The sequence below is a fragment of the Polyodon spathula genome, chromosome 3 (assembly GCF_017654505.1).
Source record: "Polyodon spathula isolate WHYD16114869_AA chromosome 3, ASM1765450v1, whole genome shotgun sequence".
Taxonomy (NCBI): Eukaryota; Metazoa; Chordata; class Actinopteri; order Acipenseriformes; family Polyodontidae; genus Polyodon; species Polyodon spathula.
Genome location: NC_054536.1, coordinates 74,374,248 through 74,440,270, shown reverse-complemented (window position 1 = coordinate 74,440,270; position 66,023 = coordinate 74,374,248). Strand labels below are relative to the sequence as shown.

The window sequence follows — 66,023 nt, the reverse complement described above, 5'->3', positions numbered from 1 at the left end:
CTGATATAAACACTCCCCACTTCCCAATGAGTATTCAAAGAGTGTGCAGTACTCTCTATGCAGCGTGAAGACATCTGGAGAAAATATCAAGTAAAGGTAGGTGGCATTTACTTTTTAATATAGATTTTTTTTTTTTTTAGTATTATTTGTAAATTTATATCATGTATACTTATTAGAACTGGTCTGTGAACAATAGTTTACATGATATTTATCAGATGCATGACTTAAATATGTTTTATTCCTTGTTGGGTAGAAATGTATTAATCGATCTACAGTAACTGTATGGCAAATAAGCAATATATTGTTAAAACTGTAAATAATAAGTTACAGTATATGTAAATTTATGTTATTTAGATTTTTTGAAAATGTACTTTCACATTCAAGCTATCTAATGTGAAGCAGGTTAAATGTGTTATTATGGATATGTACAGTACTGTATATATGAAGTAAGCTCACATAAATAAATATTTAAAAGAATATTGAAAACAGAAGAAAAAAAATCTAGGTGAAATAGTGAATTGCATACATACCTTCACTCGCAGACCTATTGTCTTTTAAACTTGTTTTATAACTGCCTGGCTTGTTAAATTATGAACAGGTATACTAATTTAACTAATTGCCAGTCAATTAGTGTTTTTGGGTAGCTATTCTGGTAGATACAGTTTCCATTCTTCATTTAAACAGCAAGAACTACTTTTTTTCAGGAACAAAAGCAGTTTCATCATCACTTTGTAAACCTCCATCAATTACACGGACATTACATTTAAACAAGCTTACAGCCCACTTACGTAACACTCGAAAACCGGTCGCTTGCAATGATATTTAGGTTTGCATCTGTTTTAGATTTGCAAAACTATCAATACCTTTACTCTCCATTCCCGGTTCACAATCGACTGTTTTTTTTGCTTTTTCTAATGCTACTTTCATGTTCTACATCTAAAACATATCTTTACTTACAACAGACACTTTTATCTGTGTAAGTGGGATTTCAAACAAAATTTGAGGGACTCATAACAACATTCCCGCAATGTAAGAGACAAACAATTTAACTGTTTGAACTAAGCGTAACAAAGGAACGAAAACTAAACCCAATTACCAAATTAACAATCAATTGACTCTCATTATCAAACAAGTATAAGATAGGAAGAAATGTTTTAAGTGTAAACAACTTAAAATGTTGAAATCAGTACGAAAATAATCGACACTTGAAACAGTGAATTATGTTTACCGAATCAACACTTATTGTTGTTTATCCTGTACAGATATTCTAGAATTTCGATCTAATAAGTAAACAAATATGTATTGTCATTGCTTGATTGACAAACCTTTAAATAAATCATAGTCTTCATTATCCAATTATAATTTTTTGAGTCCATTAAAAAAAAAAAAACTAAATGACAAATTAATATTTGTGAAAATAGTGAGTGTGTGTGTATGTGTGTTAGTAGTATAGGATCTGCATCCATGCTGTTAAAAATCATTCTAAATATGATTTCCATTACATGAAGACACTTAATAATAATAATCTTTATTTTATATAGTGCCTTTCATAGTGGACCACCATCACAAAGCGCTTTACAACATACAAGACTAGGGTGTGTGAACTATGCATCAGCTACAGAGTCACAACAATGTCTCACCCAAAACACAGAGCACAAGAAGGTTAAGTGACTTGCTCAGGGTTACACAGCGAGTCAATGGCTGAGCTGGGATTAGAAACAGATACCTCCTGTTTATAAGCCAGTTTTTTTCAACCACTGGACCACACAGCCTCCTCCTTAAGATTATTTGTAAACTAAAAGGACATATTTTAAAACTACAGTTTTGTTTTTTGTTTTTTTTTTTAAGTTGGCAGCCTGTGAAATACTGTAATAAAATATTATTAAAATCAAAACACTTTGTAATAACACTGCAGTTACATATGCCAAAAATATGTAATCAATGAAGATATTGCGAAATACTGTAATATACTATACTAAGAAATGGTACCATGACTAGTGAGTACCTCCCACTTTGTATTGCTCTAACCAATTTACGCAGAGGAGCCCATATTATATTTTAAGATGAAAACATCTTATGCATCACAGTATCTAAAACTGTTTAATGATTAACTTTTGCATTTCCATAGATTGTCATGTTTGTTTAGTTTTTGCTGCATTTTCGTCATGTGAAATTGGAGGAAGTGCTGTATAACTGCACAATGAAGACAGACTGATTTGGCATGCAAGAAAAACCAACCAAACAAAAAAAAATAACATGGGCTGTGATGGATAAACAAGTACATTGTAACATTGAAGAAATGAGCTTTGATTTGTTACAAATAATGGGGATTGATTTTATTCTTTATACAAGGGCGGTAAAACTCGACTGACATGTATCTGGGTAACGGATATCTGAGGGCTGACTGTAGTAGCACAGTTGTCCCACGTTAAACCGCTCCCTTTTATAACGCCACCCTTGCATACTGCCAGCTATTCTCTCTTAACAAATATCACCAATATAAAAACAGTGCTTTCTGTACCCGTTATATCACCACCCCGCTCCCGCCACCTGCTAACTTCCCAAGCCAAGCAAACGTAAATATAAGCATTGTAGTTTCCCTCATTGTAGCACCAGCTAAATAATCATGGCCAATTAAAACAACACAGTTATGCAGTTAACTTTTGACTCGCTTTCCTAATTCATTGTTAACTGAATGTTCATACCAATGTTATCAACACTCCCACTCCCAAAGCAAAACAGAACGTACATAAGGCGAGTCGACCCTACATTTAATACCAGAGCAAAAGAAAAATAATCTGCATGTATGGATCTGAAAATAAGAAAGCAAGTCAGCAAGACATCACAAATGATTTCTCACCTAAGTGAGGCATATACTGTTAATAGAAGGACAATTGGAGACATTCTAATGGATAAAAACAAATGGCTTACTTTGATGGAAGAGGTTGATTTGTTTAATCTGAAAAAGGCTTGACACAGTCTGAAATAAGTGACTTTTATAAACCACAGTAAATGTTAAAAAAAAAGAGTACAGTAAGAGGTTTGTTTGCTAACGTGCAAGTTTTGCACAAATTAAGCATCAGTTTTGTAAACAGCAGAATATATTTTTTTTATTTAATTTTTGTTTTAAAAAAGTGTTTGTCTGTACATATTCAAGGTTGTTTTTTTTAACTGCTTAAAAAAGTACTGTTTATTGAGCTTAAATTGCTTTGTGAAATAGATTGCATCGTTCAATGGGGGGCGATTTGAAATAAATAATAAATAAATTCAAAAGTATAAACTGTTCTTCAAAAGTAACGATGTATATTTCGTACAGATGGAAAAAATGATAAAACGTCACTAGTATACCTACTGTTGCGTTAAGAACTAATACTGTAGTTTTTTAAAAAAAAATTAACATTTTATTAAAATGGCGTGGAGATACTGTAATTGTATAACTAAAAAATTCAAATGTTGGAATTTATTGCAAACATAGTTTTTTTTTTGACCCTCACTATAATGCCACACAGACTTATTTCCTGTTTTTGCCCATGGCCCTTACCTGGCGGTATAAAGAGGGTTGACTGTGGTACACAAAGAGATGATTGATGTTCTTTTCACATAGATTTACATTGATTATTTCTCCTGTATTAGACGAGTTACGAAAAACAAGTGAGATCCTGCCCAATGTCTTTGCTTAATGAAAAGAAGAAACAGAGCGGTTTCTACGAATATGTTGTCAATGAAGATGATTCAGCAGATATATTCCAAGTAAGTGTGCTATCTTTGTATCCCTCCTCTATATATATATATATATATATATATATAGATATTATATAATATATATATATATTATAGATATATCTATATATATAATATATATATATATATATATATACATGTGTGGGACCTCTTATATATATATAATATATATTATATATATATATATATATATATATATATATATATATAATATATATATATATCCCCTCTTTAAAAAAAAGGCAAAACATTAAGTAAGCAAGACTTTCAACAAGTTCAGGGGTGGTATAATGAAGAACAAATATCCCACTCACTAGTATTGCAATGGAAATAAACGATTAACAATGGATACCTCAGCAATTGTGGGAAGACATGTTCATTAATTTGCAAATTTTTCCTGTCATTCTGAGTTACACTTTCTCCCAAAATCTATCTGAGAACTGAAGTGTTGACACAGAACAGCCTCCTACAGTCTAGTCAAATCAAGCAACAATGTGAACTCTGCCAGTCCCACTACTTTCGGACTATTTAAATTGTTAAATTTTATTTATTTATAACACTTTATTTATTTATAACACTTTATTTTAAGCACTACATAGTAGGCATTTATTATATATTTATTTGTGACTAATTAGCACATAATAAATCAGGAATAGACTCCTAATAAAGATTTGTTAGGTACTTATTATGCTTATGATTAATACCTTGTTAATAAAGTAGAAAAACAAAGTGGGTCATGCATGGATAACACTTTATCCCTTTATTGGACATTGTTTCCAATAAAGGGCTTATTAGGAGGATGCTGGTCACTAGTAAAGACTTGTGCAGCCCCTATTCCGAAGTAAATGCTTCTTTTACATTACTTAAGAGCTTATTAGCAGCATATGTCATTAATAAACTTTTGATCTAACAAATAATGCACTAAGAAGCAATTATCACAAGGGCATCTTTAATCAGTTGTGCAACCTGTATAGTGAAGTGAAGACTACAGGCACCCCATGAAACTCTTATTCACATTAATGAACCTAACAAAATAATAATAATAATAATAATAATAATAATAATAATAATAATAATAATAATAATAATAATAATAATAAAAGTGTTACCAAACTTTTTTATATAAAATTAAGAAATTAGGATTGTCGAGATAAACTCAAAGCACCTCAATGACAGGCCAGGCATAATCACTCAAAATAGCTGCAAGCACCATAAAATCAAAAGAGAATGTAAATAAGAGGAAAAAAATAATAATTTGAGGCTAATTAATGTTTAAAGTTGTCACCTAAAGCAAGCTTCTTTATAAGTTGCCAGAAAATGTGTGACAGTTGTCAGGTGTTAAATGGGTTTAATGGTTTGATGGTAGTCTGTTTCGATGAGAGACATTTTGTATGTTACAAAACCAATCATTTATTTTGTCATTGAATATAATGAAAAATAATGTTATGTAGATCCCAGAAGCTTATTTTATTATATACTGTGTGCTTTTGTTAAACTCAAATATCTCTTTGGTATACCAGGTGATGTATGATGGTCATATAGCTGAGCTAGATGCCTTGATAAAGATGAAGCCTGATTGCCTGAGGAGTGCAGATTCATCCAATTCAAGCCCTTTGCACTATGCTGCTGGGGGTGGACGTATTCAGTTGATACAAGCAATCATAAACACAACTGGCTCTGAAGGTGAGATACTAGCTGAATCTCTTTTAGCTTGCATCCTTTTAAAGACACTGGGGCAATTTCCAAGGAAAAAGAAAAATAAGTCTCACTCTAATTTTGGTGGTACTTTGGGGTGTGTGTTTCCATGTAGTTTTCTTTTAGTCTGAGAAATTCTCATTCCAAATGCAAATAACCTAATTAATAATAAAATACAGGAGGGTATATTTAAATGTTTGTGTCTGAGTTCCAAATTGGCCCTGTGCGACTTACTGATATTGTACATCTTTTTTAAATCAGTGTAATGTTATTTTCAGGTACACAGTAACAAGTGGTACATAGCACATTGCGTTTCCTCGCAAATGCCTAAACAAAGCTTATAAAACGGATTGTTAGAATGCTGCATGCTGATTGGTCAATCAGGGTTCCAAGCCATGACAATATCCACTGTATAGTAACAGTTGCAGACTACTTAGGTAAAAAGGCAAATATCAAGACCTGAGCTAAACTTTGTATCACGAGCCTCATCTGAAATCAAAGAAAACCCTAACCAAAACAGACCACTACGAACAGATACATTTTTTATGAAAACAGATGAAAACAAAGCTAAGTATGCCACTATGACAAGCAAAATGCAAAAATCTCAATGAACAAAACAACAACAAAAGTGTCACGGCACTTTGAAGAGTCAGCTTTGTGCACAGTTGCTTCACAGTAAATAAAAAAGCCTACATATTACATCTGAAAAATAAAATAAATAAATAAATTCTGCTTGCCTTTTAGTTTTATTTTCATTGCAACAAAACAAAAGAGAGCACCTTCAATTCTTTCAATGTATGGTAGCTGTACTGGATTGAAAACAATCACAGATCTGAGACCTATCTGCATCGTTAGCTACTGGGAATTTCTCGCTAGCTAGCTGCAGCAACACTCTTGGGAAATCTCTGCGACATCGCCAAGTAAACAAATATGATTATACTTCTTAAATGCCTATTTACTTTAATGACTGTAAAGCAATATTCAAAATAATGTCTACAAATTAACAGAAATGCACGTGCAAGCAAGTAAATGATAAAAAATAAGTTTTTTAAAGTAAAAAAAATGAAAAGTTTTTTTTTTTTTAGTTATTTAAAAGTCCTTATTTAAAAAGTTGAAACTCAAACAACAAAAGAGAACATATTGTGAGTATTAAAAGTTCATAGGAACTATTTTCTGCTGTGGAAGGTTATATTTAAAATGTGTTAATAAATATTCAGAAACTGTATCGATTTCTCTTTTCTAAAAAGTAATAAAAAGTTGGTAAATCCATTTTATAGAAGCAATAAGGCACTTTAGGGTGTGGATTATCTTGGATATTGTCACTGCTTGGTTGGTTGCAGGTACGAGGTGCAGCCAAGTACCTAATAACGTACCAAGCACCTACAATATCAACGATAACCCATGCCCTCTTGTGCCTTATTGCTTTACTAAAACACTTCAGCTAAGAAAGCAAGGACATGCCCAATCAACTCTGGTACGTTATGCTGTTTTCTGTGTTTTACATCTTTTTAAATTTAATTTATCACATTTTCCAGTATTTTACATCATTGTTAATGTAATTTATCATATTTTTACACCATTTAGAAAATAGTATGGAAGTATTTATTACATTGCATATTGTGGTGGTGTCAGAAGAATGCAAGACAAGGTTTTGAGGCTAAACTTTTTATTTGTTTTAGCCTTAATCATCTTAACAAAGCTGCTGTCAGCCACAGCTTACACTTCTACAAGCCGGCTTTCTCTTCTCTTTAGCTCTTTCTCTCTCTAGCTTTTTCTCGCTTTAGTTCTTTCTCTCTTCACTTTGTTCTCAGTCCTACCCCGGGATCCAGCACTCAGCTCCTTTTATAGGAGAATTGGAGGGATGCGGTGCCCGTTCCAACCAATCCAGAACGGACACCTAACCCTGCTGGAAGGTTCCAGAATGACAGCTGTATGGAAATCCCCCAGCCCAGGTGCCTCAGTCTGGGGATCTGAACACTCCAAATGAAAGGGTGCGGGGCCTCGGCCTGACTGCGGGTAACCTCGCTGGATGGAAAAGAATAGGCTGAGTTCTCCTGTTCACTCAGAGTGTGCTGACCACACCCTGAACCGCAGGGTGCGCTCTTCGGGTTGTTAACAAGCAGTCAGTGTGCCGGCCCCGTCCAGCTCACCAGCCTGCCTCGGGACCCATCATTACAATATGTTAGCCTCAGAGGGATATTTGGGGGGCAGCAGCTGGGCTGCTTTATTAAATAACGCCTATCATCATTACCCACGTATTTAAACCCCAATTTCACACTCCTTCTCTGTCTAGTGTTTTACTTTCTTGCTTACACTGCGACCCGTTCTCTGCGCAAAATTTAAAACTCTTAATTTTCAGCATGAACCAACTCCAATTCAGATCAGGAAACCTTCCTGCCGTATTCTTCTCAACAATATCTCAATCATTTCTCCGATGGAAACTCATTACCGTCTACTTCTGATGCAGACTTCTACCCAGCAACCAGACCCACTGCCCCGGCACTACAGAGATCAAAACATCACCGAAGAGACATTTGTCTATGCAGTATGAAAATGCTCAATGGGGCAAGAGGCTCTTTATTGATAAAACAGCCTTAATTGAAAATTGTATATTGCCTAGAGAGAAACATAGATTATTGATCAATCCTGTTTAAAGCATTCTTACTCCAAACTTTAGCTGCTTTTTCAAACAGATATGTTGCTATAACATATGTGGGAAACTGAATTTATAGTAGAAAAGCCTGTTTTTAGACCATTAAAACCCAATGGAAGTTAATTTGAGGCTTTAGGCAGCAATGCTGTCAGCAAGCGTTCCAAGTTCTGCCTCCTCCGGCTTTTCCCCAGACCCAGTTAGTAAGTAGAAGGTGAAATTTCTAAGATTTTAAAGGTGAAATTTCAAGTTTGTATTTGTTTCTAGGGCACTTCCTTGGCTATCCGATGACCAATCACATATTATTGCAAAGGGTTTTTATTTTTAGTCGTTTCAGTATTTTTTACAACCTTGCTATATAAAACAACGTAACTATAAAATATGTTAATGAGTCAAATGGCAATAATCTAAAACGTTAAATAAAAGCTGTCATGTCAAAAAACAAAACAAAACACTAAGCCCCTCTGTATGCTTTTTTTTTTTTTTTCCTATTTGGTCAAAGAAGCTATGATTGCTTGGTACTGCCTTCAGTTATAGTAGAAAGTTGTGTTACGTGTAGAATGTGTGTGGTGCGTGCTACATCACATAAATAATGACTGTGGAGGAGAGGGACGACCTTCTAAGCTTTGTGGAAACACAGCCATTGAGGGCAAAAGTTTAAAAAATCAAATATATACATTTTTTTTTTTTAAATCAGTTTTACCTGTTTTTATTACTAATTAGATATTCACAATTTGCAACACAAGTAAGAATAAACAAATTGTTATGCATTAACATCTGCTCACATTTAGTTCTTAATTTACATTTATTTTTTCAATGTTTGTAATTTAAATTTTCAATTATTCTTGATTCAGGTTTAAACGTAACAGATAACAAAGGGAATACACCCCTGCATTTGGCTGTCAAAAACAAACAGTTAGAAAGCTGTAGAACACTGCTGGAATTAGGAGCGGACCCAAACATCCTGAACACCAACCTAATGTCTCCTTTACACATGGCTATAAACTTAAGACACAATGAGATTGTTGAGGTAAGTCAACGGACCCCCAAAAAAACAGTAACACATGTCTATAGATGCAGAATCTTTGGTACAAACAGCATTTGATGTGATTAGATACCAGGAATATGCAGGTTCAACTTACTGGTAATACAGTGGCTTGCGAAAGTATTGACGCCCCTTGGCATTTTTCCTATTTTGTTGCCTTACAACCTGGAATTAAAATTGATTTTTTGGGGGTTTGTATCATTTGATTTATACCACATGCCTACAAGATGCAAAATATTTTTTATTGTGAAACAATAGAGCCACCTTTTGCAGCAATTACAGCTGCAAGTCTCTTGGGGTACGTATCTATTAGCTTGACACATTAGCCACTGGGATTTTTGCCCAGGCAAAACTGCTCCAGCTCCTTCAAGTTGGATGGGTTCCGCTGGTGTACAGCAATCTTTAAGTCATACCACAGATTCTCAATTGGATTGAGGTCTGGGCTTTGACTAGGCCATTCCAAGACATTTAAATGTTTCACCTTAAACCACTCGAGTGTTGCTTTAGCAGTATGCTTAGGGTCATTGTCCTGCTGGAAGGTGAACCTCCATCCCAGTCTCAAATCTCTGGAAGACTGAAACAGGTTTCCCTCAAGAATTTCCCTGTATTTAGCACCATCCATCATTCCTTCAATTCTGACCAGTTTCCCAGTCCCTGCCGATGAAAAACATCCCCACAGCATGATGCTGCCACCACCATGCTTCACTGTGGATGGTGTTCTCAGGGTGATGAGAGGTGTTGGGTTTGCGCCAGACATAGCTTTTCCTTGATGGCCAAAAAGCTCAATTTTAGTCTCATCTGACCAGAGTACCTTCTTCCATATGTTTGGGGAGTCTCCCACATGCCTTTTGGCGAACACCAAACATGTTTGCTCATTTTTTTCTTTAAGCAATGGCTTTTTTCTGGCCACTCTTCCGTAAAGCCCAGCTCTGTGGAGTGTACGGCTTAAAGTGGTCCTATGGACAGATACTCCAATCTCCGCTGTGGAGCTTTGCAGCTCCTTCAGGGTTATCTTTGGTCTCTTTGTTGCCTCTCTGATTAATGCCCTCCTTGCCTGGTCCATGAGTTTTGGTGGGCGGCCCTCTCTTGCCAGGTTTGTTGTGGTGCCATATTCTTTCCATTTTTTAATAATGGCTTTAACGGTGCTCCGTGGGATGTTCAAAGTTTCTGATATTTTTTTATAACCCAACCCTGATCTGTACTTCTCCACAACTTTGTCCCTGACCTGTTTGGAGAGCTCCTTGGTCTTCATGGTGCCACTTGCTTGGTGGTGCCCCTTGCTTAGTGGTGTTGCAGACTCTGGGGCCTTTCAGAACAGGTGTATATATACTGAGATCATGTGACACTTAGATTGCACACAGGTGGACTTTATTTAACTAATTATGTGACTTCTGAAGGTAATTGGTTGCACCAGATCTTATTTAGAGGCTTAATAGCAAAGGGGGTGAATACATATGCATGTACCACTTTTCCGTTATTAATTTTTTAGAATCCAAATAAAAATAAAATTTAATTCCAGGTTATAAGGCAACAAAATAGGAAAAATGCCAAGGGGGGTCAATACTTTCGCAAGCCACTGTAAAACCATTATAATATTTTTTTAGTTTTTGCTATTGTGGAACATTTTTATTATAAATTGATAATGTATTTTCAAATATAAACCCTTGTGTTAATATGGTATTAATATGAAAGTAACACATTGGCGTGGTTATTTCTGTTCATATGGTTCTAGGTGTTACTGTCTCACAGCAGTGTAGACATGAACCTGGAAGGAGATCTTGGAAACACCCCAGTGATGTTGGCTTGTTCTATCGACAATCATGAAGCATTAAATCTCCTGGCAAGTAAATTCTCGAGCCAATGTCCTTACATTGTGTTATTTAAAAGTTATATACCCATTGGCCTGTACAGATGCAGATTAATGTGTGTGTTTGGCTAAATGGGGAAACTTAAGTTAAATTTCCAGTGAGCAATGAGCTCAGTTTGATTTGCAGGTACAGGAAACTCATTGTTGTTGTTTTTTTTTGTTTTGTTTTGGGTTTTTTTTACACAATTGAATTGATTGTAATTAAGTTTTATTCTTTTAACTTTTTAGCTCACACGTGGCGCACGACTGTGCGAACAAAACAAGCTGGGACATTTTGCCATTCATTCAGCTGCTTTTTCAGGTTCAAAAAAATCTATGGAAATAATTTTAAAAAAAGGTTGGTTTATGATGTTTAAATTCAGATTTGGGATTGGATTAAATTAAGAGTGAGTCTACACTCATAGCTTCTAGAAAATAATAATTCAGTATTGCAGATGATCGTCAATCAAAACACTTTAATTCTGGAATAGAGAAAAATCCAGATACAGTCCAAATCATAAGCAAGCATAAAACAAGCAAAAGCTTTAAGTCAGCAACCTGCAGGACCCCTGTAGGTGAAAAAAGAAACATTCAGTGCCCTTCAGTGAGGATTCGATAAGAGTCCGTAGCAAACTATTAGTTATTTTTAATGAAGAGCAGCACGGTTGAGAATGAGCCCTACATTCCGGCATAAATATACAGGATAAAGCAGTCCCCAGCTGTGAGAACCGGTTTGGGTTTTATGGTGTTTATCACCTATCCTCAGATTCGTTCGTACAGTGGAAATAGCACGGTGTAAACAAGGGTCATCCTGCCTGAGACCAAAAGCCACTTTGAACCACGAAAGGTTCCGATCTTATGCTGATGCCAAATAAACAGGCTGGGTGTAAACTTACAGTGAGAGAGAGATTTAATGATCTCCCTTTTCAAAACATCTAAAGAGAATTGCAAAACAGTTACAAGTATAATTAATCTTACACTTCTGTTTTTTTGCGTTTGTAGTGCCCATACCAGAGGTTTTGTCTTAAATATTTTGTTAAAAATAAAGGCTGCAACAGTGTACACCACAACAAAATAAGCCTGCTGTCTTTGAGCAATATCAAGTGGGGCTCAGTTAGATCTTGTTGTTACTTTAAGTTGTATTCTTGTGAGATTGCAGCCTATTTGCATTGGGTAAAAATGTTGTGCTTCAGTTAATCTGTTATGCTATAGTTGTTAAAAGTATATGCTTTAGAATATGCACATAAAGAGCTGGTTCAAGTTTGCTGGGGAAAATAGAACAAAACCAACCTTAATTTATCAGTGACGCATTTTGAATTTATTAGAATATCATTCAATATGAAATACTTATTGTATTTTGTTTCCCATTATGTCTTTGTTGACTTTTCTGTTTCTTCTGGGTGGGGTTATATGGTGCCTATTGTAGAATATCCTTTAAAACTTAACATACGTTTTATTCTGTATCTGTAAAGGAGAAGAGTTGGGCCATCAAACTGAGCGTCATATTAACTATGTGGACAAATCCGGTAGTAGCCCCCTTCACTTGGCTGTCCATGGTGGGAACATTGAAGTAATTCAACTATGCATAGCAAGTGGGGCAAAAATTGATTTGCAACAGGTAAAACATTTGAATTATCTAATGCAGGGGTGGCCAACCTTTTACAGACTAAGAGCCAAGGAAATAAACTGTATAGTGACAAAGAGCCACAAACTTTAAAAAGTGGTTAATTTAGAATTTCACTGATATTGTTTACTGCAATTACTATCACACACTATTAAATGCAGCTGACCTTTATTTTTTCCAGTACATATGTAATATTGATATCCAAACAAATACATTTTCACTATATATAAAAGCATAATTTCGTTTTTGTTTCTTATTTGGGTGAGTAGCTAACTATGGTTTATTTTCTTATACCACATACAGGCAGGATCTGTACTTTACTACGCACATTGTTCTGAATGCAGCTGTAGTTCAATGTCACTATTTAGAGCTGAGATGTATGCATTCTACCACGTGATGTCAGAGCTGCAGGTCTAAATTTGCTTTTGCAGTTGATTGTTGTTTGGACATAGGATAGCAATACCATCCTTAAGGCAAGTTTAACACAAACTCATCTTCGGAGCAGGGTTTTTCTTTTTTTTTTTTTCACTGACAATGTTCCAGGCCACTTGTTAGGAGTATGCTAGAGTCGCAGTCTCAGATTGTCTGCCAAATTTGGTCAACATTTGCGTCTGTTTATCCATTTGCTTTTTACCATTTTACCATTTGCTTTTTACGACAGTCATTTTAATGGGTACATTTTAATCAGTTCCGATAAGAAAATGAAATACAGATTTCAGATACAACTGAAAAGATGTATTCATGAACATAATATCTAACATTTGCAAAGCAGAAACACCATATTTCAATAGAAATTAGCACATATAACGCATGACTGTTGTGGCAGTTCTAGCGTTAACATTTCAGGACAGAAGTTCAGAATGTTTTGGAAATTCTTTGTCAATGCGGGCAAGGTTTGCAGTGAAATAACGCTACAGATTTGAAGATTTGAAGTGCGACATAAAGGCAAGCTGCATAACACCTTAACTAAGGGAAAATACCTAAATGTCCTATTGAGACCACTTAAAAAAAACAAAAAAACGGGTATGGCAGCGTTTTTGGAAATTGAAGAGGACAGAGCCACACTTAGCAGAAGGATTTGCAGAGAGAAAAATCATTTAGATATAATGGATGACAAGCAATTAATAACAAACTATACTGTCTTTTAAATGTCTGTATAATGCTGGAAGCAGATTAACAACCCCAAACAAGAAGAAATCACGCATTCATTCTGTTCTTCAAATACAGCGGCACACTTCATTTTTTTCGCAACTGGCTTTGTATTACTATAAAAATTTATACTTAAAAAAAAAAAAAAAAATTGTCCGGTTGCATAACATTTTAAGTGAGATTATGGTTAATTCTGCTAAATAAAAGATACTGCTCTCACTTTTGTTGCGAACACAGCCATACAAATTGTTTAAACAAATGTTTAGTGTACATTCTTTGTAGATTTACCTGTTATTTGTGATGCTCTTCTGAAATCGGAATATATATCTATTTTTTTTTTTAATCTCGTGAATGCTGCTTAAATTTATTGCATTCACACATTCAGTTACTTCTGCCAATTTCTTCTGCTTCATGGAAGTTGTCAAATTCGGACATAGTTTTCCTGTTATTATTTGCTTTCTTTTTTTATATTCCTCCATAAGTATTATTTTTCCTCCTCTGTCCAGTTTTTTTTTTTTTTTTTTTAAATCGAGTATACTGTAGTTTTCCTTTACTGCCCAAATGTTGCCATGGAAACAGGATTTACAGCGTACTGTAAACTACTCGCCTATTGGTTGAAATCTTAAATAGACCATGCATACATGTTTTTGGCTAAGGAGAGCGGTTAAAATGTTTTGTGCAACACCCTTAAGTTTTTTCCTTAGCTAAGTGAAAAATACACTTAAGTGAAATACTTAATAATAAGATGTTTTATGTAACCGGGCACTGGCAAATAAGGCACATGAGTTTTCCATTGCGTTCAACAAAAAAATACATTACTCTCCCACTCCGGTAAGAAGGTTCGATATTCATCTTCAGATTTTCTTTTTCGATATTTTTTTTTTTTTTTTTTTTTTTTTTTTTTTTTTCTGCCATTATGAACAAAACAGAAGCCGGTCTTTTTCAAAGTAAAGTTAACGGTTTCCAGGCTATTGTAACTCGTTGCACAGTAAAGTATGGGTGGATATGATTTGCTAGTTAGTTTATATGTGACAAAAAAAAAAAAAAAAAAAATGTTGCTGCCATGCTGCTGATTGGCTAAGGTCAGAAATGGGTCGGCTTGTGATGAAGAAAAAAAAAACAAAACTAAAAAAAACTCAGACTTATTGTAAAAATAATATATATATATAATAATAAAAATATATATATAGAATAAAAATAAATGAATAAATAACTTACTCGTTGTGTAATGAAATATATGGGAAGTTCAAAGAGCCGCAGTTTGACCCCAAAAGAGCCGCATGCCCGGTTGGCCACCCCGGATTTGTATTTGTAAATATATGTATTGAATATGATATTGAGAGTCTGTAGTCACACCAGCCAAGTTTGAATAAAGGTTGGTGGAAAACTATTGTAACTACCCGTACAGGCCTGAACTTTATGAAATAAAGGACTAAACACTATATAACCCACATAGCCACTGGCAGTCCTGTAACTATTATATACTGTTGTATATATTTGTATTTTGTTAAAGTTGAATCACATTGGAGGTCCTCGAAAATGATTTTTTTTACAGATATTGAGATTATAGCAGTGTAAAAACTTACTATTGTACAGTTGATGTCATGAATTGGGTTTCTCTATGCTGGAATTTGTGGAATATAGCAGACGAACCATGAGCACTGACTGGCTGAAAGATCCTCAGCCGTCTATTATACATGCTGTCTGTTACAGTTTTCTCTAACTGTAAAAAAAGAGTTTAACATTCACTTTCCCTTTCCTTCAAATGTTATTATATAGAGTGATAAATCCACTGCACTTCATTTCGCTTGTACGCAAGGAGCCATTGAAGCTGTCAAACTAATGCTGTCAACATACAACGGAGGACTGGATGTGGTCAATCTTATCGACGGAGCTCATCAGACACTTTTGCATAAGTTAGACTTTATTACATTTCACCTGCTATTTTATATATGTGTTTTCATAATTTTTTGTTACATTTTTAATTAATCATAAAAAATTCTAATAACACAAAAATACTAATTGTATTCATGAAGCACATTTTAATCAATATAATCTATTTTATTGGGGGTTTAATCAATTATAATCGATTAATCACACCTGTGGGATATGGTTGATTAATCTTGTCTACCCGAGTGTGGAATCTTGAAAAATGGCAGAGGGTACTTCTAAAGACCCAATATTTCACAATGTCTCAGAAGGAAGAAAAAAGAAAGCAACTTGCAACATTTGCTCATCAGTGCTTTCCTTTCACTGTAGTACTACACGTTTATGGTACAATCTTAGGCACAAGTAAGTTGATTTTTCTTTTTATTCAACTTACTTCTTTTAAACTGTGCCCAAAAGAAATCAACAGCTTATTCTTCAGCTAACTAAAATAAAACAGCTCTCAATAAAGTACATTTCTGGTCAGTTAACCTAAAAAATAGCACTCAGTAAGTTATCTTTGTTAGTCTGAAACTTGAAAGCTTATGGTATACCAAGAACAGCAATTAAAAACTAAATTAATATTGTAAATGCCTCACTTTGGCTAACATTAGGTTACTTACCTTAACCCTGGTTCCCTGAAAGAGAAGATGACCACCAACCAATACTTTTGGGATATGTCTGCCTTAGGTAGGTATTTGTTAAGCATTTAATGTAAGATCTGCCGATAGGCCCCACCATGAAATGACGTTCTCAGTCCCGCCTGTCGCGGAAATAAGTAGTCGCTCCTCGGAGCTCACTTCCTCGTTTGCATCGAACCCACGAATGTAAGTGATGCGACCTTGCAAGATTTGGTGGTCGTCTTCTCCTTCAGGGAACCAGGGTTACGGTAAGTGACCTAACATTCCCTTTCAATTTGAAGACGACCACCAACCAATACTTTTGGGAAAGTATAGCGGAGCCGTCACGAGAGAGTGTGAGCGGATAGTATATAAGGGACTCCTCGCTACCAACAACTAGTATTGGTGGTGTGCGCATACAACCTCAAGGACCCTTGTGACTTAATAACAGATGGTCCCGTTCAGAGGCCAGACCCACAGCTGGAGTCTGCTAGGTTCTGGATGCCAGAGGGTGTCTTGCGCCTTACTGAAGAGGTCCATGTGCAGCGGGACCTCCCTGGGCTGGCTAGCAAAGGTTCAAAAAACAGATTCTCCTGGGCTATCTGTGGCCACAACGAGAACTGTCGCTTTTTCTCTCCTGACCTTTTCGAGAGCCCACTGATTCTTTTACCTGCCCAGACCGCACCCCAACCCAGGTTGGATGCGTCTTTCGTCACCATTTGACGGTTGTATATCTCTCCATCCTTACGCTTTCGCTCAGGTGAGAGGCTTGCCTCCACAGCAAGACACGGCCAACCAACAGTGTCTGTCGTGCTTGGGGTGTAGCCGAATGTGGAATAACCCCAGTTGGGTGGCTGTAGCCTAAAGACAGAGCCTTGGGTCACCTGGTCAGCGTGCAGCATGCACTAGGGGAGACACACAGGCAAGAAGCTGCGGCAGGCAAGAGCTCAGTTAGTTGAAAAAGAACAGCAAAATGGAGAACACACTTTTTCTTTTTTTGAAGAAGAATAGATGGTCTGCGACACAAGTGAAGCAGACCATAAGAAGAAGGAAATAGACACTCAAAATGGAGTCGCTGATTCCACGACAGCGGCAAGATGGCCCTCATGCAAAATTTCGAAAAATACACACTGGCTAGTGACACAGAAGCGTATCTTACCGTAGGTGAGAGGCAAAAGAGGAAGTGAGCACTGCGGCGGGACTACTTATTTCGTCAGCAGGCGGGACCGAGGATGTCTTTCCATGAAGAGGCTTATTGGCAGCCCTGATGTAAAATGCTCAACGAATACATACCTAAGGCAGGCATATCCCAAAAGTATTGGTTGGTGGTCGTTTTCGAACTGAATTCCAATTACTTTTTACTATTTATATTAAACATTAACTTACATTATGAAAAGTCTGCAGTAAATAGCATTAATGTATCACTTGTAATTGTCTTCCAATACAATTTCATATCACTAGCAAAGAGGTGTGATTCGAACAATTAATAGATCAGATGTTTGTTTAATAAATCAATAGAAAATATCAAGGTTTAAACCCCTAATAAAGATACTTAAGTGATTCATTTAACATGCATCACATGTTTCAGTTTATTTTCCCAAAAATGATACATTGACCTGAACATTAATTACATTAAACCAAATAGTAATATTGATCTGAAAATGCATATTAATTTTAAACATGTTGCATTATGCAATGTGACTTATTATAAGGAAATTAATATATGGAAATTAACTGGAAAAATGAGTTGTTGAACAGGGAAACATGTGGCAATAGTAACATATCTAAAATTAATATAATCACATTGAAACTCACTTTAGAATGTTTGTGCTAATTCCAGATTGATACATTTCTATTCTCCTAAAACGCACTTCAAAAACTTACACAATCACACAGTCCAAAAAAACAAAAAAATAGTATCAACTGCCAATATTTTCAGTTTTGTAATTAAACATAATTGTAACCACCCTAACTATAGTGTAGCTAGACATTTAATATAAAGTCTTTCCAGAAATGTTATACAGTATATTATGAATAATGATGGCTTGTTTTGTCCGTAAAAGCTTGTTTTTTTAAAGTCTTCAAACTATGCAACCTTTGGTTTTCTGTTTTATGGCACCCTGATATTTTATTAAACTCGGTCAAACTGGTTTATGTACATACACTTTAGTACATATAATAGCCTGCTGTATATGTCATTTTGTTCATTATTGGACATATATATTTTTAACAGTTCTGTGTCTGAGCAACACAGCTGTTTCAGTTATACCTCTTTCAGTGAGTAAACCTGTTAATACCTGACCATATGGTATGAAAAATCTGAATTCTTATTTCTTTTAATAGGGCCACAATGTTTGATCACGTTGAACTGGTGGAATACCTTTTGATGAAGGTAAATATTGACCTATTTTATTTACCTTAAATAAAATTGAAAACATTATTATTATTATTATTATTATTATTATTATTATTATTATTATTAGTCGTAGTAGTAGTATTATGTTATGCAGTAATCATAATGGTTTAAATTATTTTCATATATAAGTTAGCTTTTGTTTCACCAATCCCTTATGTCTGTCATTTCACAACCTGGCTGTCGGAATGAGGCAGGAGACCCCCAGAAGTTCCAAGCAGGTCCCAATGCCAATATATACAGTCTATAAGCTTTGAGTTTAGAAACTGCATTTCTTGTCTGTCATAGACATATGTAAAATGTAGCATAAGTTTGATCAGCTTATATTAGCACTAGCACCGTGCACTTGGTGCTAGTATTAATATAAAGACAATTTGACTGATATATACTGTAGCCTAGGCAACAAGGACATCTCCCTTTTCTGAGGCTGCAAATGTTAGTAAATCCAGTATGGAAGCATATGATATATATATATATATATATATATATATATATATATATATATACAGACAAAGCACATACAAACTGAGGTTTTATATTACTCTTCTTCCAGGTGAACTAATATTGACTCAGTATTGCTTACATTTTGTTGCTATGCCCTAGCAATCAATATCCTCTATCATCTGAACGAAAGTACACATGGATATTATTTACAGTACGCCTAGCATATCTGAAGAGTGGTTGTGTGTAATTAAGCTCAGAAATTAATATTTCAATAAATTATCCCCTTCACAATGTTGTATTGCTTTTTTAAAAACATTTTATGTGAACTCTATTTGGTTCAAGAACTTGCTCTACTAAAACCTTGAAAAAAAGCATTTATGCATTATAAAATAAATACATAGATAGGAAACAAAACATGGTACCATTATGCGTGCAGTGATTGAGGGGGTTGTGGAATATAAATAAGGAAATAAATGTTGTGGTCTGTTTAGTTGGTATAAACATGTGGGGAAATAAAACTGATAAACAATATTATTGATGTCTAATATGTTTATTGATATAGCTCAGAAAATAATGATTTTAATGCAGTTTTGTAACTTATTATGAATGGCCTTTTAGTGACATCATTTATGATCCCTCCTTCCTCTACTTTCTGTGTACCCGTGGCCCTCTTCCTTTTGAATCTCTTATCTTTGAGATTCATCCTCCTCCATGCAAACATAGGTCATTTTCACATTCCTGAGCTAAAACACCATACCCAACTCAGTTTGTTTACTGTATAAAATCACATTAGAAATGAATAATTTGTTCTAATATAAAAACTCAAAATTCCTTATAAACAGGAACACATCTTAATACTGCATTTGGTAAAGATGTGTCAAATTCCAGAGACACATGGAAGAAGCAACACTGAATCATCACAAATCACGTGGCAATCTGAATACAGATGAATGGATATTTCATAACTGCGTAATTTAGCATTGTTTTGAACTGTATCCATTATTTTATTCTGTGTTAAACAAACATATTGTTAACTAAAGATCTGTGCAATGTGCTTAGTAAAATAGGATGCGTTTCAAAAGTGTAATACATGTCTTGTAAAAAAACATTTGCGTTAAGCCTATACATTTTTTTAAATTTAGTGGTCACCAATTATTTTTATTGTTTTCTCTCCAATTTAGTAATGTGCAGTTATTTTTAGGCTCAGCCCACCACTACCACCCCTGCGCTGACTCGGGAGGGGCAAAGACGAACAAATGTTGTCCTCCAAAACGTGTGCCGTCAGCCGCCCGCTTCTTTACACACTGCACACTCACCATGCAGCCACCCATAACTATAGTGTCGGAGGACAACACAGGCAAGCCCACAGGCACCCAGCCACACCACAGGGGTCACTGGTGCGTGGTGAGCTGAGGACACCCTGGCCGACCTAGTCCTTCCTCCTCCTGGGTGCTCCCGTCCTCGGTCGGCAAATGAATAGCCTGGACTTGAACCGGCGATGTCCAGACTATAGGGCACATCCTGCACTCCACACTGAGCCCTTTACTGGATGTGCCATTTGGGAGCCCTAGCCTATAATTTTTTGATTATGATGAAAATAGATTACAACAGTAATGTGCTCTGGAAAAGGAAGGGCATGTGAGGGATTGCCAGGAATTTTACAGAGAAATGAATGCAGTATTATGCATTATAAATAAATACATGTTTTGTTAAGGGCACATCAGTTATACTTTTTTGTTTGTTTGCGTTTTGAGACCATAGGCGTCCACTGAAATAATTTTGTCTATGGACCCAGGGTAGCTTTAATTCAGCTCTGGGTGTGCTAACTCTGCATCTCTACTGTATTTCTTTCTGCAAAAATAACAAAGGAGTATTAAAATCTGCAACTCAAGATACATTTAACAAGAAATTTACAACTTTGGGCTAGATTAAATCCAAAATAAGGAGGATGGATGTTCTGAGAAGCTACAGAAACTGTGCGGCTTTCCAGTTTGCAGTCTCTCTTATGCAGCATCAAATCAAACAAGTCCTAAAATTTAAGGTGGCAGCAAATAGGAGGAGAAATATAATTTGTAATGTTTAATCTTTTGGGAGGGAATTGAAGTTACCATTTACATCAGGACTTCTCAACCCTGGTCCTTGGGACCCCCTGTGTCTGTTGATTTTCATTCCAACTGAGCTCTCAATCACTTAACTATACCCTTAATCGAACATATCATGTGCTTAATTAAACCTTTTTATTTGTTTTCAGCTCTTAAACAGTTGCAGATTTCAAGTTAGCTATAACATTTTATAAATAACTTGAACACTGCAACTGTTTAAGAGCTGAAAACAATTAAAAAGGCCTAATTAAGCAAATTAGTTAAATTAAGGGACATAGAAACAACAGAAGGGAACAAAACATGTATTTTCTAATTTATTCATTCAAGCGTTTTGCACAGATATTTACGTAAGTAGAAGGATATAGAAATATGCAGCTCCCCTTTGTTGTTGTGGGTAGGGTAAAGGCTAGATTGGTGTTACATTTTAGAATAATAATAGGCAGTCTCAAGAATATAAAGATAAATAATACATACTTATTTAATTTTTTGTAAGGTGGTTGGGGGAAGGGGGGTTGCAAAATGTGATATGTGATTTAAAGAATATAAATCTATGTTTGAAAAAAAATGACCTATGTGGGTTGTAATGCTTTTTTTTTTTTCTTAATTCATTCGATTATATGATAGGTTAAATTTATGCTTGTGTTGCTGACCCAAGTATTAATGCATTTAGGAGCAACGGGATAAAGTAAAAAAGCACAGTTATTGTTGATTGTTTTTATTCCTATATTATGTTAGGTTTTGCACAAAAAAAATGAATTACCTTTTTTTTTTTGCTGTACTTCACACAAACAATGGCTGAAGTATAGCCTACAATTGGAATGTTCCAATATTAAAATAAGATATCTATACACACTAACAATTAATATTTCAGCTAAATATGTTTGTATGACATATTTTTCATTCAAAGTTTACAATCTGTTAAAATATATTACTCGCATCAGTCAAAAAAGGAGAATTTCTAAAACTTATGAGGGAATTTGTACAATCCAAGTCAGTATTGAATAAGTGCATAGTAAAACCTGTCTAACACAGCATCGCATTGGACAAGGACTGTTACTCTCTATTATGTAAACAGGCATTTTCCTACAGATATCCACAGGATGTTTACTGGAGGCTATCACACCATTAATTAATAATGGGTGTTTTCAGCATGCTTGCAGTTCTGAAAACACTGATAATGACCCGGGATCGTGGGTCATAGGGTTCTCAACGTCGACGTGACGGAAACTGTGACTATTACTGGGCCCTAGCACCAGGTATCCAAGAGTTGCAGCTGCACTGCCTTTGAAGCGTTTCAGACTTTTGTCAGAAATTACACATTTTTAAGAAAACACTGCATCTGAATCTAGCCGAGATAGCCTTGTCAAAATTCAACTGACAATTGTTTTTTATTTTTTTTTTTTTTGTGCACAGAAGTTGGTTGCCGATAGGTTTTTTTTCTCAGTGTCTTACAGAAATTTTTCAGCTAAATATGCTGTGCTTCTAAAAAAAGTTTCTTAAAAAAAAAAAAAAAAAATATTAGATTTCTTATTTACAGATCAGTTTTTTTCAGAAATGTTACATGTGCATAATTCGGAAATGGAACACGTTTTAGGGCAATGTGCACTGGAGGATACAACTAAAAACTTGCAACAATTAATGTGTGGTAAAAAAAAAAGCTGAAGTACATTAATTTCTGATCTAGACGTACAATAAATACAATTAAATGTGATTTCCTTATGCATAATAGCTATGTGATCTTTTAAGGGTTAATACCAACATTCATCCTGCCTTAGCTAAGGCGGTGCAGAATTTCAATTGAATCTACCCCCTTGTATTTACTGTGCTTGTAGGGTGCCAACATTGACAGCCTTGACTGCGAGTCCCACTCCCCTCTTCTACAGGCTACAACTTGTGGAGCCTGGAAGACAGTTGAGCTTTTAGTACGGAAAGGTAGGATTTTAAGAAATTTTATTTTGCTTAAACAAACAAAGTGAAGTGTTGTCCCTCCTTATTCCTCAGTCCATATTATGATAATAGATGCTGTAAATGTAAAATTTACTCTCACCATTGGCCAAACTATGAGTTGTCGAACTGTGAAATAACACTGTATTTGCGAAATCTAAGCTAAGTTCATCAATTCTACATGTAAAACAAACTAACATAAATAAATACCACCTGCTTTCTTAGACATTATTTTCTAGTAGCAAAATAATAACTGATTAAATACATTGTCTTTAAGAATTCTCCAATTATTTATTAAAATACATGTAATGTGTTGATATGCGAATACGATAAAAAGTATTTAAATATATATATCTATATATAATTTTATATAGTATATATATATCTATATATATATATATATATAATATATTATATATTATTTTTTATTTCAGGAGCAAATGTGAAGTTAAAAGACTCTTGTGGCTGCAACTTCCTACACTTGGCTGTGCAGCAGCCCAAAGGACTGAAGAATATATCTGAGGAAATTCTACAAGTAAAGTTTGCCATTTTCTTCTGGTTACTATGCTATTGTTTTTTAAGGGTTGTGATAGAGACCAAGGGTTCTGTTCACAGAACTATAAGCGTCCAATTTTGATGAAATGCGGTAAAAAGCAAACGTAAAGACAAAGTACTTTTTTTGCTCCCTCCCCTTCATGTTTGAAGAGAGGTTGAGTTGAGCCCTGGCCAAATCCCATTAGCACTAACCAATGAAGTGAAAGTGTAAGCCAAAAGCAGTTAGAAAATCACGAGCAACTGACATTCCCTTTAAGAAAACGAAAGTGTGACGGAGCGGATTACCTGTCACTAAGTTATCCATATTGTTTGTAATATGAACTGCCTGTAAACCTATTATAACACATGTACTAACCTGTATTCCAATGGAAATGTTGGTATCTTCTGGTAGGGAAATGGGAAAGCCTGCACTTTTATCACTGAATCTAAGACTCTGGTTTTCTTCCGGCACTACCACAATCCCTCGGTAACAATACCTTTACAGATAGCCTAAGTGATGGACTTTGCTGTAATCTTGATGAAGAAAAAGTTTAGTACGATGACCCTGGAGTGCAAAACACAAGCAAATAAAATGCTAGCACTGTGTTTTAAACTTCAGGGCTACCTTTCTGTTTGTAAGCAGCTAACATTTGATTTGCTTGTGTTTTGCATTGTTTGCTAGTGCAGTATTTAGAAATATTTACATTCATTGAGCAATTTTGGCACATGTGATTGCAGTTATATTTATAGTTTGTTATAGTTATAAACATTCATTAATTGTTTTTCAAATACATACTTTCAGCCTTTGCAATACAGAGCGTATTTACCTTTCCAAACCACAGTTCACATCATTTACATTATATCTGGAAACTGTGATTTGGAGCGTTTCTTTGTTACCTTTAATGCTGCTGTGAAAAATAAAGATTTGTATGAAATATTTGTTCTAATTCCTAGGCCTGCACTTCATGTGTTTTCTGTTTGTCTCCAGAATATCCGTGTATATGTTTCAAACCCAACACATAAAGAAAAGGCACAGTTAATTTAGTTACTTGAATAATAATAATAATAATAATAATAATAATAATAATACATTTACCGTAGTTTTGCACTTAACTTTTTCCTCATAAGAAATCAAAAAGTTTTATGTATAGGCCTGTTAAATAAAGTGCATTATGTACATTTGTGTTTGTGAAAGTCTGTGTTAACAGTAGCAGCAGACAATACATTATGGGTTGCAAACCCATCAGCTGTGATACAATATAAATAAGAGGGTGAAAACTGAAAGGTTAAAGAGTTCTTCATGTCGTTGGCATTTCGATGTAAGGTAATAAAAAAATGAACTAACTTAAAGTACCTTGCCCTGTAGCCTGTGACCGAGGCGTATGCACTGTGAGCTGCCTGACAGTTAGTGACAGTAGTTAATATTAAGCTATACACCGTTGATGTGATTTGCAGCCGGGATTCATGAAAAGTGTTTGCAAATATATATGTTACGGTAAAAGTCAGAATCGGGTATATCTTACATTTTACCGGTAACTGTCAACATTTATCAAGTAACGTGATAAACGTCCGGAATTATGAAGAAATATATTGCTTTTCGGACATTTACTGAAGCTTACAGGTATTGGTGAAGGCACTTGGTTGTTCTTGAGATTTACCAATATTCGAACTTTTACCAAAATAAAATGTTGACTTCAGCTAATAAAGATTCGCTGGAGAACAACCACAAAAAAAAACAAAAAAAAAAAACAGATTGACACCCCCACGACCCTCGTAGCAGCCTATGTACTGCAGAGATGTGTCTAAATTAGCCTGTACAGAATGAGTATTTTTTTCATCATTAGGCTAACATCAGGCCACACATCGAATGTCACAAAAATCTCATTATAGGGCAAAGGCAGTTTGCTCCAATTTGTTCATCAAAAATCAGGGGCAAACACATTTTGTCTTAGCGTTAAAGATTTACCCTGTCATCAAAACTGGGCCTTAAGTGTTGTCTTAGGTAAAACGCACATGAAAACAGTTTCAAGCAGCAAAGTTGATTTATTAATCAACATGAGCTTTTAAAAAAATCATTAACAAAACAATCTTTACAATTTTGAGAATTGTAAGCAGTTACTTTGTTACTACATTATATATCAAAGGCGAAGAGACTAGGAATAAAATGGGGAAAAGCCCATATGTGCAGCAGTTTAGCTTAACTAAAAGGTTTCTTTTCAAGTTTCACTAAAGAATTTGTATCTTCATCCTGTTTGTATTGGCTTTGCTTCAGCTCAAGGATGTGAAGGAGCTTCTAAATGATGAAGACAACGAGGGGTGTGTTCCACTTCATTATGCATGCAGACTAGGAATCCAAGAATCAGTAACTAACATGCTGGGGTTGAAGGTATCCCTCCATTTAAAATCAAAGGATAAGAAATCTCCACTGCATTTCGCAGCTGGGCAAGTATTCTTCTTTTCTGTCTGTGTTATTATTATTATTATTATTATTATTATTATTATTATTATTATTATTATAATTATTATTAATATTGTTACATAATAATAATGATGTGCTTCATTGTTTGTTATCTGTTTGTAGAACCACTCATTATTTTTAAGTGAACACAGCTTACTGTACATGAATCCAGTACTGGAAGAGAGAAGCATGTTTTTTTTTTTAATTTTTTATCCCTTCCAACACTGTAAACGACATATAATACTTGTCCCACACAACTTACTCGCACACAGCACAACACACTCAACAATGGGTCTGTGAATTTCAAAAGTATGCAGGTGAAGTACGATGATTAGAGGGAGGCTAGTTCACTGTATGGTTCATTAATAGATTTGGAGGCCCCTTATACCAGAAAATAGGTTTGATGTCTGTGCTTCGGCTTCTAGGACACCTAAAATATGTGTGATATCAAAATGTGTAACTTAAGTGTTGTAGTCCTAACCTCTGAGGTACCTAAGGGTATCTAGAAACTTCTGTGATGGACCTTAAAATGAAGTATATTTTCCATGTGTCTGACTTTGTCAAGTTCAGATGCTATTCATTTTGACAGCTTTGCATACAATAAAGGCAGTCACAGCTGTTCTAAAATGAATGTTTTTAAAAATTGACTAATCCAAAATACCAAATTGATACCTAATTGAGGTTTTTCTTTGTCTGATAAAGGTTTGGGCGTTTCAACACTTGCCACCAGTTGCTGGAGACCATGAGAGACAGCAGACTACTTAATGAAGGAGATGAGAAAGGAATGACCCCACTCCATCTAGCATCTCAGAATGGACACATTAAGGTTGTTGAATTGCTGCTAAGGAAGGGTGCTTTATTCCTTTGGTAAGATTATTATTATTATTATTATTATTATTATTATTATTATTATTATATGTACAGTAATGTATATAAATACATTGACAATTAAAAATATTACATTAAAAATAAAATATTTCCCTTTATGCTGGTGTAGTAATGGCAGATATCGATTATATTCAGTATACAGTAGACGAAAAGTAGCTCTCTTAGAACCAGAATAACACCATCTCTGATAAGATTGTACATATATGGTTTTACGTCCAAAATATATCAGTAAATAATCACAGATCTCTTAAGAAAGTTGTGTTTTTTTTTTTTTTAGTGATTATAAAGGCCGGACATGTTTACATTATGCTGCAGTGGAGGGCTATACTCAAACAATGAAGATACTTTTGGAAAAAAACATAAATCTTATAGATAAGGCTGATGAAGAAGGGGTATGTGTGCATTCCTACCTGTTAAATTGAAATAATCAATCCATGAAATTAAAAATAAAATATTTCCCTTTATGCTGGTGTAGTAATGGCAGATATCGATTATATTCAGTATACAGTAGACGAAAAGTAGCTCTCTTAGAACCAGAATAACACCATCTCTGATAAGATTGTACATATATGGTTTTACGTCCAAAATATATCAGTAAATAATCACAGATCTCTTAAGAAAGTTGTGTTTTTTTTTTTTTTAGTGATTATAAAGGCCGGACATGTTTACATTATGCTGCAGTGGAGGGCTATACTCAAACAATGAAGATACTTTTGGAAAAAAACATAAATCTTATAGATAAGGCTGATGAAGAAGGGGTATGTGTGCATTCCTACCTGTTAAATTGAAATAATCAATCCATGAACAGTGTGTTTTCATCTTCTCAGCATATACAATCTGTTGGATAGAAATCATGAGATCTAAGCCAATTAAATGTACATTTTGAGAGTCAAAACAATTTCCTTATTTCAGGTAAACATGCAACAGTCCAAGTTTTTTTTTTTTTTTTTTTTGCCTACTACTGTATCAACAAGACATAGCTTCTCGCAGTGCTGCATGTCACAGAAAGGTTTTTTCTCCCATTTGTACCCACTATCAATTACCCTGAATGAAATGTAGTTGTACTGACTTCTGGAAATTGATAATTTTGTTTTCTTGATAAAGAACACAGCCCTTCACCTAGCTGCAAGGGAAGGGCATGTCAGTTCTGTAAGCCTTCTGTTGAGTAAAGGAGCGGAGATTTCACTCAACAAAAGTGAGGCCACTTTCTTTCATGAAGCTATACACCAAGGGAGAAATGAAGTTGCCTCTGTTGTCATTGAGAGTGAAAGGTAACTTAAAAAACTAAAAACATCAAGCATATCTGAAGAAATACTGTAATAGATGTTAGAAATGTAGGTTGGACTAAATTGCAGATTTAGTATTTAAAATAATAATAATAAGATGTACAGAAAATACATTGAACAATAATCACTTTAAGCTATCCTTCCAAATCTGAAATGGGACATAATATTTTCTATTGTAATCATTATGTACTTTTTACTGTAACAAAACAAGTGTACGGTTATGTCACGTTTTTCGGTTCTAGAGAGTACTGTTGTCACCACCTTTCATGAACCAGGTAGGACTGGACAGCTCTTTGTGTTAGGATACCATATAGCAGTTTAGACTCTGGCCTAGATAAGTGTTTATGCAAGTGTTTGTACTTTAGGTGCCATGAAGCTATTACAACATATAAATTGGGATCTACGAAAACAGTCCCTGTATTGGAGATGATTGAATTCCTTCCAGAAAGCTTCAAGGTAAGCCTAATTATAATTGCATTGGAGTACAGTTGAAACTATAAAAACAAAACTGATAATGGTCAAGATTATTAGTATTTCAAGGTGATTTACAGCTTTTCTGCTTAAATGTTGCTGTGTTCCCCAAAGCAAGATTATTTTGAAATAGTGTTTCAAATGAATTCATATGTCATTTTAGTTTTCATGGATAAGATTATTCTGTGTTATTACAGTGGCAATAAAATGTGGCCTAATAAAATACCAATGTACAAGCAGCAGTAAAAAACACATTTTAGTTATTGCTTTTAATATCATTAACTTTATGTCCATCTAGTGACTTGAGAGTATAGTTTAACAAAGTACACTGTTTAAACTGTTTACATTCAAAACTGAAAACAGTTAACGCTCTGTATGCAGTCTTCCATTTCATTGACAAGAAGAACATTGCAATATGTGCTGATGAGCTCTGTGTCGCTGTGCACCAGGGGTCACTGTATCAAAACTTGTACTGTTAAGAAAACAACAGTGGCTCACCATACAAATTGATGAATCGACACGCTCTTATTTTTAGACAAATTTAGATCATTTCATTTTTGTTGCATTATTCTAACACACAACCGATAAAAATATATAAGCTACAGTAACATACTGTATCATAAATTATCCCAACACTTTAAAAAGTGTTTAAAGGATTTTTTTTTAAAGAGTATTTAAAAACAGTATATTAGATAATGCAGTGCTTTGATATATGAGAAAAGTTCCAAACTTCTAATGATCTGAAAACGTAATTTAATTACCAGTAATCAAAATGGGCTGTAAAAAAGGTTTATGAGGTTGTGCTTTAGGATGGTTTGCCAGTATGTGATCAAATTGGGGTCTCGCTTGTACTGATACAGTATACTTGTATATATCTTACAGTTGCTTTTGGACAGATGTTTGAAAGAATCAGAAGATGATGTCAATAGTCAAGACTACTGTGTGAGTGTGAAAAATGTATTTCTAAGCAATATTCAATCCTGACTTTTGTCTTTCTTTATTTTTTATATTTCTCTTTTGATTTCCAATTACAAATATTTGATTTTATTTCTGCAGATTGAGTACAATTTCCAATATTTTCAGTGCCCACTGACGTATTCAAAGCTGTCAAAAGAAGATAAGGTGTTTAACTATCAGCCTCTTGCTTCACTGAATGTAAGTAGTAGCAGTAATATGGCACATAGAGTGTTTTGAAAAATAGTCCTAACCTTAAAACAGTGGAAAAAAGTTGTCATAAAATGGAAGTTTGAAAAAACATTCCTTCAGGCAGTCCTTACAATTTTGTGAACAGAGCCTGTCCTGTGTTATGATATTGTAGCAATCCTGGGGTGAGGGGGATAGTGGATAGTGTGTGTGTGTGTGTGTGTGTGTGTGCACGCAGGGATTGAATATGTGTGTGTGTGTGTGTGTGTGTGTGTGCACGCAGGGATTGAATGGTGTGTGCAGGGGTTGCATGGTGGGTGTATGCGTGCAGGGGTTGCCTGTTGTGTGTGTGTGTGTGTGTGTGTGTGTGTGCAGGAGGTTGGATTGTGTGTATATGCATGCAGGGGTTGCCTGTTGTGTGTGGATGTGTGTGTAGGGGATTTGGGGTGCTGTTTTGGCACGAAAGACGTGGGGATGGGGGTCTATGTAAGAGGTGGGGGAAGCCAGGGCATATAAGGGGAATGACCAGGATGATCAGGGGAGACAAGCGTGTGAGAGAAGGTTGTGTTTAGCAGAGGCAGAAGGAAAGAGAGAGGGAAAGATTAAGGTCACCGAAAAACAAACAACATGTAAATCCTTTTATTTACATTTTCAACTCCCAGTTCCCTTCCCCTACTATATGATTTTATTTCACTGATTACTGTACAAAAATAAATGGCTTGAGCCTCCATCTACTCATGGTTTCAGTCTCATTTCTATCTCAGAAAAACACGAAAACACTACAGTATTATGAAGTTATGATTATGTATACCTTTTTTTAAGGTATCTGTGACCAACAGATGCATATCTGTAAAGCTTATTTCTCTCAAATTTTGTGCACAACTGTGTTTACATCTCTGTTAGTGAGCATTTCTCCTTTGCCAAGATAATCCATCCACCTGACAAGTGTGGCATATCAAGAAGCTGATTAAACAGCGTGATCATTACACAAGTGCACCTTGTGCTGGGGACAATAAAAGGCCACTCTAAAATGTGCAGTTTTGTCACACAACACCATGCCACAGATGTGTCAAGTTTTGAGGGAGCATGCAAGTGGCATGCTGACTGCAAGAATGTCCACCAGAGCTGTTGCCAAAGAATTGAATCCAACTTCATTTTAGAGAATTTGGCAGTACGTCCAACCGGCCTCACAACAGCAGACCACGTGTAACCACACCAGCCCAGGACCTCCACATCTGGCTTCTTCACTTGTAGGATCATCTGAGACCAGCCACTCAGACAGCTGATGAAACTGTGGGTTTGCACAACCAAAGAATTTCTGCACAAACTGTCAGAAACAGTCTCAGGGAAGCTCATCTGCGTGCTCGTTGTCCTTACCAGGGTTTTGACCTGATTGCAGTTCGGTGTTGTAACCAACTTCAGTGGGCAAATGCTCACCTTCAGTGGCCACTGCCACGTTGGAGAAGTGTGCTCTTCACAGATGAATCCCGGTTTCAACTGTACCGGGCAGATGGAAGACAGCATGTATAGCTTCGTGTGGGCGAGCGGTTTGCTGATGTCAACGTTGTGAACAGAGTGCCCCATGGTGGTGGTGAGGTTATGGTATGGGCAGGCATAAGCTACGGACAACAAACACAATTTAATTTTATCGATGGCAATTTGAATGCACAGAGATACCGTGACGAGATCCTGAGGCCCATTGTCGTGCCATTCATCCGCCACCATCACCCCATGTTTCAACATGATAATGCACGGCCCCATGTCGCAAGGATCTGTACACAATTCCTGGAAGCTGAAAATGTCCCAGTTCTTCCATGGCCTACATACTCATCAGACATGTCACCCATTGAGCATGTTTGGGATGCTCTGGATCGATGTGTACAACAGCGTGTTCCAGTTCTTTTCCTAAGTGTTTCCTGTTCCTACCTTTTTTTAAGGTATCTGTGACCAACAGATGCATATCTGTATTCCTAGTCATGTAAAATCCACAGATTAGGGCCTAATGAATTTATTTCAATTGACTGATTTCCTTGCAACTGCAACTCCGTAAAATCTTTGAAATTGTTGCATGTTGCATTTATATTTTTGTTCAATATATATATATTTGTAAGATAGCAGGGAGGGGGTTAAAATTCCTCCCTGCTAAACATGTGAAAATGCACTTGTGGGTGAATGGGCTAATGGGTTTTAATTGTGTTAATTGTTTTATTGTTTAGATAATCACCTGCACCTGGTGCTAATTGTAAATTGGAGCCAGGTGCAGGGTATTTAAGAGAGGCAGCCAGTCTGTTCGAGGCTGCTGAGTGTGTTTATTTTAAAGGGGCAACGAACAGAGTGAGTGCGGAGGATCTTTTGCATATGGATTTAGCAGTGTGTGTGGGCGCCCCTACGACCCAATAAGAAATGGAGAGTTTATGTAAAAGATCCTCCGCCCTCACTCTGTTCGTTGCCCCTTTAAAATAGACCCAGGACACAGAAAATGGAGTTGTTACAGCGCTATTGCGCACTTTTTAATAAACACCAAATCAAAAACAAAATCAAACAAGCAGAAATAAACACCTAACTCCTTTTTGGAGAGCTAATTAAACACAGACTGGTCCCTTACTGACCACATGACGGATAAGCCGTTTACCTGTCAAACACCAACACACAATTCCTTTTCCTGGAATACGACTGCACACACACGCAGTCGGGCTCTTCACTCAGTAACCTGAGACAGGCTGGCTGCCTCTCTTAAATACCCTGCACCTGGCTCCAATTTACAATTAGCACCAGGTGCAGGGGATTATCTAAACAATAAAACAATTAACACAATTAAAACCCATTAGCCCATTCACCCACAAGTGCATTTTCACATGTTTAGCAGGGAGGAATTTTAACCCCCTCCCTGCTATCTTACAATATATATATAACTTGAAAATGCAATATTATAAAAACCTATAGTATATCAACAACCTACTATAAATATGTATAAATGATAATCTGTGTTCTTTCAGGCCATGGTACAGTTTAACCGTGTTGAGCTTTTGACCCACCCTGTCAGCAAGAAATATTTAGAAATGAAATGGTAAGTCATAAAGATATTGTATACCAGGAATATAGAATACACTGCATATGTTTGCATATACAAAAATACAAAGTGCTGGTTCTCTACATCATTTATAGTGCAATCTTTGAAATGTTATTTCTCCACTGGCCATACATTTGCAAACCAGCCCTAAACTGCTTCTGCCCTTTTGTTCAGATGCATTAATTGATCAGTTAATTTAAATGTGTAAAGATTGCTTCCTTAAAATACTCCAATTGGATTCTTGCTGTAATTGTGTTATGGAAAAAGTCAAGTTCAAGTGTCTCCTGCTGCAGTACTACTGCACAGATACTGCACAGCTGCTGCACACAGTATACTGCAGTCTTAATACTACAGAACTTTTTTTTTTTTTTTTTTTTTAAACAGACAACCTATGCCTTTTTTGGACAAACAAGACTTATTTGTATTATAAATTGAAAAGCATTATTTGTATTGTGTAGGCTTGCCTATGGACTAAAAGCCCATGCTCTCAACCTGGCTATCTACAGTCTTGGTTTGGTGCCTCTAACAATCCTCATTGTGAATCTGAGACCAGAAATATCTGTGAATGGAACAGCAGAGAATGGAACAGAAGTTAGAGAGGTGACCATGAGTTCTCAGTCCCTGAATAAGGTATGCATGCGATTAACTATACATCTCCTGAGAACGGTTTCATGTTTTTAGGAATGCAAATATGTCCAGATCATTCAGATCCACCACAAATACATTTTTTATTTGTACCTCATTAGGTTCACAACGGCACTGCAAGTCAAGTATAATGCCAAATGATAACTAAAGACCTGGCTGAAGTTAATAGCAAGTTATTTGTATTTCATAGAGTACTGGTAGGACAATCTATTATATGCTGCCCAATCTGCTCACAATTCCTGCAATGCAATGTTCTTAGGCTGATCTTTGGTTTATATTAGGCCCTATGTTTGTTTCTATGAAGAAATTCATGGAAGCAACATTTGTTTGTTTTTTAATATGTATTACTTGTTTTGAGAAACCAATCAGGCCCAAATAAATAAGGTTTAAGAGATTTCACATCAACTATAAAATACATATAATGTGTTGTGTGTAGGGTGTCTCGAATTGTTATAAGAGATGTCATCTCATGCAGTTTGGACAAGTGTGCAGGAAGGATAAGATGTACTAGAATTTTCACAAATTCTGAACAGTGATTGGTTGATTTCTCATACGTGGAAAAAAAAGGATCAAAGAAAAGTCTCAACAGTATATTCTTTTTATCATATAGTTTTATTGCTGTGAATTCCTTTAAATCTGCAGCCTCTTTATTTTTAAGATTAACAGAAAATGAAACAGCATACATTTTAGTAATGAAGGACAAACAGTACAACCATTGTATTGTATGGTATACAGTATATTGTGCAATAAACAGCCATTTAAAGTAGCAATAAAATGGATATAGAAAAAGAAAAGGGGTTTACAGTATATTAAGACAAAACACATGTCTGATTATCCTAACTGAAATGTTCTATTTTACAGTACAACTATTTTTACACAATCTGCACGATTCTGGTTCTTGTCATGAATCTATGTGCAGTTGGTAAAGAGATGGTCCAGGTATACCAGCAGGTAATGTACAATAAAACTATAAAACTGACTTTTTACTGGAAAAATCAGTCTGCATGGCTGCGTATTAGGGGTGCACATGATTCACATTCAGAATTGGTGGGCCTAAAACAAGACATGAATTTGGTCACACTGAATAGTTTGTTGTTTGTGAGAAATGTGTTTTTACACCACTCTGTTCACTTTTGACATTACCACACTTGACCTGCTTCACTCACTTCTAAGTTCCACATAAATGGATTACATAATTGTGTCCACATTCCATCACTTTTGTCCCTAGGGTACACATATCACTCCTAAGGAAGCAGGCACCTGCCTTGAGCAGCCACATCCTATGGCTTAGTTTACATGTAACAATAAAAATACGTGTCACCTTTCTGCCATGCTATTTTGGCAGTACCTTTACAGCAACTTGGGTTTACGTATAGTTTTTCTTTAGGAAGAAAAGGTATCCTTTGTATTTTTTAGGCTGCTACTGTGGGTAGCTTCAGCAATTCTGATCCTTATGGTAGTCTAAGAAGAGAGCTAAAAAAATTCAAGTACATTTTGGTTCATTATATATTTAATAAGCAGTGAAAATGTTTAATAGAGAACATTTTTGAAATAGTGTGTGTTATTTAAAAAAAATATTCATCTTGCCCATTTGAATTAGGTTTAAAAGATTGCTCATCAACTTTACATGTTCACTTGGTGCTGAAAAATGGTAACCTCCAGTAATTGACCACTGGTACCAATTTTTCAGAAAGAACTATAGTGGTAACATTAATAAAAACGTAGGGGGTCAAGTTTTCCTCAATTGTGTCGTGTTTAACTACCATGACTCCTTAAGAGGTAACCTGCCAATACACTACCAGTTTCAAGTTTCACTGCCTTTAAAAGTCCTCAGCACCATCTAGTGGATGGATAAGGAAAGTGCTGTAAGGAGCTAAGAAACACAAACACAAAAGATGCATACACAGATGCAAGAAGCATGACAGACAGTTCAACTTTAAACAAGTGTTACTGTGTACGCACAAGAATGTTTGTTTTTTGCTGACATTTTTACTGTTTTTCTTCACAGCGCTGGAGGTACTTACTTGACTACTCAAATTATGTAGACTGGTGTGTAGCAGTCGAGTCTCTTCTGTTTGTTATCCCCCTTTTGTATAACTCTCAGGAACACTGGCCCTGGCAATGTGGGGCCATCGCTGTGTTTCATTCCTGGATCAACTTTCTCTTTTATATGCAAAGGTATATTTTATTTCTAAAGTCCTTTAACTATATAACTGGATTAGTATGTTTTTTCTATTTTTTTAGATCCTATGTAATATTAATTTGCATACAAGGGTGTGTATGTTAATGTGTGTGCCATTATGTCCAGTTTTACGTGATACATAAATTGATAAATGTTGTCAGTATATATATATTTTTAATATTACATTTCTTAATGGAGATGTCAGAATGCAACTAGCTAGATGATCCATTGCATTTTTGAATGATCAATTATAGCATACATAGTTAGAATACCTGAAGATTTACAATTTACTTGGGGATTTAAAAAAGTCTACATGCAACAATAGGAAATAAATAAATAAATAAATAAATAAATGAAAATGTGCTAGCCTGGGCTGTACTCTCTTGCTGCATGTACACTATGACAAATTAAGGGACAGGAGGCTACTTCATTCCCGGTCCCTCAAATATGGTACTTTAACTATTACTGATCTGAAAAAGACACACTGTTACACAGTAGTAGTTAAGATCTCTAAACTGCAAGGAGGGTCACCCTGGTGAGTGAAATATCAGTACATGAATTATCCTATAGTCTCATGACCATTTTTCTATCCCTGTCCACAGGTTTGAACGTTTTGGGATTTACGTTGTGATGTTTGGTGAGATCCTCCAAACTCTTTTATGTATTAGCCTGTTGTTCTTTTTCTTGAATTTGGCCTTCGCCCTGGTGTTTTATGCTCTAATGCTTGAACAGGTTAGACAAACTATGAACTATGTCTTTATGTATACTGAGTATCAAAAGAAACATATCACTTATATTTGAGCATCAAAAGAAACATATCACTTATATTTGAGCATCAAAAAAATGTATCACTTATATTTGGATAAAATTGACTAGATGTGATCGAAAAATGGCAAACTCTGTTTTAGAGCAGGTGCAGTGACTTTTTATTGTGCTGAATAACAACTGACATCACGAAGATCTGTTGATCTTGGGCAGGTGTTGTGACTTTTGGTCTCCCAGTTCGTGGCCTGTTATTGACAGTGTGTCTGATTATACTGTCTTGCCAGGTTTGAAATTGCTGGCTGTGAGCGCCCAAGATGGCGAGCCACAGTACACTGCACTAGTCCAGCCTCCAACACGCCGATTACACGAAGGCGCAGCTCTTTTGACAGCAGTTGCATATTTGTTTTTTTCTGTGATTTTGTTTATTGCTTTTATTCAAACTCACAATTCAACAGCTGAAATCACTCCATATCCAGGTTCCAATCAACTGTCTCACTAATTAGATGATTAAATGCATATGCCCAAGTCATGGTCACTCAAGGATGTCATGGTCAAGGATGAAGGATCGAGTGATTATGTCCATCATTTATATACCTTGTTAAAATAAATGTGTTATAATGGTGATAACTTTCTTTTGATGCTAAATGTATCATTTATTAAAAAGCATTAGTGTATGTTTGTAACAGGAAATGTGTTATGATGCATGCATTAATTTGTGCTGAAACATTAAACAAAGGCACCATTTTGTTTTGCAGGAAACATTTGCAACTCCTGCACGTTCCATAATGCAGACTTTTGCTATGATGCTGGGAGATATTGGTTACCAGGACAATTTTCTTACCCCACTCATAGAGAATAGATTACCTTTTCCTTTTCTCACCTTTTCAATTCTCTGCTGGTTTTTACTACTGATGCCAATCCTCCTCATTAACTTGCTGGTAGGTTTTTTTTTTTTTTTACTTCAGACATTTCTCAGTTTAAAGTACTGTATCAAGCATGCTGACCAATGTACATACATTTACAACTAAAATGTTGATATTTCAATATTTAGATTGGTTTAGCTGTTGGAGATATTGCTGAGGTCCAGAGAAATGCTTGCTTGAAAAGGATTGCTATGCAGGTAAGTCATTCATCTGGAAGAGACAGAAATCTAACTTCAGTGCAGGATTCATTTTGGTTTTGGTTTTCACAGAGAATAAATAATGTTCAATCGATACACATGGCATATATCCAGAAAACTGCTTCTCCAGTTATGATGAAACTTGGTATTAACATTATTTAGTAACATTAGAATTTCTGATTCCGATGATATATGGGGGTGTCTGTCCATTTGTATGTCTAGCCACACTTACATTTTTTCATATACTGTAGGCCCCCATCTGGAGAACCACTTATCCAGTTGTCATGAAACTTGACAGTAAAATTATTAGCTAAAGTTACTGAGAATATTGGGTTTTGGATATACATGTCCATCTGTCTATGTGTAACATTAAATTCAATAATCAAGATAATTGCTTATCAGATTGTGATTAAACATTGCATTGGTAATTCTTATTCTATAATATGTAATACTGTATATGTCATAAACTTTTTCATCATCTTACAGTTCATTTTGAATGTATGTTACAGACATACTTGTTTAGGCACTGTAAATCAGTGGCGGCTGGTGGCCAAAAAAAAAAAAAAAGGGGAGACAAAAAAAGGCAGAGGTCTTGGGGTCCCCTTAGTATAATCTTCTTCTTTTTCTTCTTCTTCTTCTTCTTCTTCTTGTTTATTTATTTGGCAGGCGCCTTTATCCAAGGTGACTTACAGGTGTTACAGGGCAGTACTCTACAGGGTTAAAATATATATATATATTTATAGATTAATATTTAAATACAATACAGGTTTACAATGTGCAAATAATACTACTAAAATACAATATGAACTAGAATGCCATAAGTTAGGATTACAACAAGTTATATCTACTAAGTTATATTAGTAGTGCAAGGATAGTGCATCAGCTGAGGATGCAGTAACGTGGTGCGTAGGCCCGGTAAGTCCAGTCTAAACAGGTTTTATCCAAATTCAGCAGATAGGAATTATACGTTTTGTATAGGTATAAGATAATAGGCTATGTAAAGCTTCCAGGCAATAGAAATCACAGCATTTTCTTTCTTCATTATCATTACAAACCCAAATGGCAGCATATGGTCAAATTTAAAAGGACTAGTATAAGAAACAGTTCTTAACCTTATAATAGATTTGTTCATTCAGTTTATCCAGTTTGTTTTTTTTTAGTTTTAGTATATATTAGGGTTTTTTTAAAAGTCCCTGTTCATTGGTATGGCTCTTTTGGTCAAAAAGGTTGTATCTCTAGTTGTGTGATTAAGTGGAACAAGGTCATGGATTGGAATAAACTAAAAGTACCACTGATTAGAGATTTTGTTTCTAGTATTATCTTTATCATATACAGGACATTCTCCTTGTACTTACACGGTCATATATATAGGTTGAATGAAGACAACACTATGTAACACAATTTTTGTTCCTGGATAGTAAGTGTTATTTTCTAATTGCTTAGTGAGTAGTTTTTCGAGATTTAAGATTATACTGTAAATTTACAGTATAATCTTAAATCTCGAAAAACTACTCACTTCTAAATCTTTTGTAGTCATTGTTGTATTACTTTAGTATAAATACATGTTAATTTGGATTCATATGTTGTTTTTTTCTGACTTTATGTGAATGAAAAGACACAAAAGCTCCCGTTTTCTCATTGGAAATAGTGATATTTTGAAATTTACCTGTAGTTCCGGACAAACGCCACAACACAGAAATCTAAGTTTAAGGAAATATGTTATTGATGATTATGCAATGTATGTAAAAAACAATTTGGCATCAAACCTGCTTGGTTTGAGGGTCCACCACCTGGCCGTCTGGACGAGGCAGGAGACCCCAGTGATAGACTGTACCCTAGAGAAGCTGCTGGGGTGGAGGTGGGGGAGGTGGAGGGATGAAGAGAGGTGTTACATGGGTATGTGTATGTTTTTCATATGTTACACTGAGATGACGAAATGTGTAGGAGCCGCCCCTCCTCCCAAACTTTAGTTTATAAACGTCATTAAATAAAATAATTCTAAAAGTTTCCGTCTACAGATTGATCTCCACACTAACTTGGAGGAAAAGCTGCCATACTGGTTTATGAAACGAGTGGATCAGGTCAAAGTTACAGTATATCCTAACAGAGTCTGTGGGTCAAAGGTATGTACAATATAGTACTACAGTCCGCAAGGGAAACAATACTGGGCTGATAATTCCTTTTAGAGCACATTTAAAGGAATTGTAGCTAACGAAATAATTCCCAAATCTTACCCATTTTACACTTCTATTAACTACATACAGTCGCAGACAAAAGTATTGGAACTATGTGCTTACTATACCATAATTCATAAACAAACTTACTTCATTTAAATAATTAGTTCATGACAAAAATATTGGAACCCCTGCTTTAGTATTTTGTGTGTCCTCCTTTCGCTTTTATTACAGCTTTCAGACGTTAATGATCATTCTTAACCAATATGTTACATCTTGTTGGTGAAATCTGGGTCCATTCTGACTTGCATATTTCCTTCAGCTCAAACAGATTGGATACACAATGCTTTGCTACAATCCAAAGCATTTATATTGGATTGAGATCTTTTAATTGTAAAGGCCATTCCAGAACTTTTGTCTTCGTTTTCTTCAAGAATTCCATAGTTGACTTAGCTGTATTCCTTGGGTTGTGTTGGAAGATAAATTGTCTGCAAATCAGCCTACGAGCAGATGGTATCATTGTAATTTGTAGAATGTTTTGATACATGGCTGCATTCACTTGATCTTCAATCACATGAGTCTCCAGTCTCTAGCCCCCATATCATGATAGAACCACCTCCATGTTTAACTGTAGGTACAAGGTTTTGAAGGCTTTCCCTTGTTTTTCTCCAAACATACTGTGGAAAAAAAAATCTATTTTAGTCTCACTGGACCAGAGAATTTTGTTCCTGTTTATATTTCCTGGCAAATTGTAGACAGTTTGTATATTAATTTTCTTTAAAAGGGGTTTGCAGCGAGATCTACGTGCATACAACTCTTTTGTGTTCAGGAGCTTTGTACAGTTCTTTCATGCACTATTATGCTTGATGCATCTAAATCTTTTATTAATTATTTTCATTGGCTGTTCATCGTGGATAGCTGCTCAGACGATTCTCCTACCTGTGTATCCGTAATTTTCTTCGGACGTCCACTTCTTTCAAGCTTTTCAGTTGAATTTGTTCTGTGGTGGTACTTGACTATTGCTCTGGTATTCCATATTTCTTTGATATTTTGAAGCCAATTCCTTTGTTGTAATTTGCTACAAGTGCTTTTTTCCAAATGTGAATCCAACTTTTTTGTCTTGACCGTCATCTGCTGTGTTGCCAAAATGCTGCTTCTTCAACAGATATTGGAAATAATTACCTTTTTTTCCGACCATTGGCTTTATAATGCAGCATAGTTACTGTGTAATGGTTTACAATCAGGTCATATCTTTAATTAATAAATCAAACATGTTTAGACTTAATGTAAAGGTGCCAATACTTTTGTCATGAATAAATATTTGAAATTGTTCTAGTAGTTTTGTTTTTTATAAATATTGTTTGTTACACCATAAGAAATTATGTATTTTGGTTCTTGCCATATCGATTAGTCCATAATGTTTGCTAAATTTAACATTTCCTTGAATTACCTTATATTAAGTGTAGGGTGTTAATACTTTTGTCTGCGACTATAAGTCTCAATTGGGCAGATTTTAAAGAAACATGTTACAGCACACATGTATTTAAAATGTAAAACAGACATCTAGTACTACACTATCTAGTACTACACTCTAGCCTTGCCTTAAAAAAAAAAATTGCCTTAATGCAAAACTAGGCAAAAGTAAGGCGGGGCAAGAGCTTGATTAAAGGGGAGGTTCACTGCATGATTTTTAATTTTTATCTGACCATTTTATTTGCAAGACTATGCTGGTGTGTGTTCGTGCCACTGCGTTTTCATATGAACTTTAAAATGTGTGAGCGATGACTCTTTATATGGTAAATTGTTTTAAACCCTTGTGTTTTTATGTTTCTATAACATCATTGTCAATCAGATGTAGTTTATGTGTGATTGTGGAGATTTATTTATATGTAACAATTATTTTTCACGTCAAATGTTGTCAACCTTTAATAAAAATTTGAATATTTCAGTAATATAATGTAGTGACATGCCGCATCCATAACATTAGTATGACACGGTTGAAATTTTTATAATTTAATATTAGTATAGTTGTAACTTTACTACAGTTTAGATGGGGTAAAACGTAGGCCTACCACTGCCAGTTAAAAAAATAAAAATAAAATAGCATATACAGTACACTGTTTCTTTTGTCTGCATGTCTTAAGCATTAACATTTATTGTTACAAATACAATTAGGTTTATTTAAAAAAGGTTCTAAGTTTAGGGCTGTGGTTTTTAAATTGGGATAGGGTGAAGAAAATGATCCACAAATAGCCACCCGAAAGTTTTTTTTTATTTCGAAAGGAACTGTGTCATGCACTCAGGTTGGGGATTTAAAAAAAACAACTCTCATGTTTGCACACAATACATTAACATAAATGCCACATTCTTCTTAAATGTGACAGCTGGCTCTTTTGGACAGCGGTATCGGTGCTATGCTTTAGTGCGAGAGGTCCTGGGTTTATACCCGCCCTCCGTCTCTATGTGGATTGTCTTGTCCTGTGTGATGCGCCTGCTTGCGGGAACCGGGATCGTTACAATATAGACATTACTGAGGGATTAGATTTGTGAGGAAGAGAGATGATACAGTGTGTGTGTGTGTGTGTGTGTGTGTGTGTGTGTGTGTGTATATATATATATATATATATATATATATATATATATATATATATATGTGTGTGTATCTACATTATTTTTAATCGCGATAAATCACTTTAGTTCAATATACTGTATCTCTTTCTCATTATGTGTCTTACATGGTTGTGCACTACAGGAATTTACCATTTTTAAAATCAAGCTGATATACAGTAGCCTTTACGATATGATCACTTTTACAAAAGCATACATGCACACACATTAGATGATATTTGTGACATTTCTCAACAGTTTCATGCCTTCTGGAACTGGAATGGCAAGCCTGAATCAAGAACCCGGCTGAACACAGGCCATTCTCGCACAACGCCTCTGGAATTTGAAGTTCAGACACAGAAGTACAGGTAACAATGATCAGGTTGACACTGGTGTTGTGCCACGGTAATGCTCTACAAATAAAATTTGGAATGAAAGAGCACTCTAGCCCCAGAACTGCACAGCCTGGTATAGTCAGGTTTTTCAGGTAATGCACTGGCCCTTTGCAGATCGTTGCTTAGATAAATACACAGTCTACAGGACTCACATTGGGATGCATTTAGAAGGATCAGAAGAAATTATTTTCCAGTAGGTAAAAATATAAACATCTTATTCACTATAAAAAATCTTTGTGATTTTGAAAAGATGAAACTAACAAACAATGGCATCAACGACCTCTGTCCAGTTTTTCTTTTTCTTTTCTTAATTTTCCTCCTTTAGCTGCATGACTGCTTGTTCTCACCAAAGAGCACAGGGCCAAAATCTCTTTGGGAACCAGAACAGTCAAATAAAAAGTGTAGAAATATTTGCAGTATGCCTCAGAATTTCTTAGACTTTTTCTAGAATTGTTTATAGAGAATATTGTGCCACTACCGCAGTCCAGAGTCACAATTATTATTTATTTTTATACGGCTGGAAAACTGAAATCAGTCCAAATCCATAGAAAGGTAATGTGCTCTAGCATGGTTACGGTGCAGTGTCAGACTCATTTCTAAGTGTATTCTGGCTTTCACTTCATATGAGATCTTAATTACTTTGTTGATCTAATTATTTTATGACTTAAACAAATTTTGGGTACCTTGGGTGCAGTGTATATTTCAAACTATTAACTACATAATACTAGGAAAAACGTACAATATTTGTATTGTAATATTTTGATCAATTAAGTAATTGAAATATAAGACACAACAAAAAAACTAAATATTGTGACCCTCAAAGGGAGTTCTGACTAAACTTTGAATCTATAATATATATCTATATATTATATATATATATATATAGATCTATAATATATATATGATATATATGCATACTCGATGAGCGTCTTTGGTCTCCAACCTGTAACAAACTGGAATTGAGGTGACTTCTCCGTCTAGATCAAAAAAAAAAAAAAAATATATATGTCAAGTATGGGAACACTGTACAACACAAAAAATTTGTGACACAAAAAAACAGCAATAATATTTTATTATAATTTAAGTGTAAAGTTATTTCAATACCTTTAGAAACTGGGTACCCAAGGACAGCACTGTTTGTGTTGGAATAACAGTATAACGTGTAGATTTGATAATACTATTAATGTATTTATTTATTTATTTATTTATTTATTTATTTTTTTTACTGATCGCTTCCACACATTGTTTTAACTGTTTAATTAGATTTTTGCTGCATCACAAAGTAAACTACTGCAGCCATTTTAGGTGAAATGTGAGCGAATGAAAAATAAATAACCCTTGCTTCCGCAGGCAGTAAAGTATTGGACATGTGTTAGTGGCGGAATAAAGGCGGAGAAATTAACAGAAAACTATTGTTCTACAATGGGATAAATAAAAGTATAATGGGAGAAATAAAATGGGAATCTGTTCCAGGTACCGTAAAACAACACTGTATAAGTCGTCCCCCCCCCCCCCCCCCCCCCCCCCCCCCCCCCCCCCCCTTTTTTTGAGACAACAATATTATGAAAAAAGCCTATAGGTCACATTGGTGTATAAGTCGCACCCCCCTTTTTAGGACCCCCTAAAACACCTAGAAAATAGATTTAAACAAAGGTTTTTACAGTACATTGTGGTGAATGTGAGCATAGTATTATAATGGAGGTCAGTATACGGATATGTATTGATATGTGCATAATATGCGCATGCTACATCACATAAATAATGATTGTAGTCTACTTTCTCAGCTGCGTGGAAACCCGGCAAATGTTTGGGGTTTATAACATTGGAACAGCCCTGGTGTCTGTTCATAGAGATATCACCCTTATACCATAAGGATTTAGCATAATTGCAGTGCTGTATATAGTGACAGCTTTTTTCTATTAGGTTTTTTTTTCTATTTTTTTAATTTGCAGGTTGAAGGATATTTCAAAGGTTTTGGAAAAGCAGCACAACCTTCTGAAACTCATCATTCAAAAAATGGAAATAGTGTCAGAAGCTGATGAGCAAGATGACACTGAGCTTTTCCAGTATGGCAATGCGAAGAGGCAGCAGCTGCTCCACAATAAGAGCAAGTGGAATTCTTTGGTAAAAGCTGTGCATGACAAAAAACAAAAGAGTCTGTAACATATGAACAAATAGGTGTACCAGTAGAGGGACCTATGTATAATTGTGGTCTGTAGTGGAGAATTTGGGCACAACATCATAACTGTTATTTTGGCTATAACCTGATGATATATGTAATGTAATCATGCTGTAATAATATTAATATTGGGAATTATATATATATATATATATATATATATATATATATACACACACACACACACACACACACACACAATAGATGCCGCTTATTAACAACCTCTCAGTTCCTAGCAAGAAGCTGTCATTAACTGAAATTTGCCAATAAGCGAAAAGCTCCCATTTTAAAGTGTATTTATATGGAGCAATATATACTGTAGGTGGTAGCTGTACAAATATGATACTGAAATACATGTGTTTTAATGTTACAGTGTTAAAAAATTTACATGAGAAACATGAATATCCAAACTGTTTACTTCACGCATGTGTAAAACAAAATAAAAAAAGCAGTAGGCTTAAATAGTACTACACAATAATGTACTACAGTTGCCCTTACAAAGAGTAAAGCGGAGATGGGTTCTACTGAAGATGCTTTCTGTCGGGCTCCCGAGTGGCGCATCTGGCAAAGGCACTCTGAGTGGAGTGCAGGATGCGCCCTATAGCCTGGAGGTCGCCAGTTCGAGTCCAGGCTGTTCTATTGCCGACTGTAGATGGGAGCTCCCAGGGGTCGGCACATAATTGGGCTCAGGTCAACCAGGGTGTCCTTGGCTCACCGCACACCAGTGACCCCTGTAGTCTGGCCGGGTGCTTTTAAGCTGCCTAGAGCTTTGTTGTCCTCTGACGCTGTAGCTCTGAGGTGGCTACGTGGTGAGAAAAACAAGCGGTCAGCTGACACGCTTCGGAGGACAGCATGTGTTTGTCTTCGCCGCTCCCGAAAGTCAGCGCGGGAGTGGTAGAGGTGAGCTGAGCCTAAAAATAATTGGATATGTCAAATCCTCACCATCATGCTGTAACGATCAATCAACGATGCAAAAAGTCAGCTTACACCGGTGCAGTGTACAGCGTATTTGGGGCTCCGGCTGGACTCCAGTACGATGTGCGCATGCCTGTTGGACAACAGGGTAGCAGCTATTCAAGGTTGCCTCTCCTGGTTTCAACAGGGATCGGAAGTCACTGTTGGGCCCTCTTCAGAGGGGCATCACGGTTTGATATCTGTACCGCAGCTAGCTGGGCTATGCTGCATACTTTTTCTAGGTTCTATCTCCTTAATGTGATAGATCCTTCCTTGATCAGGCTCAAACTGCTAACCTTGGGTTAGGCGGTTCTGTCTCCCTTGCGACTGCTCTGGTATATTTTCATATGAATGTATATTGACATTTAAAATTGCCAATTAAGATTTAATTATCAATTTCTGTTTCTTGTGTAAAATCAATGCAAACCTGACGAAGGCACATTGTTGAAACGTGTTGTTTGCTGCTGCATTTTTGATCGAGATGTGCAAACCTGGTAGAGATCCCAAAAGACTCACAGCTGTAATTGCTGCCAAAGGTGGTTCTACCAAGTATTGACTCAGGGGGGTGAATACTTACCTAACCAAGACATTTCAGTTTCATTAACTGTTGTTTCACAATAAAAATTCTCTTGCATCTTCAAAGTGTTGAGTAAGTTGTGTAAATCAAAGGGAAAAAAATCCCATTTAAATGCATCAAGATTTCAGATTGCAACACAACAAACTGTGAAAACGTCCAAGGGGGGTAAATACTTACTATAAGCACTGTATATTTGCAATGGTCCTTTGCGCTCTTTCTTGATATTGCCAACAGCCGATAAGAAGCTTGGTTTAAATATTGCTTTGGCTATTTTAAACAAATGGCCAGTAAGCATTGTGTTTATGAAGCTTGCTTTATTTAATTCAAATGCATTTAAAAGCTGCAACAACATGCTACCAATATTTCAAACCATGCGCTCCATCATATAAACACATTGCACAAAAAAAAGAGTAAAACACAAAGCTTTCTCAACTGGTGTGTTGAAAAGTCATTTCTACACACAGCTGCCTTACACATGCACACAGTCCGTCTCTCTTAAAGGGATATGCACTAAAAGGCTGAGTGCTATAACGCTTTCTTTCTGCTTCTGTGGACGCTGCAGCTGCTGCCAATACCATTACTCTCGTAGCCTCATTTTTATATTTATTTAGTGAGGTGGTTAATTGATCAGGGCGGTTATGTGATGGTCAGATATGCAACGTTCCATTGTATAACCATTTAAATGTATATTCACATAACAGGAGCAAGGACAACGTCAAGTAAAACCTTGGGAATTGAAACAGGAGTTATGTGCTTGTGACTTTAGAAAGAGGACAGTATTTTCCTTCGGCTCGCCTTGCGGAGGCAAGACCAAACCGATCGGCCTCCAAGGCTGGGAAGCAAGCATTCCTTCCCCCATGAGGAAATGAAGAACATAAGAAAATTTACAAACGAGAGGAGGCCATTCGGTCCATCTTGCTCATTTGGTTGTTAGTAGCTTATTGATCCCAGAATCTCCTCAAGCAGCTTCTTGAATGATCCCAGGGTGTCAGCTTCAACAACATTACTGGGGAGTTGATTCCAGACCCTCAATTCTCTGTGTAAAAAAGTGCCTCCTATTTTCTGTTCTGAATGCCCCTTTGTCTAATCTCCATTTGTGACCCCTGGTCCTTGTTTCTTTTTTCAGACTGAAAAAGTCCCTTGGGTTGACACTATCAATACCTTTTAGAATTTTAAATGCTTGAATTAGGTCGCCATGTAGTCTTCTTTGTTCAAGACTGAACAGATTCAATTCTTTTAGCCTGTCTGCATATGACATGCTGTGGCAGGCTGGCGAGTGGATAGAGGCACAGAGACAGTCTGTAGTTCAAAAAAATAATTATTTTATTATAAATACACAAAAATAAAAGGGCACAAGGGCCAAAACAAAGCGATTTAAACACAAAAAGAAAGACAAAAAGCAAAACTAACAATTTCCAGGCTGGGCAATGCCTTCACTGGATTTATCAAAAATTCAAACATCACACACCAAAAAACACCAACCTGCTTCCTCAGCTCCCTCCTCTCTAATGAGAAGCAGAGGCCTCCTTTTATGTCAGGTGGCTGGGCGCTGATTGATCGTTAATTAAACTAATCAGCTAATCAACCCCAGCCACCTGAACACAATGAACCCAGGCAAGTAGGGGAATTTAACCCCATCCCTGCCAATTTCTAAAGGGCAGAGCTGTGCTCTGCCACACATGCCTTTTAAACCCGGAATAATTCTGGTCGCTCTTCTTTGCACTATTTCTAGAGCAGCAATATCTTTTTTATAGCGAGGTGACCAGAACTGCACACAATATTCAAGATGAGGTCTTACTAGTGCATTGTACAGTTTTAACATTACTTCCCTTGATTTAAATTCAACACTTCTCAAAATGTATCCGAGCATCTTGTTGGTCATTTTTATAGCTTCCCCACATTGTCTAGATGAAGACATTTCTGAGTCAACAAAAACTCCTAGGTCTTTTTCATAGATTCCTTCTCCAATTTCAGTATCTCCCACATGATATTTATAATGCACATTTTTATTTCCTGCGTGCAGTACCTTACACTTTTCTCTATTAAATGTAATTTGCCACGTGTCTGCCCAGTTCTGAATCTTGTCTAGATCATTTTGAATGACCTTTGCTGCTGCAACAGTGTTTGCCAATCCTCCTACTTTTGTGTCGTCTGCAAATTTAACAAGTTTGCTTACTATACCAGAATCTAAATCATTAATGTAGATTAGGAATAGCAGAGAACATAATACTGATCCCTGTGGTACACCACTGGTTACCACACTCCATTCTGAGGTTTTTCCTCTAATCAGTACTTTCTGTTTTCTACATGTTAACCACTCCCTAATCCATGCACATGTGTTTCCTTGAATCCCAACTGCATTCAGTTTGAGAACCAAAAGCTTTCTGGAAATCTAAATAAACCATGTCATATGCTTTGCAATTATCCATTATCGATGTTGCATCCTCAAAAAAATCAAGCAAGTTAGTTAGACACAATCTCCCTTTCCTAAAACCATGTTGACTGTCTCCCAGGACCCTGTTACCATATATGTCATTTTCCATTTTGGATCTTATTATAGTTTCCATAAGTTTGCATATAATAGAAGTCAGGCTTACTGGTCTGTAGTTACCTGGTTCAGTTTTGTTTCCCTTTTTGTGGATCGGTATTTCGTTTGCAATTTTCCAGTCTGTGGGTACCACCCCTGTGTCAACAGACTGCTGCATGATCTTGGTTAGCGGTTTGTAAATAAATTTCATTTCTTTGCGTACTACTGGGAGGATCACATCCGGCCCAGGGGATTTGTTTATTTTAAGAGCTCCTAGTCCCTTCAACACTTCTGCCTCATTTATGCTAAAGTTATTTAAAACTGGACAGGAACTGGAAGACATGTGGGGCATGTTGTCAGTATCTTCCTTTGTAAAAACTTGATAGTAGATGAATGGAAGAGAAATGTAGAAGTCTCCACCACTTACAAGAATCAAAAGCACAGGACACGGCACTCATAGCCAAAACAAAAAGACAAACAAAACGGACTACACAGACAAAATACGGTGAGCTTGTATTTTAACTATTATACTAACTGTTACCTCTGTCTCCAATCCTGTTCTCCACTCACTGAACACACAACCCGAGTGAGTGAAAACAAGCAGCTTTTATGCAGCTTTACCGAGACTCAATTGCTAATCAATTGGAGTCTCGGTTCAACTGCACGTGAATTAATAAAGTGCAATTCCCCATGCTCGCCTATTATTACATTTTACCTGCACGTGAAGTGCTTTGCAATCCTCGTGCCTAGATACAAAGATACATTTTAAACAACTTATGTTCCAAAGACCCATTTATATCCTGTGTACCAATGACTATACACTAACATTAACACACAACACGCAAATTACAACACAAAATACACATGGGCAGGGCAACATTGCCACAGGGAGGCTGACACAGATGAAAGCAGATATTTAGTAAAGAGTACAGAGTTTCCCCTTGGCTCACGGCCATCATTGAGGTGAGACCGAACTGATTGGCCTCCAAGGCTGGGAAGCAGCCTACACTTCCCCGAAGAGGAACCTAGAGTGAGAGAAAACTGGGAAACAAAGAAAGCGCAGCTTCACTTGACCCCAAAGGAGACCCTTGCAGTGGTGGTGCAGCAAAGTGGTGCAGAGGAGGAGAGGATAGAAGAAAATGACAAAGAATAATGATAAAACCAAGGGTTTAAATAGGGAGATGAATTGATATTTTGGCGGGACATAACAGCCCTAGCTCCTGTCCCTGAACCACCGCTAAAGGTTTAAAAAAATGTATGTGTGATTTTGCCTGAAATTACATTTTTTGCTTCCTTTCGCGGAACTCTTTCTCACTTATATAGAGGAATCAACCAGTGCCTTAAATGTAATCACTCAGAAACAAAGCCCTAATGTCTGACCTTTATTTTCTTTGCGGGAAGTGTTAACAATGGAATTGTACAATAATGTACCTGGATTGGAGCTTTTGCGACAGTTATTGTTCAGGCACACAAGAAGTCCAGGTGAAAACTTCCCATGCTTTCCTTCAGAGCTCACTAGCTTGGTAATATCCATTCTTCAGTTCAGAGGGTGAAAACAGGCGATTGGTTTAAATGCAGGAATGGTGGTTGCCTGTTGATCTTCAGCTCCCCTGATCAGTTGCAGGGGTGAGGAAGCATCTTAAATGGACTTTAATTCTATAGAAAAACAGGAATACAATTGAGAAACAAACAGTAACATACTGTTGTGTTTAAAGTGTTGCTTTGATATAAGACCATTTTACAGAACCTTGGACTAACCACCTATCAACAGTTATTCCAGGATTATCCCGGGAGTGTGTGTTATCCAAATGGGTATAGGTTAATCAGGTTTAATCATACAATAAGTGCTGTACCTTTTGCAGTTTTACTCCTAATCACAATAAAACATTTATTTTTAAATAACCCTGTTATTTAAGATCTTTTCAAGTCATTTCATTCTGTGATAAATATGTTTAAACTATATATAGCTATTTATTGATTAGGAAACTATACAGTACCATCAGTTTCCAGCTCTACCAGGCTTCTAAATAATTGTCATACATAAATCTGACTATTCATTAATTAAAAGTGTGTTGCACGATACATACAAGGCTATTGAACCCCACTTAAATTAATAGTTATAATTATTATAATTCATAAATGATTCTGAGTGAGTTAAGGAATTAGCATGTATATTCTGGTTGGCTTCCAGGCAAGAGTTAAGTTTTTGTTATTGCAAATGTTGAGTTCATGCTTTTTCTGCTGGCTAAGGGAGCAAGCATAATTCTTATTTCTTACAGTTGTTTGAGAAAGTGAAATAAAATTCCCATGAAGAAGACATTATATTCAAAAAGCTTGTTGCTCAACCCTAATGGTAATTTCACAGTGTAGGCTATCCACAAAGATTCGGTTAGAGAGTATAGGGTATCATTTTGTGCACCTGCACAGCAAATGCAGTTTTGCCAGAAAGATGTATAACACTTACAAAAGCTTTCCATAGTTAACACTATGTAACACAATTTTTGTTCCTGGGTAGTAAGTGTTATTTCCTAATTGCTTATGCCTCAAAAGTATAGCAAATGGCTATTATTCCCCACAAACTTTGCTTTTGTGACCAGGACAGTGATATTTCAAAATATCACTATTTCCAATGGGAAAACGGGCAAATGTGTGTCTTTTCATTCACATAAAGTCAGAAAAAAACAACATATGAATCCAAATTAACATGTATATATACTAAAGTAATACAAAAATGACTACAAAAGATTTAGAAGTGAGTAGTTTTTCGAGATTTACGATTATACTGTAAATACATTGGTAAATGTAAGGGACTACTGTGGTTTATGAATGACAAACTGTAATGTAATATGGAACAAGTAAGCTGTTGTAGAGGGGGATTGTTTTGGTGCACAGAAGATGTGGGTGACATATTTCAGATTTTCTCCCTCTCTCCTATGTGACTAATAATATTTACCAGTATGTGCACCTGCAAACCTGGTTTTCAACACTGGCTTCCCAAGCAAATTATTTAAAAAATAAATAAGTAAATAAATAAATAATCTATAGCCACATCTGTCAGAGATCAACATAGGCATCAATGTATTACAGGCCTTACTGTTCCAAGACACAGCATCCTTTGGGTAAACAAAAGCAATAATAGGCAAATAATTCAGGATTGGATTTACTAGAGCTAGAAGCCAAGTAGCAACCTTTTAACTACAAAGAAGAAGGCTAGAATAGAACTAAATTGTCCTAATGCACAGTGGGTTTGCATAATGGTATGCAGTTGAAAGCCTGCATATCTGAAGGAGGTAATGCAGTCAAGGCACTAATTCAACCTCTGTAACTACAGTCACAGACAAAAGTACTGGCACTCTACACTTATACGGCCATTCAAGAAAGCATGCTAAATACAAGCAGTTAGAGAAAATTAGCCACAAATTAACATGGCAAGGACAAAAATACACAATTTCTGGAAGTTTAACAAACAATCTGTAAAATAAATAAAGAAATAAATAAAATCACTTAATACAAATGTATTAGCACATTTACATTAAAAGTCTACATTGATTCAAAGCCATTGCACAGTGTAACTAAGCTGCATTATAAAGCCAATAGCTGGAAAAAGAAGAAAATATTTTCGACAGCTGTTGAAGAACAAAGTTTTGGAAACAAAGTTGGATTCATGTTTGAGAAAAGCACTTGTAGAGAACTATAACAAAGGAAATGGCTACAGAACATTATCAATGAAATATTGAATACCAAAATCCACAATCAGAGCAATAATCAAAAAGTACCACAGAAGAAATTCAACTGAAATGCTTGAAAGAAGTGGACGCCCAAAGAAAATGACGGGTACAGTAGGTAAGAGAATTTTCCTAGTAGCTAAAAAACAAATTCAAGATTAAAAGCCAATGACTTTGAAATATCAGACCAATGGTGTAGTGGTCAATAAAAAAAGTGGGTAAACTCATCTGTTTGGTGGAGTGGAATACATTGGTGGTGTGGCCACTCTCCAGATTGGTGCTAATTGGGGAGTGGCCACCTGCGTTAAAGCAGGCAGAAATCCTGTGTCTCGGAAAGTTTGGTGAGTTTTTGATCTATGTGTTGCTTTGTTTAGTAGTGATGGGAAAAGTGAAGCCTCCTAAACCCTCTGAATCATTTGGTTCGCAAAAAGATTCACTGAGCCGAAGCACATGAAGAGCTTCATGCTCCTCAGTGCCATCTCTTGACAGAGCTGCACAACTCAATACATTGAGAGTAAAAACAGCCCCCTTTCTCCAAAGAGAAGTCTACTTTACTAAAGGCCAATTGCACTAATGCTCAGAGAAGGCAATGTGTTATATAGTGACATTTCATACATATTTGACATACAATATCAAGCAATTTAATTTTTAATTTTCTCGGTTAATTGGGCAACTGTAATGTCTTGGTTAATTGGGCTTTTTTTTTAAATTGCCTGGAATATTTATTTTACATATCAACCACACATGCGATTAACCAATAAAACCTTCTTAAATAATTGTACTAGAAATATGTGTGTTATCCAACCGAAAATAAGCTCTTGCTGCTTGAAATAAAAGACAACGTAATTTGATGAGACAGCAACCGTGTGTGTAAGATATGTTCTTTGCTGGCACATGTAGCATACAGAAGCTCTCGCTATAAAGTAGCAAGGTGGAAATTAGTGGATCCAAATCCCTGCGGTTTCCATTTTTAAAGAAATTGTGTACTCCATTTTTTATACACTTATAATAGATCAGAGGATTTTTTTTACCTATAATGTTCATAAATAGCTCTGTTTGTATACATTTAATTGTTTTTTGTTTGTTTTTAATTTTAAAAAAATGTAAATGTTTATGAAATATAAAACAAAAAGCCTTTGCTTCGTAACACTGTTTGCTTCAATAGGTTCATGTGGGGTCGAATCAGCTGAGGTTTCAGCCCCATCACTATTGTTTAGATCTTTGCAGTGAAGGTGAATGACCAGCCTGACAGCAGGCTTTTGTATACATTTGTGTATTTTGTTTAAACCTTTTTGTTTTGGCCTATGTGCCTGTTTATTTGTTCCTGTGTTTTGTTTGTGTCATTTTGTTCATTAAAGTCTGCGTTTGCGTTTTAAACTGCAACTTCTGAGTCTCTTTTTTACTGCGATATATATATATATATATATATATATATATATATATATATATATATATATATATATATAAACTGTTGACCTTTGCATTGGTGTTAGTGCCTTGCAATGTGATGATCATTTAAAAACTTTCAAAACTATAAATTCAAAAAGTAACTTTCTACTTTTAGAATGCTTTTTTTTTCCATTGAAAAGACCAAAGCAGTCAAAACTAAAAGGAATTTATACAATTACATAACATAAACAGGAACTTTATCATGCAAATTATATGCACTATAAAGTATGAGTACTTTGGTAATGGAGCTCAGTATTCAAAAAACATATGCTTTCACTGCTTTAATTATGGAAAACACTACTCATCATTGCTCAAGGTTAAAAACCATGTGCCTCAACAGCAGTAGAAGGCCTTAGACATGGTTGACTCTAAAAGTGCTGCAATAGAACACCTGGTCTGGTTTCCCAGCAATGCATTACTCAGAAACTGGAGAATGAATTGTATTTGCAGACTAATAAGCTCCAGATGAAAATATTGTTAAACAAGAAGGCTTCCCTCACTGAAAGCTCAGTGGTCTAATTGATGAGTTAATTTTTTAGAATTCCAAAAATGGTCAAAATTTTTAAGCAAAACTCCCTGTTTTCTCACCTTTGTTTTTCTTACTACTTATCCCAGCTTAATGAAATATGGAAGTAATGCTGTAACACTTAAACACTGGTGCATTTTTTTTTTTTTTTTACAATCCACTTGGTTTTATTTTTTTAACATCTCCCATATTGTATTTAACGTATCAGGACTGAAGGACAGGGTAGTGTGTATTACAATGACTTTGTTCTTGTAAATAGGAGGCCTTCTGATTCATAGCAGGGAAAAGTAATTTCTAACACAATCCTTGCTAGATATAGGTGAAAAATTGTAAAGCAACTTTGTTATGCTTACACCGTTTCTCAGATTTACGTGATTGCTGGTATACATATAATGCGGTATTTCACACATACAATTAACTGTGTAGAACTGCTACACACTTAATACAATTCAGTAAAGGCTCAAGTTTGGCCCAGGTTATCCAAATTCATCAGATCCATCCAATGAAAAAATAACAGATGAAGTGGTTAGCAAATCTGAAAAAGACAGTGGAGTCTATTTTAACGATCTAATGTATTTAAATCTGGCCTTTAAATTTCATCTTTTCTTCAATTTTGAGCATTATAAAAAAGATTTTAAGATGGCAATATAATGCAGCCTTTCTCTTCACAACTTTTTCTGAGAACAGATTTAAGTTACTGTTCTTCAATTCCATATCTACAAAAATTGCTTAAACAATTGCTGGATGAATAATCGTAACCTTATATTCACAATAGACATAAAACAGCCCCTTTATGGATACAGTGCTGGTAAGGCATTTAAAATCTTTTATTTGCCATATGCTCTGTAGTACAGCTGCACAGGCATAGTATCCATGGGAACAAATCTGCCTGGCAAACAGAAATTGTTCCTGAAGTCATTAGCTTGCACCTGCCACAACTCAAATCTCACTGTGAGAGTTGGAGTAAATGCTATGATTTGATGATCAGTTTACTGAAAGATAAATTACATTATGTATTAATGTACTCAAAGACTATCTCCAGAACTTCAATTTGGTGCCTAGGCCAAACGATTAAAAAGATTTTAAGATGTTTGTTGGCACCATATGAAAAACTATAACATTAAAATGATTTTATATTTGTGTAATTCATATAATATGACTGGGTTTTACAAACTTAGTACAGTGGTATTTTACTAAGAATTACAATCTTTATATAGCATCTTTCATAGTGGACCACCATCACAAAGCGCTTTACAAGGAACAAGACTAGGGTATGGGAACTATGCATCAGCTGCAGAGTCACTTACAGCAACGTCTCTCCCGAAATACAAAGCACAAGGAGGTTAAGTGACTTGCTTAGGCTCACACAATGAATCAGTGCCTGAGGTGGGATTTAAACCAGGGACCTCGTGGTTATAAGCCTGTTTCTTTAATCACTGGACCACACAGCCTCCTTGCAGTATAATTTTTCACTTGCTCAGTGGAATGTTTGATTAAAGACCTACTAGATTAGTGTAACATCTGTGGTTTGATTTGCTTTGGGTGCATTTGTTTATATTTTGGATTATTTTCCCCTTTGTTGTTGATTGATTCGTTATGCATATTGTTAAAAATATTGTAAAACAGAAGATAATTTTCATTGATTATATATTAATATTAGAAAACAACTAAAACAGTTTTAAATAGGGAATAACAGCTTACACAATCAATTTGCTCCTAAAGTTATATACCAGTTGGACTTAACGAACTTAGAAAATCAATTAGTAATTTATTTGATTACAAAAATTAGGTTCTAGCTTTTGGATATGTGTGTGTGTGTGTGTGTTTGTGTGTGTGTGTGTGTGTTAAGGGCGAAACCCAGTGGTCTGGCGAGTCTAGCTTAGCCCGGGCCAATCTAGTTTCACCAAGGGCTTCTGGGCGAATCCCGAAGTTACCACTTTTTTTTCTTCACTCATCCGTGTCCAATCAGACAAATCTAGATTGGCTCAGAACTTGAAAAAGACGACTTGGGGAAACCTGTCTAGTTTCAACGCTTCAACATCGATGCTGGGTCAATCTAGTTTTGCCTATGCCAATTATTTGGGCAAGTTTTGCATTTCTACACTCTTCCCTGCCAGCTGCCAAGTGTGGCCAGAAATAACGACCACAGAGAGGGTAAATATAATTTACTCATGACATAAAACATGGGAAATCTACGTCCATTTTCACATGGAAACCCACATTTCACGTGAAAATGTCTACAGCTCCCACTCCAGACAGATTTGGGAGCACACGTGGGAAGGTGTTTGTCACAGATTTCTATAATCCTACATCTCCGCTAGTTTTCAGCCATGGTGACCTGCAATAGCTGGGTTGGACAGTTTCATTACCTACAGTGCTGTACAAAAGTCTTAGACATGTTGCATTTTCCTACTCTTAGGCATTATGAGGATCAATAATTTACTCAAAGCCTACACTAGTGTTTTCTACTATTATAACAACCTCGACTTACATAAAGAAGGAAAAACATTGAGTGAAATAGCTTGCATCACTACATTTTCAAGGTGTGTATCCGAAGCATAATCAACAAGCACAGAGAAACATCATCTGTAATTGACAAACCCAGGACTAGAAGACCCAAAGAGCTGTCTAATAAGGATGAGCAATATTTGAAGATAATATCCTTAAGGAATAGAAAGAAGACAAGCATTGAATTGTAGTGAATTAGGTATACAGTATATTTAAATATAAATTAATCTTTAGTTGCCCTGTTTAAGAATGTCAAAATGTGATAAATGAGACATACCATATTTAAGTTTTGGATCATGTGGAACCTGGATTCCCTTGACAATAACCAGCATTCACAAAACATGTCAGAAATATAAAACAATCGTTTATTTAAGAATAAAAAGGGGTGCACAGCTAATCTAATATTACAAAAAGGAAAGGCTATTGGTTAGAGATATGTGTCAATAGTGTACAGTTAATTGGTTCCATAGTCAAACGATTACAACAACCATAACATTATTAGCATACATGGTTAATATACTAATATTGAATATGTCTTATCACATAAAGTGTCTACTTTGCATTAGTATTTTCAACACCTGTTTCTTGTTGTAATCGATCATGTCAATGTGCATGAGAATTAATTCAACTTCCCATTTAGAACAGAATCCAACATTCCACTACCTAATTTAGCAAATTAGTTTTACTGTGTTTATTTAGTTTTGACATGATGTACCAAACTAATAATATGTTATCATATTATTATAGTTATATATTCAAATTAACTTGGAATGGGGCAATGATCAATGACTGCATTTACGAGGCAACTCCTTTGAGCTGCACATTTCAACAAACAAAATACATTTCATATACATTCTAAAACAGGATATTATATCCTATTCCTAGAACAGTTTACCCACTAACTTGATAGCATTTACTACAGTTACTTTCTCGAGTCATAAAGTATTTAATATTAGATTTTCTGAATACTTATCTAGTTCCATATAAAGAAGTCAATCTTTGTAGATGAATACTGCAGCTCTATGGATCTGAAATTCCAATGAAAGAAAACGGTGCTTTGCTGTACGCATTGTATTGCGTAGGTTCACAATAAACAAATAGTTCTTTTCAAATGGAGATCAGCTTGTTGATCTCCAAGGCTTGCAACATTATCTTTGTTATCAACAGTTTTCCAACTAGGAATATTTCTGTTGATCAGAAGTAACTCAGTTCAGATAATGTGTTGCGATTGAAAAGTTATATAGTTTGTAGAAGTATTTTTGTTGCAATTCTCTCGGGATCTTCCAAAACCATAACTGATGGCTTCACTTCAGTTTGTTTTATGCAGCTACTGGAAACAAAGACCCGCTTTCCAATTAATGCTGTATCCCGTTCACTGATTCAGTCTCTCATAGGACAGATGGCAGGGTCCTTCCTCAGAATATGATTTTAGCCATTATTCAGAACATTGGTTCTTCCTTGCCTTCCGTGAATTCAAGCAATTATGCTCCCATGACTCAGAAACTTTAATTAGAACGGTTTAGCTTCCATTTTTTCCTCCGAACTCCAAGCCACTTCTAGTGGGTGAAGTTCACTTCTTTCTCTTGCCTGGAGAGCTGTTCCTTCTATGGGGAACTTGCTTAGTGTGGGGAGCTCATGGGCCGCTTGTATGGGAAGCAAGCATGGAAAGCTCTCATGGGGAGCTCAGCGTTTCTAAAAGTCAAGCAGCTTTTTTGTGATTCTCTCTTCAACCCTGTGATTAGTTAGTTTAGTTATTTTGGGCTGTGCCAGTGTCCACATGGGTTGTTTCTCATTCAGAGAGAGCCCATTGTTCTCAATTGGTCCATGGTTTCGACCCCTGTCGGATGTATTTATGAGGGGTACTGTTCTCTGTCCGAGGTGTCAAAGCAACGAAAACTGTCTAGCTTGTGGCGTCAAAGGATCCATTCAGCAATGGGAGAAGATCAAACACTTGTCCAGCAGTTAGTTTATGACTCTTTTTAAAAGCATTCTTAGTGGGGAGTGTATGACCAGAAAAGACATAGACACAGAGAATGACTTTGGACCCCCATCTATATATTTCAATTATGTTAATTTCATACACAGAATGATATTATGACCCACTCTGACACTACAGAATTGACAACAGAACTGGTAGAAGGCATGTGTCGTTGTCCATCAAATCAACAGTACAAAGCTCTTGAAATCAGGACTTAAAGGATGTGTTGCAGTAAGAATACCTATGTTAAGAAAGGGGAACAAGACTAAAAGGCTAAAATATGCACAAGAGTACAGAAATTGGACAATGGAATAATGGTCAAAGGTGCTTTGGACTGTTGATGAATGGAAAACGACACCTGTGCCTTCTGCCAGTTCTGTTGTCAATTCAAAGCGTCTTCTTTCTATTCCTTAAGGATATTATCTTCAAGTATTGCTCATCCTTGTTAGACAGCTTTTTGGGTCTTCCAGTCTTGCGTTTATCAATTACAGATGATGTTTCTCTGTACTAGTTGATTAAGCTTCGGATACCACACCTTGAAAATCAAGTGATGTGAGCTGTTTCACACAATGTTGACCTAAGTCAAGGTTGTTATAATAGTAGAAAACACTAGTGGAGGCTTTCAGTAAATTGTTGATGCACGTAATGCATCAGAAAAGAAAAACGCAACATGTCTAAGACTTTTGCACATCAGCGTACCTCCAGGTTAATTATTTTCTAATTTATTTAATTAAAAAGATAAATGAGTTGAAATATTATTCACTACTAACAATACACCACCCCAACAATAGACATTTGAAAAACAATTTGGGCAAGAGCAGTAAAACATATTATTAAACAATGAGGTATGAGGCATTCACAAAGCACAGCTTTACTTCATGAGCTTAACATTGTGTTTTATAGTTTCACTCAAACAAGATGTCACCTGACAACTATGGATTTCCAGGTGAGATTCTCTCGTGTACATGTTCTCTGTGCATGGAAACCACATTTTCCCGACTTGTCTGCGAAAACAGCACAAGAACGATACTCATTGGCTAATTTGCAAATTGAGCTCCTCCTTTCCTTTTCATTTGTATGACATCAGATGAAAAGAGGGTCTTCTCGAGTGAAATAAACTGAGCCAATGGAAACTAGAGAAAAATTAGAACACACAATGTCCCTTAATGTATCTGTGATCTCTTTATGTTTACTGTGGACTAAAAAGTATATGTAAATGCTTCCAAACTATTTTTTAAATGTTAGGTAATAATTTACAATATGTCATTAGTAATGGCACTCTCTTAACCCCCTCTTCCCTTTTCTTATAATCAAGTAGTTCATTCCTATTTTGTTTGTCAACTTTTCTCAATTCTCTCTCAATAATTTGTTCTTTATATCCTCTTTTCTTAAGATTTATTTTTAATTCAGTTCTAGTTTAGGAATCTGAAAGGCTGTGCAGATGACATATGACATCCAGGTACTGATATATATATATATATATATATATATACTATATCATTATATATAGATATATATATATATATATATTCTCTTGATAACTTATATATATCACTCTATCTTTTCTTTTAGAGAGAGATATCTATAGATAGGTAGAGAAATAAAATCTTGCATTTATTCAAATCCAACAATATAATCATTGTTTGAAATTTATTTTTCCAAATTACACGTGCAGATGAAGAGAATTTAATTGCAGTTAAAATTTAGGGTTAGTCCCTAAAACAGAATAGATATTTTAAGCCATTTTAAAATGGAAAGGAGAGCTATTTGACAAATAAGCCATCACAGCTGTATTGCATGGTGGAGGATTTGTGAAGCTTGAGTCAACTAATAAAACCTCTGGTGATTTGCTGAAAACTGATAGCCGACTAGATAAATGAAATATGCATCTAGCATGCATGTGCCAGTAGTTCAGCAAATTCAATTAACACAGGGCCCTAAAAAAGAAAAAAGGTTTTATTTTATTATTTACTTTTTTTATACTTTTAAAATGACTGATATCCTTGTCTCTTTTTGTGAAATGTTTTTTACAATAGTATTTTCTATTTTGCTATGGTCTAATGAAAAATTGGGATACGGTGGCAAATTGACAAATTTTCAAGATCACATGATAGAGTGGAAGCTGCAATTCAATACCTCAACAGATGACAAGTTCAAGGATGATCATTTATTGCTAAAGTCCATCTGATTTAGAAGTTTTATGTGAAACAGTTTAGAGCTGCTGGATTAATGAATGTATGAGAAAGTGTCCTTGGATTATGGAGCATTCCTATAGAATGAGAAAAAGAAATCTGAGAAATGTTACAGAGAAAAGAAATTCAGTGTTCATTTCTTGTCCAGATTAAAAAAAAATAGTGGTAAGTATGCTTTTTAAACACATTGGCATCACAATATGACGGAATCAACATGATCTAATTTGATATCTACAAGCTTCTGCTTTAGACATTTTAAGACGACATATAAAGGAGGAGGCTGTGTGGTCCAGTGGTTAAAGAGTACCTGGTTCAAATCCCAGCTCAGCCACTGACTCATTGTGTGACCCTGAGCAAGTCACTTAGCCTCCTTGTGCTCCGTCTTTCGGGTGAGACGTTCTTGTAAGTGACTCTGCAGCTGATGCATAGTTCACAAACACTAGTCTCGTATCTTGTAAAATGCTTTGTGATGGTGGTCCACTAAGGGGCTATATAAAAATGAAGATTATTATTATTTATTATTATTATATACATTATATATATATATATATAATATATATATATATATATATATATATATATATATATATATATATATATATATATGCCTTAAAAAAGTATTCAGCCCCCATTCCTTTTTTAACATTTAAGAGTCTCACATCCTGGGATTGTGATGCATAGATTGGGAATTTTTATTTGTGAGTCACACATTCTTCTTGACAGAGTCCCCCCCCCAATAAAATAATACAAATTTAAAAACTGAAATGTCATCATTTTTCATGATTTCCCACTGACATACTTTATGGTGGGGATGGTGTTACCTGGCTGGTGTGCAGTGTTTGATTTGCACTACACATACTACTTAACGTTCAGGCCAAAAAGTTCAACTCAAGTCTCATCAGCCCATAAGACATTCTGCCACATAACTGCAGTATCTTCTAGGTGACGTTTTGCAAACTCTTTGCGGGCAAGGATATGTTTGTTTTTTTTCAGCCAGGGCTTCCTTCCTTGCCACTCTCTCATAAAGGGCGTTTAGGTGGAAAGCCTTGGAGATTGTTGATACCTGACTCATTCAGAGTCACATATGGCCGCACAGTAGCTTCTCTAAGAAGTGCCCTTCTTGTCCGGCAACTAAGTTTAGAGGGGCGGCCTGATCTAGGGAGATCTATGATCTATTTTTCCCACTTGGACTGCACGATGGACTGTACTAAGCTCTGAGGGATGTTCAATGCCTTTGAAATGGTTTTGCACCCTTCCCCAGATTTGTGCTTCTCTATAATCACATCCCTGACTTGCTTAGAATGCTCTTTCATCTTCATTTTGATTCTTTCTTTTGAAAGTCTCTACCATACTGTGGGATCATACAGAGAGAGCGGTATTTATCCTCACAGATTAATTTAAAGCAGGTGATCCACTAATTTCTTACACAGGTGAACAAATTTAGGCTTGTAATTACAAAGGATATGAATACTTTTTTAATCTGATCATTTCCGTTTTTCATTTTTAGTAAATTGTTGAAAGCTTTTGTAATTTTTCTTTTGATTTGACATGGTGCTCAAGGCTTTGTAGATCAGTGGTAAAAAATCCTAATTTAATCTATTTCAAATTCTGAATCTGAGACTCTTAAATGTGAAAAAAGGGATGGGGGCTGAATACTTTTTCAAGGCACTGTATATATATATATATATATATATATATATATATATATATATATATATATATATATATATATATATATATATTGGGGACTATAATTATGTGATTGAGCCATTTGAAATGTCTTTTTATCAGATAATTTGAATTAGCTATACTGTTGCATTATTCTTATTTCATAGCAATAAACAATAGGGTACTGAAGGGACACAGTTAAATTCTGAAAAAAAAAAAAAATTAAACTACAGCTTCATACATTGTTAACTGTATACTTGAACTGTAAAATGTAGCATGCATCTCAGCTGTGCTATTAGATAATTCTTGGCCAATGGTCCCCATTGTAATAAAAAAAAATAATTTCACACTGTGATAGTAAAGGAATGACAACACTGTGATAGCAGAGCGCTTTAGTGAATATCCACGAAGGAGAGTGGGGAATTGTTTATTTTGAATTGTGTGTTGAAGAGTAAACAACATATATAAGTTATTGTGTGCCTTCTCTCGTTTCATATATGTTATCCTATTTATTAATCAACTCATCTCTTAACTTTAAATTCTACTAAATTACATTTTGGAATATTATATTATTTAAGATATAATTTACAGTATGATATTAAGAATCTAAAAAGCCAATATATATATATATATATATATATATATATATATATATATATATATATATATATATATATATATATATGTTAGTTAGTAGTAGATCATCTGTTATAAAAACATTCCTGTTACAGCCATTCAGTGAAGAATATTTGATATAATCAGTAAGGAAGAATAAATCTTCAAAAAGATCCAGAACAAATTATTTCCAGATACACAGTTGTACTGAAGATTGCACACACATGATTTCTTGGTCAAGGTTATTACAGTTACAAAACATGTTAACATGGCTCGGAAGGTGAAGCTTAATTTATTTAGTTTGAGGAACAAAAATATTCCTGTGAAATACTGTTAAGCTTTAAGGTGCCTCATCCGAATAAATGGCAGAAATGTCAGCAAATCCCGAGCTGGAAAATTATTTTGATATTTACGCAGATTATTTATTTTTCTGCTGTGCTGATTCATTTAATAAGGTCAACATATATGTTGTTATCACACTTTCTGTTATTAAATCTTAGTACTATGACCTCACATTTATTTTCAAATGGCCCTTAAACTAGGATATTTAACTTAATCAAAGCTTGTGGAAAATTTAGCCTGTAGTTCCTTATAAAAAATATAAATAAATAATAATAATTGTAATGTAAGGATATGACATCAAGCTCCTGGTGAGATCTCAGGCAGCTTATAGAGGACACCAGACAGTTTTAACAGTTACAGTTTACACACATTTTGAAAAAAAAAAAAGTTGTACCAAACCATTTGGGGTGATGTTAAGTTCTTGCTTGTGGTAAAATAATAGTGAAAGGGGTCTGCATTGTACATAGCAGGGAGTGAAGAAGAACATTCAGGATATGGAGGTATCTTTGTTCCACACACTTAGCCAGTTCAGCTTTGCACTGAAAGCATATACTTGTTGCTCAGAATTGAGTATAAAAGGTAGGATAGCAATTTTCTTGTTCCAGCGCCTGATAAATTACACCTACACAAAAAAAAAAAAACAAGGGAGTCTTCATATCATGTTTACAGATGCAAGGTAACATAAATCCCACATTACACAAATGTTACCAGCCTTATCCGTATGATGCTGACACCACTGTAGTGGGAGGAAGATAATTTCAGGGTCAGCAGCTGTCAAGCTCAACACACTCAAGGAACTGCAATTTGTTTATTTTGTTAGGCGGTTCTTATATTGTCATAGAAAACATCTATTTCTTCTGATGTAATGTCTTTTGGAAATATGTGACATGTACCTCATAGTATATTTCAGTAAACTCCAAATGCCATTTTATTTTCTTTATTTCTGTATATCTTTGTAATTTGCATACACTAGAGGCAGAGTGTGAAAATGTTAATAGTGCTATATGATTGGCAAGTTTATCTTTAGCTAGGGCCGTAAGCAGCTCAGCAGGATCATTATGATATTTCTTATGAATGTCTCACATTCTAGAATTTGAAAGCAACACAAATCCTATTAACATGTATTTGGTGTACAGTTATAACACTACCACGTCTAGTATGAAAGGAGAGAAGGTTAGCACTCCCCTTGGTAAGGATGGAAGAGGTCCTAGTGGCCTTCAACACACATACACTTTAGGCTTTGCCACTTGCTTTGTGGCATCTCTTACTCTTACTACTATAACGACTACTACAATGACTACTATGACTATGAATAATAATAATAATAATAATAATAATAATAATAATATAATAATAATAATAATAATAATGTGTGAAAAGCAACCAACTATTCCTTACGATTAGGTAGACGCTGTTAGGAAGCTGTGTAACATGTAATTTCCTAAACCTGCTTTTTCTTGCAATTACACTCTATTGTTTAAACAGGACAGCTTTGAATGCATCTCAAAATGGATGCTCTCCAAACCACTGGCTTGGGTGTAACTCAATCCTGTGTATGTACATCTGGAAAATACCAATCACCAAAACAATTCTGCATGAATGAGATGGGGTTTTTTCCCCTTACTGATCCTTGTGATTACTTTTTTTTTTTTTTTTTTTTTTACTGGGAAAAGTGCACTCTAACTCAAGTAGCTGATTGACAAACTAAGCAGAATCATAATTTTAGCACCAAGGGGTATCCATTACATGAGAACTTTCTTCTGGCGCCAGGAGGCATTAAAAATAAAGTTTGCTGCTCTATTCCAAAGGGGGAAGTGTCGTGGAAGTGAGTGATACCTGAGCAATG

General features: G+C 35.6%; 1 protein-coding gene and 1 non-coding gene across 2 annotated transcripts; both read left to right on the top strand.

The window, feature by feature from the left end:
* Positions 1-5,278: 5,278 nt before the first annotated feature.
* On the top strand, positions 5,279-45,241 carry LOC121308638 (transient receptor potential cation channel subfamily A member 1-like). The gene is made up of 26 exons (XM_041241154.1): positions 5,279-5,424; positions 8,941-9,116; positions 10,864-10,971; positions 11,227-11,335; positions 12,450-12,595; positions 15,530-15,666; positions 18,640-18,688; positions 23,088-23,187; positions 23,634-23,734; positions 26,006-26,175; positions 26,894-27,058; positions 27,357-27,471; positions 28,184-28,350; positions 28,731-28,821; positions 29,719-29,784; positions 29,899-29,991; positions 32,976-33,046; positions 33,508-33,679; positions 34,556-34,645; positions 35,703-35,872; positions 36,479-36,608; positions 37,397-37,579; positions 37,693-37,761; positions 39,780-39,884; positions 42,801-42,910; positions 44,890-45,241. The coding sequence occupies exons 1-26, from the start codon at positions 5,307-5,309 to the stop codon at positions 45,098-45,100; spliced, it is 3,222 nt and encodes a 1,073-aa protein (XP_041097088.1). The 5' UTR covers positions 5,279-5,306; the 3' UTR covers positions 45,101-45,241.
* Positions 45,242-65,328: 20,087 nt separating this feature from the next.
* LOC121313724 lies at positions 65,329-65,450 on the top strand. Its single transcript, XR_005950034.1, has one exon. It is a non-coding gene; the product is annotated as a U6atac minor spliceosomal RNA (small nuclear RNA).
* Positions 65,451-66,023: the final 573 nt, after the last annotated feature.

Coding starts and splice junctions, on each gene's coding strand:
- LOC121308638 (XM_041241154.1), top strand. CDS start 5,307: ATGAAGCCTGATTGCCTGAGGAGTGCAGATTCATCCAATTCAAGCCCT. Junction 26,176..26,893: donor CCACTGCATTTCGCAGCTGG/GCAAGTATTCTT, acceptor TGTCTGATAAAG/GTTTGGGCGTTTCAACACTT. Junction 39,885..42,800: donor ACAGAGTCTGTGGGTCAAAG/GTATGTACAATA, acceptor ATTTCTCAACAG/TTTCATGCCTTCTGGAACTG.